Source organism: Echiichthys vipera (assembly GCF_963691815.1).
Source record: "Echiichthys vipera genome assembly, chromosome: 20".
In the NCBI taxonomy this organism is placed as follows: domain Eukaryota; kingdom Metazoa; phylum Chordata; class Actinopteri; order Perciformes; family Trachinidae; genus Echiichthys; species Echiichthys vipera.
In genome coordinates, this window is record NC_139845.1 from 27,253,209 (window position 1) to 27,325,297 (window position 72,089).

A 72,089-nucleotide genomic window follows, 5' to 3' on the forward strand; every position below is an offset into this window, starting at 1 on the left:
CACTACTCAGCGTGAGAATTTATAGTCCTTAAGTCTGCCACAAAACAGCGCCTTGCTGGCACATGTAGATTAATGATTTGCTCTCCTACACAGGAGGCTTGCGTCGCGGACACGCTAGCCTTGCTTAAACGCATTATATCGCAAGAGGGGAAAATACTTTCCCAAAAGTGCATCTCTGCCATCCAAGAAAACCCAAAACCAATCACAAAGAAACAGGTTATGAGTTTTCTTGGCATGACATCATACTGTACACAGTGGATCCCTGACTATGCATCGAGGCACCTTTGGCGGCCATTGCTCATGGTCAGGGTCTAGCAGCACGGGACAAAGTCGCTTGGACGCCCGATGCAGAAAAAACATTCCACATTTTAAAACTAGCTCTACAGACACCACCCACTCTGGGCCTCCCAGATTGCAACCAGCCATTTACACAAACCGTTGATAAAAAAGGGACACTACATGACCTCCGTCTTACTGAAGGATTACGGGGGGCAAAAAACAAAACAAAAAAAACGGTTGCATACTTCTCATTCAAACTAGACCCTATGTCTGCCGGTCTCCCAGCCTGCCCTAGAGCTGTGGCAGCTGCGGAGAAGGCAATCATAGCTTCTCGCGACATTGTCGGTTACTCTCCACTAACCTTAATAGTCCAACATGCAGTCTTAATGATTTTGTTAGAGGAAAAAACCTCAAAAAATATGTCCTCCGCAAGATGGTTAAAATACAACACCATTCTGCTCGAACTGCCCAATATCACTGTACGGCGCTGCACTGTACTCAATACTGCCACGTTGCTCCCTACTTCTGAGAAACAGGAGCCCCATGGCTGTGTGGCTATTATTAATGAAATCTGTTCCCCCAGAGCTGATCTTCGCGAAACACCACTCACCAACCGCGACATGAAGCTTTTTGTGGGCGGCTCAGCATCAAGGGACCCGGGAACAGGCCTTAACCAATCAGGTTTTGCAGTCACCATACACAAAACATTTTTGGCAGAAATTCTCCCGTCTAACTATTCAGAAAAAGCAGCTGAGCTTGTGGCCATGACTGAAGCATGCAAATTGGCTAGAGGTAAGACTGTCACTATTTTCACAGATAGCAGATATGCATGGGGGGTTTGCCACTCATTTGGACAAATTTGGGAAAATCGAGATTTTCTCACTGCATCTGGCAAACCCATCACCCATCACAACTTGGTCGCTTCCCTTCTTGATGCTTTGCTGTTGCCACATCACATCACCATATGTAATAGAAGAACATACTACCACTGATAACACAACTTGCTATCACTTCCAGCCCGCTGTAACACCATACGCAGACTTACAAGAGCTGCAGAACAGAGCCACACCAAAAGAGAAATGGGCGTGGAAGCAAACTGGCAGTGTGATGAAACAAAATGATTGGTATGGGCCTAATGACAAGCCCTGTTTGCCGGATTATTTGTTTCACCATTACGCTAAATTGACGCGTGGTCAAGACCACGCGTCAAAAGGGGGGATGACACGTGATATCCAAAGACATTGGATGACACGTGATATTTAAAGAAATTGGTTCACAAAAGGGTTTCTCAATATACAAAATTATTTGTGATCTCTGCAACAAACAATCCAGGCAGAGGCATTAGGGTCAAACAGAGCGCTCATTCCCCAGCAGCGAGACCTTTTGATCACTTACAAATGGACTTCATAGAACTAACACCAAGTGAAGAAAAGGAACTTTTCTTCGTCATGGTCGACAGGTTCTCAAAGTATGTAGAGGCTTTTCCCACTTCAAAGCAAGATGCGTCAACAGTGGCAAAAGCCTTACTAACACAGATACTTCCCAGAGGGGGAGTCCCCTTACAAATATCAAGCGACAATGGGACCCCTTTTGTAAACGCTGCACTTCAGTCATCAGTCAGTACCTCGGTTTTGACCTGAGGCGGGATTGCAGCTAGAAAATGGGACCCTAAAGAACCAACTAGCTTAAAGCTGTAAGGAAACAAAACTGCCCTGGACAAAGGCCCTCCCCATTGTGTTGATGTACATGAGGGGGAGAATCAGGTCCAACAATAATCTCAGCCCGTTTGAAATCCTGTTCGGTCGGCCTTTGCGAACTGGGATTGGGTCTGAGCGAAGGCAATTCCCTGAGACAGGGTGTTGTGAAGATGAGATACTGCGATAGTGTATACATCTAACCTCTGTTCTCTCTGATATTCACAAGCAGGTGAATAGCTGGATCCAGGTGAATGGGTAGCGGTCCAAGATCTGAGAAGGAAATCTTGGCTATCAAGAAGGTGGAACGGGCCCTACCAGGTGCTGCGCGTCACAGAAACAGCAGTAAGGGTCACAGAGAGCGCCACCTGGATCCACACCTGCCACTGCAAAAGAGTCACGGAGCCATCAGACGACACCCTCGTACAGACAGATCTGAGGGAACCAGATGGCATCGATCTTCCAAGGCCAGCCACTCCAGGGGGGGTTGAGACACCACCTGGACCTGTTGCCGGCTCAACACCTACTACTCCTGCCGCTGAACGAGTCCTACTCCAGCCTCGCAGATCGAAACGGACAGGAACTACTCATCTTGGACATCGCCCCGGTCACCCGACTGGAGCAGAATGCCTGGTAACGAGCTGTGGCTCTAACCGCCAGGCTGATGATGAATGACAGTGGTTATGTCTGTGCCCAACATCCTCACAGTGTGGGCATGGCACTGCCTGCGGCCTCACTCCCTGGTTGGGGGTTCTGAACATCAGTGCCGTCAACTACGAGGGATCGACAGTCAGATTCAGAAACGTCACAACTACACTGAGTCAGGTGCATCATTCAGTGATGACGACAAACCACACACGGTTTGTGCCGTCACATCACTTGACTAAAATCTAGGCACGTCCTTTTGCAACTAGACAGTGAGCGCCACGTGCAACAGCGCATGGAACGCTGCCTACACCAACCCTGAGTGCAAGAACGTGGGCCCTTACCTGGACAGACTGAACCTCACACACACCCACAGCCTTGCTTCTCAAGGGGGTGTGTGCCACATTATTGGGACAAAATGCTGCACCCATGTGCTTGCATTAGGTGACAATTTGACTCATGTTGACGCCCACTTGAATGAACTGTTGAGAGAAGAGCAAAACTCAGAAGCCCATGACGGCTGGGACCTTGGTCCTGGCTCACGATGGGGGGATGGGAAATCCGACGCTGTCAGATTACTACTCCCTGTGTTGATTGTGGTGGTGGTAATGTTGTTGGTAATTTGTTGCGTGCTGCCTTGCTGCAGAGCTCTCGTGGTTTCATTATGGAGCTCCGCCACGTGGTAGTACCCATGAATCAACATGACCCCAGATGAAGATCTGTGGGTACCACCGTTTTTGGATTCAGATATTGAGTCAAACTGATGTAAACACAAAATGTGAATGTTAGAGTGTGATTACACTACAACCACATGCGTGATGACAACAATAAAATTCTCACCCTTTTGTGCAAACCATGACATGTAATTGTGTGCAAACTGTCTCACTCAGGTCTGCCTGCTTGCCTGTCCGACCTTAGCTCCTTTACCCTCTACAGCTTGACCAGACCGCTACAAAGAGGGGGGGATTGTTTAGATATCCTTCGTCTCAACCCGGTGAAGAGTGACAACCGACTTTGTCAAGGGGGCTGTAGAAATTAGAAAGTTGCTGAGCGGTGACGGTGAGTGGGGGTGGTGGTTAGAAGTTTGGCCAAATACATGTATGCTGTATCCGCACCTTCTTTTTAATCATATTTTATCATTTTTCCCCTTCAGGGTGGATGTTTCAAGCCATCAGGTCAATTTCTGGCCTGTGGTAGTGAAAGAAAGAAAGGGGTTTATCTGTGTTATGCTATTCATCGTTTGTTCCTTTCCCCTCAATCATTTATTACATGATAATTACCCTTTGTGACTATTCCAATAACTGTTTTTAACCAAATTACCTTTTTCATCTATAAAATAAAAAGCTTTTTCTCCAGTTTTGATGCATGCTATTTAAAAAATTGCTAAAAATTGAAATATAGATAAATTACAAATTTCCTTTTGTAGTGAACATAAAATGTTCAAAGGGGGAATTTTGTGGGAATTTTGGATATTTGTAATTGATAATCATAGTTTTGTCAGGTCAGACACAGTTCAGTGTCTCCTCTGTCTCACCTTCTTAATGGATAATGCAAATAACTAACTCATGATGATATATTGGCATATTTGTGCATCTGTACCCTGTGTTAGAGACCTTGTGATGAGAGAGGTTCAGAATGTTCAGAATTGTAATGTCTAAGGCATGTTTTTGTTTGGTCTAAAGACGTCACCCAACCAAGGCTATTGGCGTCCTGTCCCTCTAACTAAAAGACTGTGCGAGATTTGGCAAATTGTCATTCCCTACTAGACTCTAACTTGTGAGGATGTGGGGATGAACGTATTTTTGTCTGCAGAAGAAAATGCTTTGGCAAAATAAACCACGGAGAAAAAGCTGATCCTGTTTGTTGATCTTTATTGAAGAATCTATTTCCACAACAACAGAAAATTATAAAAACCCATTTCCCTCCCCACTCTTCCACCAGAGCCATCCCTTGTTGTATTTTCTCCATGATTAAATTTACAGTATATCCCTCCCCTTCTCCATGGGCTGCCATCATCGCCCCATCTCCGGTTAAATTTATCATCGATCATGACTGAAAATAGGATCAGGCTTATCACACTTCCTTGGGGAGTTCCGTTCACATTTGTTAGAAATTTAATTTCACTAAAAGGAAACTCAATTGAAATATCTTACAGTGGCTCAGTTTGAGCTTTTCCTGCTTCGGCTTCCTGACTGTTCAGATATCACAGGAGGGGGCGCATTTATTTTGTCTCCTGGACAGACACACGGCGGGCCTGCAGTAAAGGCTTGAAAAACTGCCCAAAAAATAATCTTTAAAAATAAATTTTTTAAAAATGTAGAATTGATTGATTGATTGATTTTATTTTATTTAAAAAGGGACCATGTGGTATTAAAAACATCTATATAACCATTGGATGCATTGCACCAGAGTTAGCCTTAGGCTAAATTGCATCTGCAAATCCTAGATACCAATAAATACAGCACGATAAAAATCATCAGAAATCACTCAACAAGTAGGACATGTAACATACAGAAATGTATTGTACATGAAGTGCCCCTCACACACACACACACACACACACACACACACACACACACACACACACACACACACACACACACACACACACACACACACACACACACACACACACACACACACACACACAGTGTGATGGGCCTTTTGCATTTAACACTTACATTTTTCATTGGGCTCATTTTCCACACACTGTATTCTATTAAATCTAGAGTAACCTTAAGATCTGGACTCTGCTTCTCTTTTTTCTACACTCTCACCTGAACACAAAAATAGTGACTGCCATGAATACATTCATTCACAACGTTTACATGTTTTGCTGGAATAAATCATCAATGGACTCAATGGACCTTTTGGACTTTATTTGTAATCGACTTGAATGGACTTTACTATAAGAGGACCTGCTACCAGTCGAATAGGTAAGTCTTTCAAAACACTCTTTTAATACACTCTGATGTCACTAACTACGTTGTTGGTGCTTCAGTTAATGTGTCAGTCTGAGAGCAAGGCATCCATTTCTGAATGAAAAATCTGAGAAACTGGGGACCAGATTTAAATGTTACACGGTGGATTTGCATTTAAGGACACTTTGAACTATCTAAGAAAGCTGTATAACAACTTTTCCTCAAACATTTTTAACTCAGATTTACTTTAATTAACTCAAAGGCAAAACTACAGCAAATTAGCCTGTGGCGTTTTTAGAGTAATAGTACACCATTTTCAGGACCCAAATGTACTGCAGTAATGACTTCTAAATTGTCAATCAAAGATTTTATGATTTTTCGGTCTGTAAGGATTGCAAAAATATATAGTTTTACAAATCCCCAAACAAATTAATTGGTCTGAACATAGTGTCCTTGACTATTAACTTTAAACTTTCTTTCAGAAAGGAAGTCTCGTACCCAGTTAAACAATCTTCCACTGATACCCATTCTATTCATTTAGATTAACTGTCCTTCTCTCCCCATTGACTCATAGGCTTTTTCAATGTCAAAGAATACAATCACTTTCATCTTCTGTCATCTTGAACGTTTTCTCTATTTCATCTCTATTCAGCATCCATAGTTGATTTCCCTTTCCTGAAACCATTCTGATAAGATGCCATTTGTCCTCTCTGCTCTAGTGTATAATTAAGTCTCTGGACCAAGATTGTTCACATCCATTTACACATACGAGAGGTCAAGGCAATGGGTCTGTAGTTTCCAGGGTTATTTGGATCTATACCGGGTTTACTAAAAGGCAAAATAAGTGCAGTCTCCCAACTTTTTTGGCATGAGCCCTTTCCGTATTTTCTTGAATAATTCCAGAACAAGCCTTGGTACTACAATTTACGAAACATCACATAACGTAGTTGGTTCTGACCTGTTGCTGTATTCCCAGTGCCATGCAACACTTTTTCTGTTTCTCTCATAGTCAGCTCAGCATTGAGAGTTGAGTCTACATTGTCCTTTTTCCTAATTATATTCGGATTTTCACTTAGTATTTCCTCTTTCCTCTTCTTATGCAGTTCATCCAAATGATTTCCATTATGGACACTGGCAAAACTCTTACCAAGCTATTTAGCCCTTTCTTTATCTTTTATAGCTGTTGTTTCTCCATCCTCTAATATTGATATATTAGTGTACTTCCTTTTGCCACTCATCTTCTTTAACATATACCAAACATTACCTAATTTCACTTCTTTAGTACCACAATACTCCCTCCATATGCTCTTTTTATTAGATTTAATAATCCTATGAGTCAGAGATTTTTTCCTTTAATAGTCTATTAAGTTTTCTTAATCCAAGTTACTCCTCAGTACTCGTAAAGCTCTATTTTGTTCTTTAACAGCATTAGTACATTATTCAGTCCACCATGGCACTACTTTTCTATTCCCAGTTATACTGCGTATGGGTATGCTCTTCAATGCAGCATTCAGAATCACATTAGTCACTACAGAAGCACATTCTTCTATATTACCATCCGTTCAGATCGAACTAGCTTGCTCTATACAGTATTCTTGGAATTTACCCCAATCAGCTTTTTCAAAGCACCATTTCTTTAGCTTGTACCTTTCCCTGAAAAAAAAAATGATTTAAAGAGCAAACAATTGGAAAGCACCTCTAAATCTGAGGCCATGGCTCTTACCAGGAAACCGGTGGATTGCTTACCCCAGGTAGGGAATGAGTCCTTACCCCAAGTGAAGGAGTTCAAGTACCTCGGGATCATGTTCACGAGTGATGGGACGATGGAGCGTGAGTTTGGCCGGAGAATCGGAGCAGCGGGGGCGGTGTTGCAGTCGCTCTACCGCACCGTTGTGACGAAAAGAGAGCTGAGCCGGAAGGCAAAGCTCTCGATCTACCGGTCAATCTTCGTTCCTACCCTCACCTATGGTCATGAAAGCTGGGTCATGACCGAAAGATCGAGGTCACGGGTACAAGCGGCCGAAATGGGTTTTCTCAAGAGGGTGGCTGGAGTCTCCCTTAGAGATAGTGAGAATAGTCCGATAGTGAGAAGTTCAGCCATCAGTGAGGAACTCGGAGTTGAGCCGCTGCTCCTTACCGTTGAAAGGAGCCAGTTGAGGTGGTTCAGGCATCTAGTAAGGATGCCCCCTGGGCGCCTCCCTAGGGAGGTGTTCCAGGCATGTCCAGCCGGGAGGAGGCCTCGGGGAAGACCCAGGACTAGGTGGAGAGATTATATCTCCACATTGGCCTGGGAACGCCTCGGGACCCCCCAGTTAGAGCTGGTTTATGTGGCCTGGGAAAGGGAAGTTTGGGGTCCCCTGCTAAAGCTGCTGCCCCCGCGACCCCACCCCGGATAAGTGGATGAAGATGAGATGAGATGAGAGACAATTGGAAAATGATCACTTCCTATGCTAGAGTAATCATCAACATTCCATTCAGATGAACATACTAAATTTCTGGATACTAACGTTAAATACAGACAAGATAAGCTATTTCTATATACAGTATATCTATATTCTTGTTCCTTTACCATCGAGATCTTTCTCCCAATAATTCCTCCACCTCATTTCCATTATTATTCAAGATTTCAAGATTCAAGCTTTATTCATCCCGAGGGAAATTTTTGTGCAACAGTTTCAATAAAAAGATTGGAAAGGATCAGAGTAACAATAAAGCTAACATACAATAAATCAAACAATTAACTAAATGTGACAGAGTGCAACAGACATCGTGGTTAAATGAAGGTATATACAATATACAACAATACGAACCATGCAGTTTAGCAGCATATTGAAATAAAATAAGTACAAACTAAATAAGTGATAAGTGATAAGAAGCGATAAGTAATAACAGTGTTAAAAGTGTAGCAGCATTTCTTACTGAACTAAGTTACAGTACAACTAATAGTACAACTAAATAAAGTGATGCAGTGATGATATAAAGTGATATAAAGTTATATAAAGTGACATTTGCTCAGGACACAGTGTCTCCACTGTTCCTTACCTGTCCGGGGGAATTATAGAGTTTGATGGCCACCAGAAGAAAAACTTCCTCCGGCGTTCAGTGTTACACCGAGGGAGAATGAGTCTGTGACTGAAGGTGCTTCTGCTCGAGGTCAGCAGCTGGTGGAGAGGGTGAGTGTTTTTGTCCAGGATGCTGTGCAGTTTAGACAGCATTCTCCTTTCAGACACCACCACCGAGGAGTCCAGTTGGACCCCCAGAACGGAGCCAGCCTTCCTGAGGATCTTACTGATCCTTTTGGCGTCGCTGCCCTCAGTCTGCTGCCCTAGCACACAACAGCAAAGAAGATGGCACTGGCTACCACCGACTGGTAGAACATCCTCAGCATGGTGTTACATACATTGAATGACCGGAGCCTCCTCAGGAAATAAAGACGACTCTGGCCCTTCTTGTAAACAGCCTCAGTGTTCTTGGACCAGTCCAGTTTGTTATCCAGCTGTACTCCAAGGTATTTGTACTCCTGGACAACATCCACAGTCACACCGTGGATGGAGATGGGTCTGGGGGCAGATTTACTCCTGCGGAAATCCACCACTAGCTCCTTAGTCTTGGTGGGGTATCCGTGTGTTTACTGCCCCAGAGACTGTTATGTGCATGCAAATCCCTGCACAATATTTATTTTCTATTATCATGCTTGATTGTATTAAACATTTCAACACTCAACTACCTGCATGGGTTGTAAAAGTTGATTATTTTGATGTTGCCCTTTGCATTACACACTTCAATAATTACACGTTCCATGTCTGCAGGTGATGATACTCTTCGAACCACTATATTATCTTTAACAAATGTAACACAGCCACCTCCTTGATTGTCTACCCTGTCATGCTGAACCTGGATTTTATCCTTGTAGAACAAAATCAAGGTTAGGCCTGAACCAGGTTTCTTGCACACATATATTGTCTGGTCGAGATTCTAATCCTGATACATATCTTTTAAATTCTTGTCCATTAGAAATAATCTCGCATTCCATTGTATTAAATGGAACACCATTAGATAATATTAGTCTTTACCCTAGGATCCTCCATCAGTGTTTGTTCTCAATATTTCTTGAATATCCTCTGCCATTAAACCTTACGCTGCATTCACCACTGTCTTGATTAGATCACTTTTTTTCCCTTGCTTGGTGGCCACATTAATAATTTTCCCTATGAAGGCTACAAACCTTGTCTGATTCACCACCAGTGAGTCCTCTTTAACTTTACATTTATGGGAGCACTGCACCAGCTGTGTGACTGGAGCCTTAGGTACTCTCTCTTCTTAGGCCTGCTTGTTCTCTGTGATAGAGGCCTCAGGACGCCACTTATTCCTCCTACTTGGCCACTCATTACTTCTTCATACATTTCTGAAGGCCTACTTAGCATTTCATCATTTACTCTCTTTAACGCTTCTGCATAGGATATGTTATTGCTTACCACACATTTTTGCATCGCTTTAATCTGTACAGAACAGTCTCTGTATGTGTGCACTATGTTCTCCTCCATAGTTACAACATTTCAATTTGGCATCTCTCGCACATTTCCCATATTCATGTTCCCCTGAACATTTTGCACAAATTTGCTTACCATGGCACTGTTGGGCTACATGCCCCATTCTTTGGCATTTGAAGCATCTAATTAGCTTTGGGATACTCTCTTACTTTATTATTGATCCATCCCATTCTGACCTCTTTGGGAAGCATGCTCTCTGTAAACTGTATCAGCATTGACAAAATCTCTTTCTTCACCCCTTCTTTATTAGTTTGAAGTCTGTTGATGTCAAGTACTTTACCTCCTCTTATTTCTTTCTTGACTTACTCCTTGGGCATTTCTAAAGGCGCATTTGTAATTACACCTCTCAGTCTATCCACTATTCCAGGGATATGAGATGTGATCTTTACTCCGTCAGGTGTTTATATTGAGAATTATTTCCTGTCTCTTTTCCAAACAAAATAATTACTTTCCATTCTTTGCCATTCTCAAGTTGCGCTTTATCTTCCCAATATGATCTAATACACAAATGGAATTCTATCAAAACCTCTCCCACTAACTAGAGGTACTGCCCAAGGTTGTCTTCTTTCACCATCATTGTTTGCATTGGCAACTGAAAAAAATTTGAGAGAAAAAAGAAATAAGAGGTATTTAGATCGGTAAGAAATCATTTAAACTGAGCTTAATTGCAGATGATTTATTACTTTATTTAAGCAATGCAACCACCTCAGTTCCTCAGGGGGCAATGGCAAAAAAAAAAAAATGAAAGGAATCATGGTTTTCATGTGTTTCCAACACACTGTAGCAGATTGCCTGAATGGTTAGGTTCGTATTGAGGGGTCAATCCACGCATGGATATATGAATCAGTGTGAAGGGCATTAGAAATCACCAGACAGAAGGATCACAATTATACAAGGAATAATCAGAGCCACAATGCAAACTCAGTTTAAATCAGTGTATTGCACAATGAGCAACACTCAGCATCAGAAAATGTCTTAATAATAAATAATTGTCCTAAGGGTTTAAATAATTTTCCCCAACAGAAACTGCACTGTTTCTGCACTTTTCAGTTTCAAGCACAACAAAATAAAGAAATAATTTCAGTTTGTTTTAATCTGTTTTAGTTGTTTGTGTCGGAGTGAATCATCTTCTCAAATAAAATAATAAAGGATCTCTGATAAGTTTTAGTTTTGTTTTTCCTGTTAGGAGTGGAGCCTTTTCCCAAAGAATTTAACAAGAGAATCTCCAACGCTGTCGGAGTTTTCTGAGACTTGTAAACACTTAACCATGTAGAGACAGAATTTACATGCTGTTGTGTAGATAAGATGAATAACATAAGGCTGTTTAGTTTGTTTACTGAAAGGATAAGGTATAGAGCTGTTCTATAGGAAAGGGATCCTTAAATAACCTCTGTTAGGATCTGAGCTATTCAGAAAATACAATTCAATAAAATTAACTTGGCATTCAAGGGGGGCGGGGGGTGCAGTTGGGGGGTATCCCCCTAATATAATGATGTGAAAACACTGAGTATACAGAACAAGCACTGGGAAACATGGATAATAGGTGGAATTCAAAAGTGTGGTACCTTTCAGTGAATTAAAAAGTAATCATTACCTAAAAGATACAGATTTATTTAGGCATATGCAACTGTGAAACTGGATTACCTGCAATTTTGACTTGGGGAATAACACCAGTCCTGAAATATCCAATATCTTAAGCACAGGCGACAAAAAGAGGATACTGATTGGTTCTATTTACAATTTGCTGATAAGTACGTAAAACAGTGATACATTATTAGAGAATATATATAAGAAGTGGACTGAAGATTTAGGTTATTGATGTTAAAGAAAAATAGAAAGAATGCTTGCCACTAACATACAAATTAACCACTAATGAAAATCTGCGCCTTAGGATTATGACAAGAGTATACTATACTAGAGATAAAATAAGAAAATTTGATAACATTTCGTCAGATAAATGTTTAAAATGCAGTTACATATCTGATCACATTTACATGGAGGTGCTGTGGCTCTGACCCACATGAAACCTACTATACTATCGATCCATCCATCAATCTTCAACAGCTTGTCCCTATCGGGGGGGGGGGGCTGGAGCCAATCTCAGCTGACATCGGGCCTGAGGCGGGGTACACCCTGAACAGGACGCCAGTCTATCGCAGTGCACATATACCCCTTTTCGACCAACCCAGCCCTACTTCTAGTGCTGGGCTGGTGCTGGTGCTGGTTCACTGTTGGTTCAACTTGGGAACCTTCACAGAACCTATTTGGTTTTCCACAGGCTAGAGAGCCCAGAGAATCACATCATTACTACACTGTGTAGGTCTGAGGTATCCCCAGAAATGCTAATGCCCACTTCAAGCACAACAACCACAACAACAACAACAACGGTGGACTACAACACATTTGCACTGCTCGTCTTGAATACAATGGATGATTTCGTTTTAGAAGAAAGGTAATTATTGAACATGTTTTGATTAACACTGAATGTAGATGTTAATGGTAACCTTTGTTGGAAGCTAATGTTAGCGTCACAATGCAGTTAAAATAAATGATCCATTTATGTCCTTAAGATTCATGTCTTTACAGACGTCAGAATCAAATGACTGCAGCTGTGTTCAATGGAAACTGGCAATACAACAGCCATGTACATGTTTGCTTTCTGAGTTGTTAATCTGTGATTTTCTGAAAGGAACTGTGTTTAATTATTGTGTATAGCTGTGAATAAACATTTCAAAAGCATAACTTTAACTGTGTTTCTCTGTTGATTAAGCATACTAAAGAAGACATGTCTCTTTAGAAAAGTTGTTAATTTTGCCAAAAAAACAACAATGAAAAACACAAATTTTAAAATCAAAACATTTTTTAAAGCATGCAAGAAGTGGTGCCGGTTCTAGACCAGCAAAGAGTTGGAGCTGCTCTGGAACCGGTTTTCCTGGCCAAGAGCCGGTTCTTCAGCTGTTGAAACTGGTTCAAGATGGGGCACCAGCTCTGAACCGGCCCTTTAAAATGTCTTGGTCGAAAGGGGTAATAGAGACAAACAAAGACAAACAACCATTTACACCTACGGGCAAGTAGGTCAATTAGTCATCAATTATCCTAACATGTGCATGTCTTTGAACTCTGGGAGGAAGCCGGAGAACACCCACACAGACAAGGGGAGAACATGCAAACTCCACACAAAAGGGCCCCAGTTGGGATTCAAACCAGGAACCCTCTTGCTGTGGCAGCGGTGCTAACCACCACATTATTTTGTGACTTAGAAACATAAGTCTCGTTTCATAACGTGTTCATTATTATTTTTCTCGTAACTTACGTCAGTGACAGACGTTAAAATCAGTTATCAACACGTATGCAGTGGGAGTTTAGTTAACACAGCAAAAGTATTCTGATTTATTCTTAACCGGCGTTGTAATACACATACGTTACCTGACGTGTTTACAAGCTGATAGACAAGTTTTCCAACCATTTCAAACAGGTTAGGAAAAATGTACTACACACTTAGTTACTTGACAGCATACTTACTGAATAACTTGATTTGTCCAGTTAACATTACTGTAACAGGTTAAGTTAGTTAAACGGCATATTACATCGATGGCAGCAAAAGCTACCTCAAAATTGTAAGTTAGTAATGCAAAAAGTTGTAACGTTACATCCATGGAGAAGACAACGTTGTTGATTCTAATTGGTCAAAAGACTCGCATCAAACATGTTTTACTGAGAAGACGGTTAGGACTACTAGAGAGACTTATATGGTTAACTCCAGTCTGGGAAATTAGCCTATGTCCGATTATTGTGAAAAAGTTGATTGTATTGTGCTGGTCATTTCACACACACACACACACACACACACACACACACACACACACACACACACACACACACACACACACACACACACACACACACACACGCACACAAAATAAAAACTCTTTGGATCTACACAATTCACATATTTTGATTCAAAAGGGGCAAATTTCGCCAAAAAGCTGGCATGTATTACCAGCATTAAGAAACACTAGAAAATATGGTGATCACTTAAAGAGTTTAAGATCATTTTAAATGTGTGACATCACTATTCAAAAATAAAAATAAATAATTACTAAAAAAGGGTTTATTATTTTCCAACATCACATTGGAGTTTGTAGTTAAAGATAAAATGCGAAAGATTTTTATTTAATTAATTGTCTTTTAAGTTCCTATCTACCAAAAAGTGAGTTAAAACAATGGGGATTGATCATATGACCCACTAATGAAAGCACTTGTTGCCTCTCGGCCGAATATTCCAATCTGTGTGTCTGTGAAGACATTTCCTCTCTATAGTCAAATGTGCCGCCATGTTAGTGGCGGCACATCTGCTGACTGCTGACAGCGGTTGGTCTGTCGGTGTAGCTCGTCACTGCTGGTTATGAGCATGTGTCTGTGTGTGGGTTTAAGAGGGTAACATACAGTATAGGGGATGGAGTAGTGGAGTAGAGAAGTGAATGTGTGTCAATACAGTTTACAAAAGAGCAAAAAAACCCTTATGGCGACTGTAAACGTGACAAGATGGAGGCTCTGAAAGAACAGGCTCACCTGCAGTTACATCTTACTGCCGAAGAGGCCGCTAGAAACAAGGTATCCCAAATTTTACAGACTATGACTTTAAACTGTCAAATGTTGATATTCAAAGAGATTAAATCAGATCAGTGTGCGAGTGTGAGACAGATCTGCTTCACAGTGCAGAGTGTGTTTCTCGGTGAACATTGATTTCAGTAGTGTTTCCGTCCACAGGAGAGACTCTCAGACATGCACATGACACAGAGACACTGAAGAACCAGGTAACCTGAATCTAAACCCAGGACAAAGAGGTTCAGTGAATGTGGTTTTGAAGGTGTGGAGGTGGATCAGTGAGTCAGAGGAGACTCTGTAGAAGGACAGAGTGCCAGCAGGACAGTCCATATACACTGCTACTCTGTTAGAGATGGAGGAGGAGGAGGAAGAGGAGGAGGAGGTGATTGGGGTTCTTCTGTTATTGTGCCAGCAGGAGTAACCATCATCATCAGAGCAGATCAGACTCCAGGACTGATCATTCAGTCCAAACACACAGTCATCACTGCGTCCTCTCCTTCTGATTCCTCTGTAACTCACTGATGTAAAAACATATCCGCTCCACTCGACCTCCCAGTAAGAGCGACCAGTCAGAACAGTTTTACACAACAGCTGTTGATAGCAGGACTCAAATCTTTCTGGATGATCAGGATATAACTGATCCTCTTTCACATATGTTACCTTCCTGTTGTTGTCAGACAGTTTGAGTCTTCTGTTGACTGTGTTTGTGTCCAGTTCCAGTTCACAGACATCTGATGAAGAGAACAAGACACAATACAGCTGCAGGTTATCATCTGTAGATTTATTGACTACATATAATTACTGAAATAAAATCCTTTAAAGTAACATTTCATATTAATTTGTGAATAATGTTTAACAAACCTTAACCTGAAATTCTGAAAACATTAACAGTTACTTAAGGTGGTGTCAACAATTTTCTGTTTTATTTCCTTGTGTTGGCCTGATGATGACATCCAAATAAACATGTAGTGAATAAAGTGTCATTAATAAAATAATAATAATAATAAATAATAATAAATCCATCTGCTTTATAAACGTGTTATTACCAAAGAGCTCACATTCAGCATAGACTTCACACTTTTCAACATCAAATCTCAGAAAAACTTTCACCATAGCCTGCGGGTCCACCAACCGGCTCTAAGGTGGTTTTCATTGACCAGGGCCAACTGTTGGATGCCTAGTCTGCAGGGGGATAATACTGTTCCTGATACTCTGACTTTCTCTCCTCTCTGTCTGTATCATTCATGTCTCATCAATGCATGTTACGAATTTAACTTCTTCCCCGGAGTTATTTGTGCTGATCGTGGTGGTGCCTTCTGCCGTGGTCCTGCATGACGCTTCCTGCTGCTATTATTACTGTTACTCATATATACAATCATGAGTTATATAAATTATAAAATTTGTAGCCTTAAAAACACCATCAGTGGTATGTCTCACTGTATCACAGCTGTTATAGTCATCATTGATCATATTTACCACCATAATTATTGTCATGGTCATATTCTATCACCTTAGCTGTTATTGTTTCTACTACTCTACTATATTAACTGCCATAACAAGTCAAATTTACATTACTATAGGTATTATTATAGTTACTGTTACTTTTGTGGTTGCTTGGATCTCTAGGACTGTCTCTCTGTCTGTCTTTGTCTTTCTCTGTCCAGCTGTCTGTCTTTTCTCTCTTTCTCGCTCCTTTTCTTCCTTCCCAACCGGTCAAGACAGACGTCCATCCTCCATAGAGCTGGGTATGTTCAACGTTCCTGCCTGTTAAAGGTAAGGTTTTCAACACCACTGTGGACGGGGGAATTGTTGGGTCTCTGTAAATCATAAATAATTGTGGTCTTTACCTGCTCTATATGTAAAGTGTCTTGAGATAACTTTTGTTATGATTAGGCACTGTAAATAAAATTTAATTGAATATAACTGAATGAAATTCTGAAACGGGTTAGGGCAGTAAATATTAGGGATGAGGGAGTACATCATTAGCTGTATCTGTTAACCATATGAATTATCCGTATTCGTATTTGGAGGTGGGCGGGATTTAACCCGGAAGTGTAGAAGGACCGACTGCCAGCAGGACAGTCCACATACACTGCTACTCTGTTAGAAACAGAGGAGGAGGGGGAGGAGGAGGAGGAGGTGGTGATGGGTGTTCTTCTGTTATTGTGCCAGCAAGAGTAACCATCATCATTGTTGTCTTGAAATGAGTGTGTGTGTGTGTGTGTGTGTGTGTGTGTGTGTGTGTGTGTGTGTGTGTGTGTGTGTGTGTGTGTGTGTGTGTGTGTTTATGCGTGTGTGAGAGTCTAGGTCTATACAGTCTATGGTGTGAGTGAGTGAGCAAGAGAAAGGGAGAGCCACCATGAGCTTAGCGGCTGTTAAAGAAATGTATGAAATATTATCATAAGTGTTCTTTTCATGCATATAATCAAGAGTGTTTTTCCTCCAAAGAGTTGGGTCCAAAGTATGTGCCTGTGTGTCTGCCCCAATGATTAACTGTTTAAAGCTTGTTGAGCAAGGCCCTTGTGGAAACCTTGAGTAGAAGATATAACAGGTATATAACTGGTTAATGATTATTCATGTACTCTTTTGTAACTGGTTAAATGATTATTTTAACCCTAACCCTCTTTAATAAAAAGACATGGAGGGGAGCGGACGTCAGAAAAGAACTGCAAAGGGACAAGCCAGGCAGAGCTAGTTGACCTCCTCTCTTCTCCGTGTTGACACGTAAAAAATCTCTGGTCTCTGGCTTTGATGAAAGGGGTTACTTTTGAAGAGGAAGTACCAGGAAGTCTCCATGTGTTGTTTTGTCAAGACAACAGAAATGTTTTGACAGCAGCCAAGTACTGCAGCACTCGCTTGTTTGAGTGGCGGTCCTGTGCCCGGAAGCACATTCGCCCATTCACTCCCATACATGCGGGGGAGAGGAGATCACCTCCAAAAACTTTTTTGGATAACAAGCTAAAAAGAGCCGTAGTGAAACACCTCCAGCAGCTTAGTTCCCGTTTCCGTAGAGCCCAGTGCAAGGCTCCGGCAGAGACACAACTTTTCTGCTCAAACTTTTTGTGCATTGTGTCCGATGTTCTTTTCTATTGTTTTTCTTATTTTTTCTTGCTTGGCGCTCGGGCATGGACTCAGGTTTCATGAACGGTGATGGGAGTAACACAGAGAAACGGGACCTGAATGCAGACTTGGAAACAGAATTAGATTTAATGATCAAATGATTAACAAGAGTGTTTAGTGAGCAGGGGGAAATGGTGTAGGGTCCAGGGAAAGGGTTTGCTCTCCGGAGCAAGTCCAGGGAGGGGTACAGAACAAAAGACGATGAGAATCACAGGAAAGACACGAGCGGGTAGTCGATGAACAGATGGGGATGTAGATGAGGGAACGAGATCTCGGGAAACTCAAACAAAAAAGGTATAAAGAAACAATTACCGATAAACATCCCACATCCGGCTTCTTATACTCCAGGGGAGGTGATAAGTGGAACTGGATTCAGCTGGGCAGAACCACGAGTTCCAGCTCCAGACAGACAAACACATGCAGGGAAAAACAGACAGAGGGAGACAAACACAAGCACAAAAGGGAGAAGGGAAGGACTGCCAGGAATGGGATCCTGACAGTACCCCCGAGAGCCTCCAGGCGCTCCATCGACCCTCGGTAGAAATCTCTGCAGCGGGCCGCTAGTCACAGGCTTCAACTGGGAGACATGGGATAGATCCTGAGAGATGCAGGAAGCTTGAGACGGATGGCACTGGGATTGATGACAGTCTTGACCTCGAAGGGACCAATGAAACGAGGAGCGAGCTTCAGGGAGGTGACATTCAGGGGAATGTCATGCGAGTTCAACCAAACTTTCTGACCCAGTCTGTACTTGGGAGCCAGGATGGGACTGTTCAGCTGTACGGAGCAACACCCCTCGGACCTCTCTCCAAATCCGACGGACCCTCCAGAGATGATGTTGGACTGAGGGAGCTGCAATCTTGGACTCCTGGGCAGGAAAGAGAGGGGGTTAGTAACCAGGCAAAGCCTCGAAAGGTGACATACCTGTAGCAGAACAGGCGAGGGAGTTATGGGAGTATTCCACCCAGAACAGCTGAGATGTCCGGGACGGGGGTTGCGGGCACAGACACAGCGAAGAGCGGTCTCCAGATCCTGGTTTGCCCTCTCCGTCTGCCCAATTGACTGAGGGTGGTAACCCGAAGATAAGCTGACACTGGCTCCCAAAGCCTGGCAGAAAGCTTTCCAGACACGATAAGTGAACTGGGGACCCCGGTCCGAGACGATGTCCAGATGGATTCCAATGGAGTGGGAATGCTCCACCAAGAGGGATGCCGTCTCCATGTCAGTTTGGGCAGGAGAACAAAGTGAACCATGTTGGAGAAATGATCAACAATGGTCACAATAGTGTCATTACCTTGGGAGACTGGAAGTGCTGTGACAAAGTCCAATGCGATGTGTGACCAAGGAGGACCGGGCAAGGGAAGAGGACGGAGAAGGACAGCTGGAGGACGATGACAGTGCAGGCCTGGACAAACTCCTGGGTATCCTTAGTCATGGTTCTCCACTACAAGTGACGGTGAAGGAGAAATATTGTCCTGGGGCCTCATGTACTAAGACTTTCGTGGATTTCTAATGAAACATGGCGTACGCTAGAATCCAGAAACTGTCGTACGCACAAAAAAATTCAGATGTATCATAGTGTGCATACGCATGGATCCAAGCACTTTTCCTTTGTACATCCCAATCAACGTGGAATTGAGCGCACATGTATAAGTGCCAAACTCCTCCCTGTCCACGCCCCCATTTAAATATGCAAATCAATTTAAATAGGGACTGCACCTCGGATTCCCTCTCTGCACCATCAGATTTAAACAATGAGTAGAGGTAAGAAGAGCAACTTCAACGAGCCTGATCTTGAAGCTTTATTAAATGAAGTGGAGACCCAAAGAGCTGTGTTATTTGGTAGCCTCTCTTCGGGGATAAACACAAAGAAAAAGAAATTCGAGTGGGAGTGTGTGTGTGAGGCAGTGAACGCTGTGGGGCCGGAGCAGCGCACAACCACTGAAATTAAAAAAAAATGGTCCGACATGAAGGTGGAGGTGAAGCGGAGGATTTCGGCCCAACGCCGAAGTATCACCGCAATGGGCGGGGGGACAGGAGGGGAGGAACTGACCAACTTTGACCAGAGAGTGGCGGCTATTGTGGGGGACACAGCTCTAAGCGGAGTTGTGGGGGCCCATGAAGGCGACAGAGATCATCCTCAAGGTAAATGCGTTAAACTCAGAAATGTCATTATACTGGTCGTACAATAGGCTGCTCACATTACACATGCTCGTGCGTTAAGTTGCCAGGATATAAACACATTGACTGCATTTATTGCGTGACAAATATCCCCCAGTGCATTTATGATTTGATCTAGACGATCACTGACGCCACGGATTGCTCGCACTATTTCCTCCTGTGATTCCAGCACAGCTTGCGAAAGGACACGGCCAGTCGGGCGGACGTCAGCAGCTGGTGTGGAGTCGCCGGGTTGCGTGGTGCTGTAGGAGCCAGTGGAGATGCCAGGGTGCGGGGTGCTGGTGGAGGTGCCGGTGGAGACGCCAGGGCGCACGGTGCAGAGGGAGGAGCCCTCTCCTGGTTCATCGTCTATTAGGAAATAATAATAATTAAACATGAGTCAATGTGTGTATATCCAGGTAACTTAATGCACGAGCATGTGTAATGTGAGCAGCCTATTGTATGACCAGTATAATGACATTTCTGAGTTTAACACATTTACCTTGAGGATGATCTGTGTCGCCTTCAAGGGCCCCCACAACTCCGCTTAGAGCTGTGTCAGAGAGGGAATCCCAGGTACAGACCCTATTTAAATTGATTTGCATATTTAAATGGGAGCGTGGACAGGGAGGAGTTTAGCACTTGTACATGTGCGCTCAATTCCACCTTGATTGGGATGTACGAAGGAAAAGTGCTTGGATCCATGTGTAAGCACACTTTGATACATCTGATTTTTTGTGTGCGTACACCAGTTTCTGGATTCTAGCGTACGCCATGTTTCAGTAAGAAATCCACGCAAGTCTTAGTACATGAGGCCCCAGGTACTCGAAGTTGCCAAGTGGTGTATTGAATGCGGTTTTCCACTCGTCTCCCTCCTTAATCCTGACCAGATGATACGTGTTACGGAGGTCCAGATCGGAGAAGATGGTGGCACCATTACCACTGAGACCATTATCCACCAACAGGGTGTCTAGAGTAAGAGTCGGGAACTGATTTGTACATACTAATTTGGAATCCATAATATTAGTATCCGCCCCTGAGTCGATTAAAGCTTGGGGCAAATCTCTGCCTTCACAGCTCAAAACCACGTCTAAATTAATACGCTTACGGGGAATAGCAGGAACAACCGATCGACTCACCAGAACCCCGTCTGCGACTGGTGAGCCCTGGCGTTTAACCAAAGCGGGCAGGCAGCCTCTCCCAAAAACGCTGTTGTAGTTCAGCAGGGGTTAAACGGCTATGGCCCAACTGCATGGGTTCCTGCACTTCTTTGTGGATTTTAAATTGATTGATTGAATTCTAAAATCTTTCTGAAACTCTGGAGAAATGAATCGATGTACATCACTCAAGAACATGTAAATATCTAGTTTAACATGTGCAGCTGAGTTCTCATGAATCAAACATAAAATACACTCACACTTCCTCAGACCAGGTCTCGACCACTGCTGTCCACCAGGGTCCAACCTGCAGGAAGATACAGAATCACAATCAACTTCACTTTCATCCCCCTTTCCAATGCAGCCAACTATTGCTGAGTCATCAGAAAACTTCTAAATGTAGCAGGACTCGATAGTTTAAGTCTGAGGGTGAAGAGAAAGGGAGAGTTCACAGTCCCCTGTGGGTCCCCAGTGTTGCTGACCACCCTGTCAGACACACAGTTGCCCATCAGGTAATCCACAATCTAGGACACGATGGGGGCCTCCACCTACATAGCAGCCATCTTCTCACCCAGTAGAGCCGGACAGACGGTGTTGAATGCACTGGAGAAGTCAAAGAACATGACTCTCACAGTGCCTGCAGGCTTGTCCAGATGACTGTAGACTCTGTTCAGCAGGAAGGTGATGCAGTCCTCAACTCCCAGGTGGGGTTGGTAAGCAAAGTGTGGCAGATCAGTGAGGGCCTGACCATAGGTGTTAGCTGCTCCAGGACAAGTCTCTCCATGGTCTTCATGATGTGGGACGTCAGGGCCACCGGTCTGTAGTCCTGAAGGCCACTGGGATACGGCGTCTTCGGCGCAGGCATGTGGCAGGACATCTTCGACAGCACAGGGACCCTCTGGAGGTGCAGGCTTAGGCTGAAGACTTGACTCAGTACTAACACACAGCTGGGGGGCACAGGCTTTAAGCACCCTGGGAAATACACCATCGGGATCCTCAAAGCAATTTCAGTCAAAAGCAACTGGACTTGGTTATTTGTCTAGGAAGACGTTTCACCTCTCATCCGAGAGGCTTCATCAGTTCATGTACGCATCTGACCAGCCTGGGACTGGTCCAACTAACTGGTGTGGAGATCCCGGTATTTAACCTCTCCCAAGGCCAATGATGTCACTGAAACCCTTTGTGCTCCAAGTGCCAACGGCCGTCGTTAGAGTGGTAGTTGTTGGTGAGAAGACTTTGTTAGTGCTCTATTGAGTCTTAATTGCATCGAGAGCGGTAAGCGGAAAGGAGGGGGGCTCTCCGTTCTAGTAAACAGCAGATGGTGTAATCCTGGTCATGTCACCTATAAAGAACAGCTCTGTAGCCCGGATGTTGAACTGCCCAGAGAGATCCTGCATGTCATCACTGTTGTTCTGTCATCACTGTTGTTCTGTACATCCCTACATCTGCCTGCAGCATCATACACACCACCATCTTCAGACTCCTGACTCAAAACCCCAATGCCCTCATCATCATGTCAGAAAACTTTAACCACGTCACCTTGGATAGATTTCTGCTGACCTTCCAACAGTATGTGAGCTGTCCTACAAGAGAGGAGAGGAGAGGCAGGTCAGATCATAACCTGGTTCACCTCAAACCCTGCCATCTGGTGAAGAGGAAGCCTACAACCACAAGGACTGTGAGGAGGTGGTTTGAGGAGGCTTATGAGACACTGCAGGGCTGCTTTGAAGTGACTGGCTTCAAAGCAGAGCATGCACAGGCACCATCGGGATCTGCAGCTTTGCCAGAGGGGAGTCTAGTCAGCTGTCTTCTCACCTGGTATGCTATGAAAGACATTGTAGAGGTGTTGGGGGAGGGCTGAGGTCGTCAGGTTGTGGAGGACATGATGTAGAGCAGGGTGGAGGGGTGGAATAGGTAGGTGTGAAGTGAGGTAGACAGGGGCGGTCAAGGGGTCTGTAAGGAGGAGGAGTAGGGGGAGGTAAATTGGCATTAGTTGAGGGGCTGCCAGCAGCAGAGTTATGTGGGGGATGGGCCGCAGTATAAAACCTATTGAAAAATGGGTTCAGTTCATTGGCCTGGTCCACACGGTCCTCCAACCCCATGGTACCAGTCTTCTGGAACCCGGTGATGGTTCTCATGCCACTCCACATGTCCCTCATGTTCTTTCGCTGGAGTTTGTTCTCCAGCTTTCTCCTATAATTGTCTTTAGCCTCCCTTATTTTAAGTTTGATTACCCCCTGCACTCTCCTCACCTCATCATGGTTGCCATCTCTGAATGCTTGCTTCTTTTCATTCAGGATGGCCTTAATGTTTATTATTGGCGTAGCAGGTTACAGTCCGAGCTGGGACATTGCAGTCCACGCAAAAAAATTAATGTAGTCTGTGATGCACTCGATTTCCTCCCTCACAAAGTGCAGGCCAGTCACTTCAAAGCAGCCCTGCAGTGTCTCATAAGCCTCCTCAAACCACCTCCTCACAGTCCTTGTGGGTGTAGGCTTCCTCTTCACCAAAGGCACATAGCAGGGTTTGAGGTGAACCAGGTTATAATCTGACCTGCCCAGAGGGGGGAGAGAAGAGGAGATGTATGCATCCTTTATGTTACATCAGGTCCAGAGTCCTCTCCTCTCTTGTAGGACAGCTCACGTACTGTTGGAAGGTCAGCAGAAATCTATCCAAGGTGACGTGGTTAAAGTTTCCTGACATGATGATGAGGGCATTGGGGTTTTGAGTCTGGAGTCTGAAGATGGTGGTGTGTATGATGCTGCAGGCAGATGTCGGGATGTAAAGAACAACAGTGATGACAGAACAACAGTGATGACATGCAGGATCTCTCTGGGCAGTTCAACATCCGGGCTACAGAGCTGTTCTTTATTGGTGACATGACCAGGATTACACCATCTGCTGTTTACTAGGATGGCAAGCCCCCCTCCTCTCTGCTTACCGCTCTCAATGCAATCCCTGTCAGCCCAAATGGTGTGGAAGCCATCTACGGAGACGTTCTGTTCCATAATGTCCCTGTGCAGCCCTGTCTCCGTGAAACACATCAGACTGCACCCACTGTACTCTGGGTGGCTCTGTGTTAGCGCCGTCAGTTCATCCATTTTTTTGTAGAGAGATCGTACATTTCCCATCACAACAGAGGGGAGACACGGCTTAAATCTTCTCCTCTCCATAAGCCCGTCCTGTCCTGACGCTCCTCTATTTCCTGACGTTCCTTGCCACCTCTGCATGCCTGGTGTGTTTTTCTCCAGAGTTTGGGTGTAATATCGGCTGGTCTGGCCGCTATGCCAGCTGGCATTAGCGCAATCAGCTGTTCCCTCGAGTAAACAAAGGCAGTGTGTCCCGGTGGAAGCGGCATTGATAAAAAATAATATTTTATTTAATATATTTAAATAAAATAAAATATATAAATAATAATAATAATAATAAATATAAAAAAATAAACATGAAATCAATCAAAGGTAACCTCGTAGTGGAGGGCAGAACTTCACAGAAGTTAGGGTGAAGAAACAGAATGCGAAAAAAAAAAAGCAAACTAGTAACAGGCAGCATTCAAGTTTCATGCACCATGTATATATCACATCCTTAAACGTGAACGAGTTCATCAGTTAGAGACAGAAACAGTCTGTCTGTCCATACCTGAGAGCGTCCAGTCTGTCTGTCCATACCTGAGAGAGTCCAGTATTTCTGTCTGTCTGTCTTTCCATACCTGAGAGTCCAGTCTGTCTGTCCGTACCTGAGACAGTCCATTCTGTCTGTCCATACCTGAGAGAGGCCAGTCTCTCTGTCCATACCTGAGAGAGTCCAGTCTGTCTGTCCATACCTGAGAGTGTCCAGTCTGTCTGTCCCTACATGAGAGAGTCCAGTCTGTCTGTCTATACCTGAGTGTCCTGTCTGTCCGTCCATACCTGAGAGTGTCCAGTCTGTCTCTCCATACCTGAGAGAGTCCAGTCTGTCTGTCAGTACCTGAGCGTCCAGTCTGTCTGTCCATAACTAAGTGTCCAGTCCGTCTGTCCATACCTGAGAGAGTCCAGTCTGTCTGTCAATACCTGAGAGTCCAGTCTGTCTGTCTGTCCATACATGAGTATCCAGTCTGTCTGTCCATATCTGAGAGAGTCCAGTCTGTGTGTCCATACCTGAGAGAGTCCAGTCTCCAGTGTGGATCCTTTAGTCCAGCAGACAAAAGCTTGTCTCCTGAGTCTCCTGGATGATTGTAGCTCAGGTCCAGCTCTCTCAGATGGGACGTGTTGGAGCTCAGAGCTTTTGCCAGATGAGCAAAACCTTCCTCTGTGACCAGACAGCCTGACAGACTAAACACACACACACACACACACACACACACACACACACACACACACACACACACACACACACACACACACACACACACACACACACACACACACACACACACACACACACACACGTTCTCATCTTGAAGAACATTTTTAAAATTAGTTTCACCAGACAGAAAGTCGGCCATCTTGGATTTTGTGCGTTCATTTTTCATTTTAGGAACACATGCTTGAGGCCTTTTAGGATGCACAAAAAGGCACAAAACTGTGGACGCATGTTCCAACTAGCTATGTTTTCGATTTGATGTTATAATTAGACTTGGGTGTGGCACGTCCAATCTAAAGCGCAGCTTTATTACTTTGAGCACTTGAACGCATTTTTAACACCCCTGTTATACTCGAAAGTGCACAAAACATGGCACACACATTTATCCCTTAAACACTGTGAAAATATTCAATAATTTGCTCCATGTGTGTTTAGCTGGTTCCATAGTACCCCCTAACGCCTGGAAGGCCTTATATTCACAAAACTTGGTACCCACATTGTTTTAATCATTTCAGACATATTTGACATTAGCTTTCATTAGCTCTGGCCAACAGGAAGCCAGCCATTTTTCATTTTGTGTGGTTTTCATGTATTTAATGCAAACTTTTTCGAATTCTTCCTAGAGAGATTATTGGATTCATTTAATATTTTGTCAGTATAATCCTCCCACTAAATTGTGAAGGAACAATTGGTACCTCAAACAATGATGTCATAAGTCATGTGACAAACCGACATTTTAAGCACCTTACAGGTATGGTGTTTTTGGTAACTCCTCCTAGAGAATTCAACAGATCAATCTCAAATCAGCAGAATCACAAGACTTTCACCATGCCAAATTGAGAAGCATTTGTGTTTTACTGAAGCGGGGTTGCCGTGGCGAGGTGGGCAAATTGTATGTTTCACCATCACACATTAAACTGTTGTAACTTGACTTTACATTGTCCATTCTGCCACAGATTTCACATTCTGTATGAGCGTCCAGATCTGAAGACATCTGCAGCAAGTAAAGCTTATGTGACTGACATCGCCTGATCTACATGATGTTTTAATTGAGTGGCCTACATCTGATATACACTATAGCAACATGGTGTATAGTTAGTGTGTGTTCTCTGGCACCACATAGTGGACATCGGAAAAGATACAAAAATTTAAATCCATAATTAGCAGTGCCCAGTAGCTGATGCATTCATGATCGCAGTGTGTGATGGTTGAGGAAATGTATGGTTGGGTCTGTCAGCATCCTGTCAGCATCCCGTCAGCCCCCCTAGCGTGCGTAGCCATATGTGTATTTATGTTGTAAAGTGTATTTATGTTGAAAATAGAAGAGAGTCCAAATTCAACACTGCACATCCTTGGGTCCCCAGTAATACTCCTGCAAACTGTGAAGTCGATTGGATTAATGGTTGTTGAAATATGCAGGGACACACAAACAGACAAATGCACACATTGCTCTCTACTATGAAGAAAATAAAAGCTCAGGGGGGTCATCATTTTCAAATAGCTGAACACCAACCTGAGAGTCTCCAGTCTGCAGTGTGGACTCTTCAGTCCGTCAGACACCTGACAGACTCCTGAATTCTGCAGGTCGTTGTTGCTCAGGTCCAGATCTCTCAGACTAGAGGACTGGGAGCTGAGGACTGAGGACAGAGCATTACAGCTTCTCTCTGTCAGGCCGCAGCCACTCAGTCTGAAAAGGAATTAGCGAAACATAAGACAATCATAACAAACAATGATTGTTATTTGTGAATGAATAAATAAATAAATAAATACTACACTGAATCTGGATATTTATGTGTGCACATACAGAGCTGTCTTGGAGGCTTTGACCACGGGCAGGAGCCTCAGAAGAGCCTCCTCTGAAGCTGAGTATTTCTTCAGGTCAAACACGTCCAGATCTTTTCCTGATGACAGTAAGATGAAGATCAGAGCTGACCACTGAGCAGGAGACAGTTTATCTGTGGAGAGACATCCTGATCTCAGGGACTGTTGGATCTCCTCCACTAGAGAACAATCATTCAGTTCAATCAGACAGTGGAACAGATTGATGCTTTTCTCTGCAGAAAGATTCTCACTGATCTTCTTTTTGATGTGCTCAACTGTTTTCTCTGTGGTCTCTGAGCTACTTCCTGACTGTGTCAGCAGGCCCCGTAGGTGTTTTTGATTGGTCTTTAGTGAAAGACCTAGGAGGAAGCGGAGGCACAAGTCCAGGTGTCCGTTTGGACTCTGTAAGGCCTTGTCCACAGCACTCTGGTAGAAACATGTTGGTTGAGATTTGTCTCTGAAGTCTTTAGTAAGTTGGGAGATTGTTTGTTCTTCTGAAAGCAGGTTGACTCCAGAGTTGGTGAATGTCAGATGGACATGAAAAGCAGCCAGAAACTCCTGAACACTCAGATGGACGAAGCAGAACACCTTGTCCTGGTACAGTCCCTTCTCCTCTTTAAAGATCTGTGTGAAAACTCCTGAGTACACTGAGGCTGCTCTGATATTGATGTCACACTCTGTCAGGTCTGATTCATAAAAGATTAGGTTTCCTTTCTGCAGCTGCTCATAAGCCAGTTTTCCCAGAGACTCAGTCATCTTCCTGCTCTCTGGACTCCAGTGTGGATTTGTCTCAGCTCCTCCATCATACTTGATGTTCTTCACTTTGGTCTGAACCACCAGGAAGTGGATGTACATCTCAGTCAGAGACTTCGGCAGCTCTCCTCCCTCTCTGGATTTCATGACTTTCTCCAGAACTGTGGCAGTGATCCAGCAGAAAACTGGGATGTGGCACATGATGTGGAGGCTTCGTGAAGTCTTGATGTGGGAGATGATTCTGCCGGCCTGCTCCTCGTCTCTGAATCTCTTCCTGAAGTACTCCTCCTTCTGTGGGTCAGTGAACCCTCGGATCTCTGTCACCATGTCAACACACTGGGGAGGGATCTGATTGGCTGCTGCAGGTCGTGTCGTTAGCCAGAGGCAAGCAGAGGGAAGCAGTTTCCCCCTGATGAGGTTTGTCAGCAGCACATCCACTGAGGTGGACTTTGTAACATCAGTCAGGACCTCAGTGTTGTGAAAGTTCAGAGGAAGTCGACACTCATCCAGGCCGTCAAAGATGAACACGACCGGGAACTCTTCAAACCTGCAGATTCCTGCTTCTTTGGTTTCAGTAAAGAAGTGATGAACAAGTTCCACCAAGCTGAACTTTTTCTCTTTCAGCACATTAAGCTCTTTGAAAGTGAATGGAAATGTGAAGTGTATGTCCTGGTTGGCTTTGTCTTCAGCCCAGTCCAGAGTGAATTTTTGTGTTAGGACTGTTTTCCCGATGCCAGCCACTCCCTTTGTTATCACGGTTCTGATTGGTTCGTCCCTTTCAGGTGAGGCTTTAAAGATGTCTTCTGGTCTGATTCTTGTTTCTGGTCTGCATGGTTTCTTGGATGATGTTTCAATCTGTCTAACCTCATGTTCATCATTGACCTCTGCAGTGCCTCCCTCTGTAATGTGGAGCTCGGTGTAGATCTGATTCAGAGGAGTTGAGTTTCCTGCTTTAGCAATCCCCTCAAACACACACTGGAACTTCTTCTTCAGGTGAGACTTGAGTTTACGTTGACAAACTCCAGAATGACCTTCTGAATGAACAAACAACAAATTACACCAATGAGTGGAATCTACATAAAAATCAGACAATCAGAACATTTAACACTGGCTGTATAGTTTCTCCTCCTCCACCAGTTTTATTCAACTCTTTTGTGGAGGACAAACAGCTTCTGATGCAGATGTGTGGAGCATATTTTGGAAATATATTCTTCCATGTTGCCTCTAATTTCTTTTTACATCATGTTAAAAATATTAAAATCATCTTACTGCTCTCCAGACAGTCAGCCAGCTCCTCCTGCTGCATTTTTCTCAGGAAAAACAGTGTGATCTTCAAAAATGCCTCTGTGCTGCTCCTCTGCTCTTCATCCTCAATGTCCAACACCTCATCATCCTCCCCCCTACTCTCTAAGCATCCTGGGTAATCTGGACTCAGAACCTTCTGGATCTTCTGCAGCTCGTTCTTCACAAAAGTGAAAATGTTCTCCTCCAGCAGCTGGAACAGAACGATGAACTGAATATTTAATTTAAACTGATTCAACACAACATGTGATTCCTCAGGTAGTTTCTGAATGCCCCCCTCATCATTTAATATGGAGTTGAAGAAGTTAATAGTGAAAGGTGTGTTTGTGCATGTACACACCATAAATACTGAGTCCAGGTGTGTTTGATGCTGCTGAGCAGACTGATCACTGGGAACCTCTGAGCTCTCCTGCTCAACTCTGTAGAGAATACATCAAGTTTAAGGATATTTTACCAAGGAGTGTAGGAACTGGGGGTGGGTGGGACGTATTCCCTCCAATATTGGAGACACATTTATCCCACCCAAAAATTATACCGCTGAGGAGAAAAATATTAGATTTTTAAATCTTTTTTTCCCCAAACTTTTGTATTGCATTTTGCAGACAATCAAACAAGAGCAAGTATAACAGTTGTACAGTGTATCGACATGTCTGCCTTAAAGAACAGGAACAAAAACAGAAAACCCCAACATAAATTCCACTATCCCTCCCAATAACCCATGTCAGACGTGGTCACAAGAACCAACTAAGTAATTAAATAAATTATAACATAAGTAGAAAAGTAAGGTACCATGAAACCAAATAGAGTAAAAATAGCAACAAACATGTCTGCATGGTCGGCTGCTTACAACGGTTACAAGCATCACTGTGACTAGGGTATACTGTATCTTAGCCTATTTAGCATTGGTGAAATGGGCTCTACCTTCCACTGTAATAGGCCATGCCTGGCACAAATCGAGGATGAGTGGACCAGTTTTAAAATGTCCTTTCACTGGACCTCAGTAATGTCTACCCCCAAATCCTTTTCCCATGGATTTACAGGTGATACCGTTGGGGCTGGGCTCAGAAGAGCAATCTTACTATAAATGACAGATATCAGTCGTTTGTGTTGCACATTGAGAGACAGAAACTGGTCCATCTAAGCTTCAGGGGGGCGGTTCAGAATATGTGGGAATTGCTTTTGGATAAAATGTCTCATTTGAAGGTACCAAAAAAAGTGGCTATTAGGCAGGCTGTGTGTCCGACATAGATGCAAAGTACGCAAAAACACCTTCGTCATACAGGTCCTTAAGAGTTTTGAGGCCCTTATGTGACCATATGCAGAATGCAAGGTCTGTGCATGAAGGGAGAAACACATATTTATTCAAAACTGGAGCAAGGGTCGAAGCACTTTGCAAGCCGTACTGCTTCCTGAACTGGATCCAAATTGTAATGGTATTGGTGACAACCGGATTAGGTGAGACTTTCTTTGGGAGATGTTGAAAAAGATACGGAAACTTTGGTAAAATGCCCATCTTAATAAGATAAACCCAGCCTGCAAGGGACAGGGTGAGGCCTTCCCATCTAGAAAAGTCTGACTTGCATTTATCTAATAGTGGCTAGAAGTTCTTCTGAAAAAGGTCCCTGAAGTAGTTGGGGGTGTTTATCCCCAACTACTTCAGGGACCTTTTGAACCCCCTGTCAGCTGTTTTAAAGGGAAATATGGATTGTAGGAGTGATTTAGCCAAGTTGTTGACAAAAAATATCTCACTTTTCTGAATATTCAACTTATACCCCGAAAGGTGCCCAAACTGTTCCAGAATTTATAAAACTGGGGGGAGGGAGGATGTGGGGTTTGAAATAAATTAGAGAAGGCAATCTGCATTTAAGGAAAGTTTGTGGACCAGACCAAAATGAGTGATGCCTTTTAACTCATTCTGGTTTCTAAGCCAGATGGCTAATGGCTCGATGGCTATGTTGAACAACAAGGGTGAGAGCGGACAGCCCTGCCAGGTCCCATGTTTGAGAGGGAAATATGCTGAACGGACACTGTGTTTACAGAGGCAGAGGGGGTTACATACAGAAGCTTCACCCAAGAAATAAATTAGACCCAGCGGAAATTTCCCCAAAATGAAAAATAGAAAGCCCCACTCTACCCGGTCGAAGGCTTTCTCCACATTTTAGCGCCACTACAACCTCAGGAGGGTCTGACCCAGGTGGGAATATGATGTTGAGCAGCGTGTTGAAGAATGGATGTCTCCCTAATGCGAAGCCTGTCTGGTCTAGTGAAATTATTGATGACATTACACTTTGAAGGTTGAGGGCGAGGACCGTAGCAAGGATCTTACAATCTAAGTTTAAAAGTGAGACCGGTTTGTAGCTGCCACATGAGGTAGGATCCCTGTCTTTCTTCAGGAGCATTGAAATAGATGCCTCCTACAAGGTCGCTGGCAGTCTGCCTTGAGTAAAGGAGTTATTGAACATGCTTATACGAATGGGGGCTAATAGTATCGAGTATGCCTTAAAGAACTCGACTGTAAAACCGTCGGGACCAGGAGATTTCCTCTTGATCGCTTTATGCACCTCCAACAGAGAGATGGCTCTACCGAGTTCCCTAGCGATATTTATATCAATCTGAGGGTATATTAAACGGTCTAATCGTGCATTGACACTAAAAGCGATGGAGGCGATTAAATCGTCCGGAATGAGAGTATTGCGTCACTTGATTACATTTGTCACATTTTTGATCATGGCTTCATTCGCGTCTATCGCAGATAGCAGCCGAGGCGGCTAGCTAACTGAAGCTAACCCCCGACTCAGCCTAGTCTGCTGTTGTGCTAAATGGAAGTTATGGTAGTTCTAACCAGGGGTCGTGTGTGGCTCGACGTACACCCGATGAGGCGATGGATACGATGGCCGCTTCATCGCATCGCCCAGAAAGCATTGCCCGAAGCCACATCGCGTGTCATTGCATCATTTACATTGATTTTAAATGGCAGCTTGAGGCTTTCATTGCCTTTATCGCTTTTGGTCTGAATGCACGATAAGGGATTAGAGGTCGCCGCAGTAATTAGGTGCATTCAGAAGCATATTGTGCGGTCTAGAAATGAGAAAAGGACTTATTGATAATCACTGGATCAGAAGAGTGGCTACCGTCCGGTAGTTGAATTTTAGAGATCAGTCTAGAAGTGCTAGCCTGCTGCGCCAGGAGACTCCCTGCCTTATTTCCCTGCTCAAAAAAGCTTGGTTTGGATTGTCACAGCTGTCTCAGCACTACGTGTGTTATTAAGAAGCTTTGTTCCAAATGTAGTAGTAGCCGTTTCTTATATAGGGAGGAGGTTGGAGAGGCTGAGTAAGTTCCTCTGCAATTTCCACCAGCCTAGCATGTTCAGCCCTTCTTATTTGAGAAATATAGGATATCACTTGTCCCCAAATAGTTGCTCAAAGCACCTCCCACAGCGTGTCACTGCTGACATAAAGGGTGTCATTAAACTCTATTTAAGAGAAGATTTGAGTCGCAACAAAATCTTTAAACTTACTGCCCGACAGTAAGAGTGAGCGGAACCTCCATGGTGAATGTGGAATTGTATCCCGTGTAAACCTAATGTCAACTGTGGTAGGACTATGGTTAGAAGTGACTATTGGGTGATAGTCACATGCATTCTCGACCAATCAGGTAGCCTGTTGTTGCTAAGCAAGCCCCACTGTTTTCTTGGACTTTCAAAAAATTGTGACGGTGTATTGCCTCGAAGAGGCCGCTAGCTACAACAGAACAAAAAGAGGATGAGGAGCAAGATTACATTTTTAAAAAAAATATGTTTTAATACAAACTGGCAAGTGGAAAGGGATGGCAAGGTTAGCGACTGGCTTGTGTACGACACCACAACAGAGGAGATGCACTGGCGGGATTGCCGTATGTATGGCAAGTAGAGGAAGCAGAGGGGAGTGTCTGCTCCTCCTCCTCTTTTGAGGACTCAGAGCCCTCAGTCTATGCTCTGTGAAAGGGTTTTTCAATCATTGTTTGAACTTGACATTACAGTGTAATGTAGTTTGGTTTCTGTTAATTATTATGATTGTTATTGTTTATCTAAATGTTATTCACTCAAAATAGTCAAAATATGTCTTATCTTGAAAAGCAACATAAACTTATAAGTCATTTGTTATCAATCCAATGTTTTTTGTTAATCTAAAATTAAATAAAATGTTGAACCTGGATATCTAATGACACTACAGTGATAAAGAAACAGTGACTAATGGATTGCAGTTGGGTGTTAACTAAATAAATGAGACTATCAATGAGATGGCTGTTTTTATTTCTGTTATTTTCTATTCTAAATGCCTGCCACACTAGGTCAGATACAGCTGTAAGTCATTCTAGTAATTAATGAGATTAAGATGGTTAATAACTCAACAGCACTTACATGTGTATTCAGTACAAGCTCAAGAACATTTCTTAAGCATTTTCTGAGTCGTTTTAGGCACTAAAAAAAAATAAAAATAATAATAATTCCGGTCAGAATATCAGCAATCCGTCAGGACTGTAATTACTAATGCTGCAGTCCAAAAATAAACTTGGGCCAGTCTGGGGCTGGTTAAAGCACAGCTATACAGCTGGCATCACATCAACTCACGGTTATCCTGACAGCGGCTTGTCCGTTGCAAAATCAACAGCCCCCCGTAGTCCTCCGGTCTCTTCCGCATAGGTGGAAGCCTTTAGCCTCAGTGACCGAAGAGAGCTTCTTCCTCCCTCCGTCCTTCATCACAATGACAAGCCTGGCAGGGTATTGCAACAAGGGTCTAAAGCCCAGGTTGTAAAGCTCCAACATCACCCCTCTGTATTTTTGGCACACATTCCACCACCTCCGGTGCATAATCCTCATAGATGGCAATGGGGGAGCCTCTGTAATGTAGTTTGCCTCTTTTGGTGCAGGCTTCGCGCATGATTGACTCCTTCACCTGGTACCTGTGCAGCCGAATAGTGACAATACGGATAGCATGCGTTGAGCCCTGTCACATTCCAGCACTGATTCCAGGAAGCCTTCGCTGAAAAACCTCTAGCAGAGTTCTCTAGCAGCTCCACGAAGAAAGCTGTCGACCGCGGCCAATCCACTGCTTCAGGTACACCAATGACATAATTATTATTATTCCGCCGGCTCCTGGACTCACAGAGTGTGGAGCAGACTCATTATTCAATTCAATTATATTATATTTATAGTGCCAAATCATAACAAAAGTTATCTCAGGACACTTTATAGAGTAGGTAAAGACCACACTCTATGACTTATTTATGACTTACATATACCCAACAATTCCCTCAGTGAGTACGGCGGTAACAAAAATCTACCCTATAACAGGCAGGAACGTCGGACAGACCCAGCTCTATAGAGGACGGCCATCTATCTTGAGCGGTTGGGGAGGAAGAAAAGGAGAGAGAAAAAGAGTAAAGACAAACAGATGGACAGAGAGACAAAGACAGACAAAAAGTCAGACAGACAGAGACACACTTCCAGAGATGCAAGCAACCACAAAAGTAACAGTAACTATACTAATATTTATAGTGATGTGAATATGACTTAAATGTTATGGAATTTTATATAGCAGAATAGTAAGAAACAAGCACAGCTAAGGTGATTGAATATGACAATGATAATAATTATGGTGCCAAACATGATCACTAGTGGCAATAGCAGCTACGATACAGTGAGACATACCACTGATGGTGTTTTTATGGCTAACAATTTTATAGTTTATTAGACTAGTGATAGTATATATGACTAATAGTTATAGTAGTAGCAGGGACAAGCACAGACAATTCCAGGGAAGAAGTTGAATTAGTAACATACATTGATGAGACATGGATGATACAGGTAGAGAGGATAGATGCTCAGAGTATCAGGAAAAGTATTATCCCCCGGTAGACTAGGCCTATAGCAGCATAATTAAGCAGAACAAAATCAGCTTAGACCTGCCCCGTACATGCAGGTTCTAAGAGAAATTGAATGTCAATAACAACATAGCTAAGGGCTCGTAAGCCCCTTTTAAGTTTACTCCTAAATATGGGGACGGTGTTTGCCTCCCGAAACAACACGTGGGAGTTGGTTCCACAAGACAGGAGTTTGGTAGCTGAAGACTCTGCCTCCCATTCTATTTTTGGAGACTCTAGGAACGACAAGTAGCCCTGAATTTTCAGAGCACAGCGATCTAGTCGGGTATACAGTACTATGAGCTCTTTAAGATATGACAGAGCCTGACCAATAAGAGCTTTATAGGTAAGGAGAAGGATTTTAAATTCTATTCTAGATTTTACAGGTAGCCAGTGCAGAGAAGCTAATACAGGAGAAATATGTTCTCTTCACTTTGTTTTAGTCAATACTCGAGCTGCAGTATTTTGGACCAACTGGAGACTCTTAACAGATTTATTGGAGCAGCATGATAATAAGGAGTTGCAATAGTCCAGCCTAGAAGTAACAAATGCATGGACTAGTTTTTCTTTCTGAGACAAAATGTTCCTAATTTTGGCAATATTACGCAGGTGAAATTATGCAGTCCTTGTAGTTAATTTTATGTGAGAATTGAAGGACATATCCTGATCAAAACTAACACCTAGATCCCTTCAGATAAAGCTGAAGTTATTGTACTTAGCCCTGAAGGCCTCTGAAACTCAATAGCTAAAGATATTGTTACTCTGGATGATGTTATGTACACAACATTATCCAGTTTAAATGTTAGGCGGTAGTTAGCCACAGTGGTGAATATTATAGCAAAAACAGCTGAATTTAGCGAGAGCAGCAAACAGTGAAGCAATGAGTGACCACCACACACACACAAACACCGGAAATTACGCAATACGTCACCGTAACACGTTGATCTGTCTGATTTCTGATTTTGCAACCATTTATATCGAGGGAGCCTATATTCTGAGCGTGGTCAGACACTGTGTCATGGACGTGGTCCAGCTTTGCTTTAAGCGTTGAAATGGAGGCTTTAAGATCAACGGAGAGGGCTTTGAACTCGGCAGATAGGGCTGTACGGTGCTCTTCCCAGAAATTAGCAATAGTCGCTATGCTAATCTCCCCACCTGCTGTCCTTCGCCCCCTGGTCTTTTACAGTCTGTCTGTATCAAAAGTTGCGGGAGCGAGACCTGATCAGTGTCTACTCCATCTCATCCAAAACCGGAGTTCCTCAGGATAGCCGATTTTAAAATCTTGCTTTTATTTTAAAAGCGCAACACAGCGTCCTGTCACCGGCCCGGCCCTTCAGCGACTGTGGAAGAAAAGATGAAAGTGAATAACAGGGCGAGGTCATCGTGTACTGGGGACATAGGCCTGATAAGCACACATTCTGTTTAGAAAACAATAGAACTGTATTTGGGCATTATGACATCTGGACACAAAGTAGACATTGTAAATGTACTGAGTGTGTATTGGAAAGCCCTGATGGGGCGTGTAAACGTTGTCAGCACACGAACATCAGTATAAGAGGGGAATTTCTGTTAAGAGACACTTGGAATTTGGGAATTTAGGAATTTCTGTTAGCCTTGATTCAATAAATTCCCCTTAATTGCTGTGAGACCTCTCTGCTGACTCCTTCTTGTAGACCTTTCTATTTTTATAATACATTGTTCTACCATACGACTGTTTGGAACAAGCCCCCACCACAGCGATGTCCTGGTTGATCCAATACAGAAGTGCCAAAAACTGAAGTCCTCTGAGTGTCCACTAGGAGCTGTTTGCGCAATAGAGCAATTTCTCATTGACCCCAATGTTAAAGACTTGTAAAGTTATATAACTTATTCATCTCCACTTCTTTCATTAAGAGATCGGATGAAGTTTGTTGTTAATTTATGACATATTTCTGTTGCAATTAACAGATCTGTCAGGTTTCCTATGTGCCCCCCCCCCCCCCCCATGTTAAACTCATTCCTACACCCCTGCATTTACTGACTCAAATCAGATGATTAATTATGATATGAAGACAAAATGAAAGGGCAACTGTGGCTCGGGTAGCATGACAGAATGATATGTGTTTTAAAAGAAGCCCCGGGCTTTAGGGTACTTGCCCCCCCCCTTCCTCTCCCCCGCGGGCCAGGCCCGTTAGTACTCACACTGTCTGGGCCTCGCGCGAATGATTCTTGCGTGTATACATCATCACGCCATAACACGTCACACGCCACGCGCATTGATCGATGTCATTGATCGATGTCATTGATCGATGTCATTGCGATGCGTCGCTTTGTTTACAAATCTTTCCATAGACCTCAGAGTTTTTGTGCGGCTTGTCCGATTGTTTTTGAATATTTTCATCCGACCAAATCTGCAGTAAACACACCACCTCCGCATCACACCAACGTGAACCTTTTGCCGCCATTGTTTTAAATGTCCGCGCATAGTCCGTCTTTTTTTTTTTTTTCTATGTCCGAGCAGGCACACATAAAATGACGTCAGAGCCGTGCTTATGCTCGTAAACGTGCGCACGCTCATGCTCGTACATGTGCAGACATGCTTTACATGGTCCGTGGCCGGCAAGAGGGCCGCAGCTAGGCGCGGTGCGGTTGCACTCACACTGGTCAAACGAACTAGGCTTTACCCATGAAACCTGTTTGGGCACGGTACGGAAGGACAGTGTCAGTGCGACATTAGTGGTGCTTGGACTTTTGGTTTTTGGGGTGGGCTTAAATGGGCAAAAAGGTTCATTGTCTGTCCAATAGCTGGAAGGTCAGACTTTGTGTACTTTGGATTATTGATGGCTTAAATCAAGCAATCTGATTCTGATGAATTTTTGTATATCACGGTTATGACATTCAATTCCTTGACACAATTCTATATCACTCCAATTTCAACTAGGCATACACTGTAGGGACTTAAACTTTCACTTGGAGAATATTTTAAACATATTTATAAGGTGATTGGTTAGTCTTACTTTTTTTTTTACAATGATCTTTGTTATATCAATCAATGGTGCCAAAAATAACAATCAGCTGTGTAGCTGTCCCGGGTTGTCCAACTTCAAAGTCAATAAAGACAGACTTTATCCTGAACAATCCTTATAGAAACAAACTGACGGATGAAAATCCATTTCAAAAGGAAAACATACCAGACTCTTTCATTTATTTGCTCAGTGTATCATCATTATTGACTTTCCTTCAGGGATTAATGAAAAGTATGTCTCTTTCCTCTTCTTCTATTATATAAATTTTACTAATGCAAAGTTTTTATTTATTATTCTATTTTATTTTATTTTATTTTTAATTTTATTTGATTCTGGGACTATTTTTGCCGACTGCGTCTCCATCTGGACACAACAATGCGGCTGTTCCATTGTTTACACCCGTGAACAGCTGACACCAACGGCGCTGATACGAGAGAGGCCTGAAATCACCATTGAACTAAGTCCTGTGACCACCAGGACTGTGATGGTGAGATGGTCACAGGAGACAGATGAAGCTTTACAGGGCTGTTTTGAACTTACAGACTGGGAGTTGCTCTGTGATTCACATGGAGAGGACGTTGATGATCTCACGGACTACATAATGGGGTACATCAATTTCTGTGTGGACAGCGTTGTTCCTACAGTGACTGTACGCTGTTTCCCCAATAACTAGCCGTGGGTCACCAGAGACATCAAGGTCCTGCTGTATGAGAAGAAGAGGGCCTTCAGAGATGGGGACAGAGAGCAGATGAGGCAGGTCCAGAGGGAGCTTAAGGAGAGGATTCAACAGGGCAAAGACAGCTACAGCAGGAAGCTGGAGAACAAACTCCAGCAGAACAATGTGAAGGACTTGTGGAGCAGCATGAGGAGCATCACTGGCTAACCATCTGGTAGCCAGACAGTAGGAGGTGTTACTGAACGTGCCAACGAGCTGAATCTGTTCTTCGACAGATTTGATGAAAGGGCTCTGGACCACCACCCCCTCTCCCCCCAGCTCCTCCACAACCATCCACCTCCAAACCACAAGCCCTGCTGACACCCCCCCCCCCCACCTCAGTTCCTTCCTGACTTTGCCCTACCTGTCCCCTCCCCCCCGCCATCACCTCTCTCCACCCCCACCAACACACCAGCAGACAGAGCTTCACTGCAGAGCAGGTGAAGAATGAGCGGTGCAGACTCTGCCCAGGCAAGGCAGCAGGTCCCGACAGTGTCAGGCTCATGGTCCTCAAAGCATGTGCGACCCAGCTGAGTGGAGTCCTGCAGTACATCTTTAACCTCAGTCTAGAGAAGGTCCCTGAGCTGTGGAAGACATCCTGCCTGGTACCAGTACTGAAGAAGGTGCGCCCCAGCACCTCCAAAGACTACAGACCAGTGGCGCTGACGTCGCACCTGATAAAGTCCCTGGAGAGGCTGGTCCTGACTCCTGTCACTTCTTCGGCCCCTGGTCAGCTCATCACTGGACCCACTACAGTTTGCCTACCAGCCAAGACTAGGTCTGGAGGACGCTATCATCTTCCTGCTCCACCGTGCCTGCGCCCACCTGGACTGACCGGGAACCACTGTGAGAATCTTGTTCATGGACTTCTCCAGTGCAATCAATACCATCCGGCCTGCTCTGCTGGGGAGTATGCTGACGGCGATGCAGGTGCGCCCTGCCCTGGTTTCCTGGATTACGGATTACTTGACGGGTCGACCACAGTATGTCATGTATGCCATGTACACCTCAGACTTTCAGCTCCTCTCTGAGTCCTGCCACCTGCAGAAGTTTGCTGACGACTCTGCAATTGATGGCTGTGTCAGTGAGGGGAAGGAGGAGGAGTACAGGGGCATTGTGGACTCTTTGTCGATCTCAACCCCACCAAGACTATGGAGCTAGTGGTGGATTTCCGCAGGAGTAAATCTGCCCCTACACCCATCTCCATTTCCAGGATTAATAATACCTTTGAGTATACCTGGATAACAAACTGGACTGGTCCAAGAACACTGAGGCTGTTCAAAAGAAGGGCCAGAGTCGTCTCTATTTCCTGAAGAGGCTCCGGTCATTCAATGTATGTAACACCATGCTGAGGATGTTCTACCAGTCGGTTGTAGCCAGTGCCATCTTCTTTGCTGTGGTGTGCTATGGCAGCAGACTGAGGGCAGCAGATGCCAAGAGGATCAATAAGATTATCAGGAAGGCTGCCTCCGCCCTGGGGGTCCAACTGGGCTCTTTGGTGGTGGTGTCTGATAGAGGATGCTATCTAAACTGCACAGAATCCTGGGCAACAACACTCACCCTCTCCACCAGCTGCTGACCTCGAGCAGAAGCACCTTCAGTCACAGACTCATTCTCCCTCGGTGTAACACTGAACGCCGGAGGAAGTCTTTTCTTCCGGTGGCCATCAAACTCTATAATTCATCTACCACCGGTCAAGTGAGGAACAGTGGAGACACTGTGTCCTGAGCAAATGTCACTTTATATAACTTTATATCATCACTGCATAATTTTATTTAGTTCTACTATTTAGTTCTACTGTAACTTAGTTCAGTAAGAAATGCTGCTACACTTTTATCACTGTTATTCCTTATCGCTCCTTATCACTTATCACTTATTTAGTTTGTACTTATTTTATTTCAATATGCTGCTAAACTGCATGGTGCGTATTGTTGTATATTGTATATACATACGTTTAACCACAATGTCTGTTGAACTCACATTTAGTTAATTGTTTGATTTATTTTATGTTATTTTATGCTTTATTTTTATTTGATTTATGTTAGCTTATTGTTACTCTGATCCTTTACCATCTTTGTATTGAAACTGTTGCACAATAATTTTGCTTGGGATAGATAAAGCTTCTTGAACCTATTTTGAGATATGATCAGGACCATAAATGTCTTGGAGTAGATCATGTTGTGGACATGTTAACAGTCTTCTTAGTGTAGAAGCAGAAGCAGAGTTTTGGATTCACCTCACATAAATTTTATTCCTCATGAGACTGATGACTTTAGACTTGATGGAAATCAAAAATGACGTCACTTTGACTTTAACACCAATGACTTGGGACCTCACTTGGACCTTTAGATCAAGAATGACTTGATACCCTTCTAAAAGTCCAAATATTAGTAATGATCTGGCATTGCCCACATCGACTATGAGGCACTGAGAGAGTCAGATAACAACAACATACAGTTTTGAATTATTACCTTCCATCGGCAGGTTGTGCATCTTTAAAGTATAACGGTTTATCCATAGACCAGTCACTCTTCATTGACACACAACTAGGTCCAAGTCTTTGCTGCTGTTCTCTGATACAAAGACAGTGGATGAGTAACGTTCTCCTGTTCATAAAAATGCAAAGGTGCCATCTCATCTCAGTTGATAATCAGTCAGCTCCTTGTGAACTAATAAAGTTATGTTTTCATTTTATAAACATATAAACTGGAGATAAAAAGTATACAACACATTATAAATACTTGATTAATTTTGAAATGTGAATGAAATGTATTGTAATGTAATACTGTAGGCTACACCGCGGCTAACCCAATTACTATGCAAAGACACCTGCAGCACCACCATAGCTCTCTGCTAAAATCAACCCCCCTGTAAAGAAAATACTGAAATTTTAAAATAGTGTTAAAATCTCATCGTCTCATGAGCTATGGGTCTCATCACACCCCTTATTCTGAATGTATAGTATAATTTTGAATATTGTATTGTCATGACAGCGATATGTTGAATCTTCAAAAGTGCACAATAAAAATGTGACACTGAATTTGAAACAGCACATTGTAATTTCTGCATCAATTATTGATTTACCATGTGTGCCCCTAAAATTTTCAGTTGGGGGCCACAGTGATCTTGGTGAAAAAAGTTAGTCTGGAGCCCTGCTCATACTGCTCTGGTTTGGTCCATTCTTTTTGCAGTGTCTTCCACAGTTTGGTTACTGTGGTGGGTTTCTTAGTAGGGCTGCAGCTATCAAATCTTTTTGTAATTGAGTTGTCTAACGATTATTCCATCGATTAATCGAGTAATCGAGTTGCCACAACAACCGTATTTGATGAAAACCCAAAAGCTGCATGATCTAGCATCATGAAGGTCTTAAGTCTGTGCTGACCGGATTTGAGGTGGATGTGTTCAACCAGCTAGGAACAGGACATCAAAATATATAATATGTAATGTAATATGTAACTTCCATGCACCAGTAGAGGCGCCATGACCACGATTCAAAATTGTCTTACATATATGTTCAGGGCGGGATTCTTATAGATTCTTATTGTCTGTTTGTGTGTGTGTGTGTGTGTGTGTGTGTGTGTGTGTGTGTGTGTGTGTGTGTGTTTGTGTGTGTGTGTTGAAGGCAATACACTCAACACACACAAATTTACCATGAATAAGTTTACTATTTAAACAATTACAAGTGGTGCTTTCGGCTGCGATGTTGAATCATCTGTTGTGGTACAACAGTTCTAGTTAGCAGTGGACACATTGGGCCTCATTTATCAAACGAACGTACGGCAGAAAAACATGCGTACGACCATTTCCTGGCAAACGTCGGCATTTATCAATTTGGACGTGAGCGTGAGCTACGATCAAATCTCACGTCTGGTCTGAGATCGTGTACGCACATTTGAGCCTGTGTATTTGCGGTGCAGCAAAGCAAAATCTGTCTGAAAATAATGAACAAACCTCAGCTGTCATTAAGCATAAGCAGTCACATATTAAGAACAGATCAAAACGGATTCTTAAAACGAATAAAAAAAATATAAAAATTGTGGTTGGAGCGATTGATTGTACTCATGTGCGTCTGAAGGCACCATCCATGAATGATTACGCATTCATCAATCGCCAAAACTACCACTCGATAAATGTACAGGTGATTTGTGATGCTAAGCTATCGCTTTTAAACGTGGTGGCCGAGGGGCACACACGCAATTCTTTTAAATATCAAAACAGCTCGGCACCAGCCCCCCGCGACCCCGACATTGAATAAATGAATGAATGTGTTGGCGCACGGCTGCAGCAAGACGCACTGCAGAGCCAAAGTCATCTCCTCGGTTAGTGGCTACCCTCGATAAATTGCATTAAATCAAACAAGGTACCAGATGATTAACATCTTGGTATGGTTCTTCTAGATGACAAAGGTATCCTCTTACGGAATACCTAATGACCCACCGGTAGCGCCGGTGTTGTGCCATATTCAGCACCCCTGCCGTGAAATGCACCCCTCGCATTATAGGTGATATTCTGGATCAGAAGGCTATTGTTTCCACCTATAGGAGTAGCTTATATACAGGTAACCCACAACGGGTAACCTGTATAAAGAACATTGGTTACTTACAGTCTTTAAACTATTCTAAAGAGTTTAAAATCACAAACTTGGATAATAGCGAACACAAAACAACACCTTTTTGTATGTTCTGTGGAAATATACTGCAGCCATAATTATAAAATGAATTAAATGGATCTTTTGAATATCACCGATAATGCGAGGGGGTGCATTTCACGGCATGGGTGCTGAATACGGCACACCTTTCCAACAGTGCGCACAGGTGCACTCGGGTCACAGTGGAGCACTGCTTCGGTTTGACTCACTCCGTTATTTTTTTCCATACAGTGTTTTTATGGGCCCCTTTTATTCCACTCTTTAGACTGCCAAAAAGCACGTCCTTGTTTTGCTCCATCTTGGATGTCAGGATGCCGATCTGTGCGTCGGAAAAGTTTCTTTTTTAACCAGTGTTCTTCCTCTCCGTGTTTGACCTCAGTGGGCGAGGCCTCCGAACCAGGAATATTTAAGGGTGTAACATGTTAATGGCGATCGAATTCAACTGCTGCATTTATCAAGGCCCGCTCATTCATACGATGAGATTGGTCCGATACGAATGTTTCATAAATCACACGTGGGTCCTTTCCTACGACCAATTATGCGCTCAGATCTGCACCCGTTTCCACGCAAGTTTGATAAATGAGGCCCAACGCACCTATTTGGCTTCTTTTTAAGTGTCAATTGATCCTAAACTCATTATCTGCCTTTTCCGGGCTGTATGAATGAATTTATTCATTTATTTAAAACAGGGACAATGCACAACAAAACATTAATCTTGTAAGACAAGAAGAAATGCTTTGAGCCAGGTTATACAGTAGCAGCAATTGCTAATTTCCACCTGTAGTCCCTGGGCAGGTAAAGTGGGAACAGATACAGTATTGAATTCATTGAATTGGACATAAGTGATACAATGACCCTAATATTTTAAAAATTGACAGAATACACTAATAAAAGAAGGGAACAAGAGCGCCAAATTATCAATCATCAATCACAAAGTGCACAATAGGGATCAACAGCAAATACACTCTCTTACTCTCATCATACATTTAAACACAGTCTGGGTTCTACATTGAGGAATACTACATTCACCCCTCATAGCAGATCTTGTTATACATGCTGTGTTTTCAGAGCAGAGTGTCACAAACCTTTTTTAGCATTATAAATAATTTTGTGAAGTAGACAAACATTTAAATGTATAATCAAGTTTCAAAGCACAAAATACCATATTTGGCAAGTACATGGCAATGATGGTAATGGCGTGGTGTTTTTTTGGCATGGATCTTAAGACTACTTTTGTACAATAACTCTAGTAGTTTTGTAACTGTTTTGCATGCTTGAGACCAGGATATAATACAGCACAGAAAATGGGGCTGGTTCATGCATTTAGATATCTAATTGATACCTCGAGGGTGAGACAGTTTCTTATATGTCTAAAATTAGCTAAATTATATTTCAACGTCCTACTCAGTTTTTAGAGATGCCCTTTAAAACTAATGTTAGATCGAATGTTAGACACCGATGTCCACATCCTGGACAGAGCCACTGTACAGAACTGTACATAAACTGGTGAAGCCTCTTGGATGAGAGGTGAAACATCTTCCTAGACGAAGAACCAAGTCCAGTTACTTTTGACTGAAATTGCTTTGTGGGAGTTGGACCTTTGGAAAGGTCCAACTCAGTTCTTGTACTGAATCTAAACTGCAAAAACAGTGAAGGACATCTGAGGGGATAAAGTAATTTTCACCCCCACGCATTCCAAGGTATTCTCAGGAATAGTCATTTGTTGACTTTGAATACTGTCACATCAGAACACCTATGTCTGTACACATTATATTCTGAGACAGTGAGGGTATTGTGATGAGGGTATTGTAGGGGTTAACAAAGTCTCTGTGAGGCATAGGTAATCGATGTTAGAGTTCATCAGTAAATGTTCAAGTTGTTCGGTCTTTGAGATGATACTTTGTATATTTACATGTCCATGCTGCTAAAGGCAGGGGATGGCTTGTGTGGATTTGGTTGGGAAAGATCTGCTCGGGACTGGAGTTATCAGCGAATATTGCAATCAGTTTGTTCGCTGGAGTGTTACCTCGAGATCCTGTGCTGGTCAGAGCAACAGCCAGCTGAGGAAGTTTGGGATCAGCTGATCGGCAAGCATCCAGAGTCATCGGTCCAGGATTTAAATGGACATCCCTGCATAAAAGCAGGACTACGCAGAAGATGACGGCTGGGTCCTGCCTTGTCAATGTTTGACATGTGTTGATGCCTCTCACTCTGCACCCAACCCGCTTGGCCGTCATCCAGGACTTTGGAGAGTATGGTGTATTGGCTACACGAAACCAGCGGGAGGGCAATAAGCTCACAATCAGGGTCTCACGCTTACGAGCAGAACACCGACGTCCATTTGTGTACCCAGCAGAAAGAACAGGTACAGCACCAAGATGATTAAGCGAGAAATCCTTTTGGTTCAGATATTATTGTAGTGAGGCGAAGGCGCCCAGGTTCCAGTATGATAATAATCTGGCAACCCCCAGTGTAGTTTAAGGGAGGTGAGGCAGCAGCAGTACCTGCCACCCTGATACCTGCCACCATGATAATTTGCATCTGCAAAAACGGTCTGTGTGGAACAATGATCCCTGCGCTGAACAGACCACGAACAGACCACGTCTGCGTGGGTTCTCTCCGGGTTCTTCCTCCCACAGTCCAAAGACATGCATGTGTTTTTGATTAATCTAAATTGCCTGGAGGTGTGAATGGTTGTCTGTCTGTTTGTCTCTATGTGCCCTGCGATAGACTGGCGTCCTGTCAGTGGTGTACCCCGCCTCACACCCGATGTCAGCTGGGACCGGCTCCAGCCCCCCCGCGACCCTGATAGGGACAAGTGGTTGAAGATGGATGGATGGAGGCAGAGATTTTGCCCGATGATTTAGGTACTCAAGTAATTGTTTCAGCCCTATTTCTTGGCCATTACTTTGTTAAGTCAAGGATTTTTCCGAGATCTGATTTAGATCTGGACTCTGGGCTGGCTATTTCATTGTTTCAATATTCTTAGCTTCAAGGAACTGCTTAACTTGTTTTGCAGTGTGACAGGGGGCATTGTCTTGCATTAAAATTGAATTGCAGTGAAGGTATTGCATGTTGCCGGAGGAGGTCCACATAAACATCTGCATTCACCCTGCCATGTAGCTGTACAAGAGGCCCAAAATGTCTAAAAAAGGAAATGTCCCGATCTAAACCCTATAAAGAAACTCTGGAAAACCCTTGGCGACAAAGTAATGTCTTAGAAACCCACTACAGTTACTGAACTACGGAAGGGACTGAAGAAGAATGGACGCAGATCAAACCAGAGCACTGTTAGAAACTAGTGATGTCCTGTGGGCGCAGATGTGCTGAAGTCATTCAAAGAAAGGGCCTCTACACTTCCTATTCATTTTTCAATCCTATAGCCCTAAGAAAACATTGTTGAAATCGTTTTTTCTTAAGGGGTACTGTTCTCTAATTTTGCTCACTGCTTTTTTCAGAAAATAAAGGTTTTTGTTAAGTGCCTTGGCGAAAAACATGCTAGTACAGCAGTATAGCCACAGCAGATATTCTATCAAATTCTGAACAATAAAAAATAACAGAATCTCAGAATGAATCAAGTATTAATTGTTTTTTCTCTAGTTTTGATCTCCAGTGTATATTCAGTAGTTCAGTGAGAATCGTGATGGTGGAGTGATTTGAGTGCTGAGCTCTGACATGAAGAAGAGTCCATGTTCATCTCACCTCTGAGCTTTGGTCTGTCCGTCATGTTCCCCACACAGAGTGGTTTTAGAGGGACAGACTCCCTTCTCTACTTTACCACACGGATTCATAGCAGAGTCCACATCTCTGTAAGGAGAAAATGCATTAGATGACAGAAATTTACATTAAAGATATACAGCCACACACCATTCATTTATATTTCCTGATTTATTACACTGAAACACCCTCAATAAACTGGTTGAAATCAATAAGACATTCCAAAGATTGTAAAATAATGGTTTATTATGAACAAAGTATCTAAAAATAGTGTTAATGCATGTTAAAATAATTTAAAACTTTACATTTACAGTTTAAAGTAAATTCAAAATAATGTAAAAAATAAAACATATTACTGTGGATTAACAGTAAAAAAGTTGATTTAGAAAATGTATTATTTATTAAGGTCATGATCAATACTCTAAAATAGCTTTTCAAAACTCTTTATTTGTAGTTTGCTCCATGAAAATCCACGGTTTCACGGCGGTAAAGTAACCCCCCCCCCCCCCCCCACACACACACACACACACACACACACACACAAACGCACACACACCCCGAACCCGGTCCACTGCGGAGGGCCCTTGCCGTTTAAAAGGGCCCCGTCCCGCGCCTGTCAACATACCGCACTTCACCACGGAGAGCGAGATAAGAAGCAGTGTGATGACCGTCCCTCGCTCATATCACAGATCTGATACGTTTACAATTTACTAAGTAGATCCACTCACACCCGAGTTTTCTCCTGCTGTATGTTTTATATGAACCGTAGCTACATTGACTGATCAGATCAGTCTGTTTATGTGTTTTAAACATATGAACCTTATCTACACTGACTGTTCAGATCAGTCTGTGTGTCACCTGTTGCCTCACTCGCTGTGCTTGGCGGAGAAACAAAGTCAATGAATCAGTTAAACACAGTTGATTTCTTCCTAAAGAGCCGACATGAAAACTGTTTTGGTTTGGTACATTTTTGCTGTCACTCGGCTCGGGAGCTAACGACAGATGGCAGAACCATCTCTTCCAGCTCGTCACATGAGGCTTCGGGTCCGTCAGGTCCCGACACACTTTGCGGGAGCTCACGTGTTACGTGTTTGTGTTGTGGTGCTGACGGCTCCATCTTCTTACACTGCTTACATATAGTTCCTGTCTTATCTGTCACTCTGTTGCTGTTTAGCCACTTACATATTGATATGGCAAGCCATCTGGTTGCAGCTATACGTAAAAATTCAGCCGCACACTCTCAAATTCTGGCCGCTAAATGCAACCATTTGGTCGCAGTCTGGAGGCCTGCACCTGGACGCATCAGTAAGAATAACCTCATGACAATCTATTATAGTACAACAATGACAGGATACATTTTACTGTACTGTGTACTTTTACTGTGATAATTAGACATTAGCTGATGATACTTGAGTACTTTTAATTAAATAATGTTTACAGTAGAAGTAGAACTTCATCTTTTCATGACAACATATTTTACAGTGTGGTTTTGCACTTTTACTGCAGTACAGAATGAAATGACTGCTTCAGATAATTTAATGAGTTGTATGTTTGAAATATGAATAATAATGTTTGATGAGTCATTTATCTTCCTGACACTAACAGATAACCTTGAGTCCGCTCTCACTGTGTTAGCAGAGCCACATTTAATTTATTATTGAAACAGTTACATACTGTAAGGGTTAGCATAGTTATCATGGTTAGAATAGTTAGCATGGTTAACAGAGATAGCTCTCTGTTGTTGGAGCATCTGGTGATCTTGACCACTGTAGCTAACAGCTAACTGTCAGTACAGAATTAAAGTCTTCAACACAAACATCTTTTTACAGTTTTATGTAACAAACAGATCAGAGATCAGTTCAAAAGAGTCACTTACCAAAAGTTTAACATGGAAGAGAGAACTGCGTCACAACAGGACAAAGTGAAAGTAAAACACTGACACCGACAAAGAGAAGGAAGTTACCAAAAAGAGGGAAGGAGGGAGACACCAACACACACTGTAGCCACAAACACACACACATTTAAATTGTAAAAAAAATATTGGGATACAACAGCGAAAGAGGATAGATGCAAATAACAAAAGCAGCAGTAACAGTTACAGTATAATAAAAGCCTATTTAAACAGTTAAAAACACACACACACAAATGAACGTGAAAAGGAGCTAAAAAAAGTGACAGTAAAACACAAAAAGGATAAATAAACAAGCTGGTCAACAGTGTGTGTGTGTGTGTGTGTGGACCCTTACATTTGTAAGGGTCTGAATACTTTCCATACACACTGTATATCATTTCCGTTTAGGATATAGAGATAACCAAGGGTTGTAGTGCTACAGGAACTGACTTTTTTCTCTAAATGAGACAATCAGAATAGTTGCAGTTTGAATAATCTGGATGACATTCATACAGTTTCTAAGCACTTCAAGATCACATCATTATTAAAGTGTATGTCATTCAAAAAAGATGATGAAAGCAAATAGTTTGTTATCATCTTGACTTTTAAGGTGGCTCGATATATTCACAACGTCAACTCACGAACTAAAATAAAGGAAAACACTGATATACTGCATTTAGTACATATTCTACACTTGTCATAAATTTTCTGAATATGTATGTATAATTTCACATCGTTCACTTCTTCAGTCAGCAGAGAGACGGGGATGGGAGCTCAACTAAGAATAGCCAATTAAGAGAGACGGTAACTGAGACAGCTACATGAACCAATGGAAGAGTTAACGGTTGAAGCCCCTGAACACCCACACAGGTGTTTTCAATTACTCTGGTAGATTTCATCAAAGCAACAGATGAATTGTGTGAGGGTTTTCCACCAATATTTACTACAAATATAAGAATATTGGACTCACACCGTTGCTGCTTTTAAATCCAGACTCTAATGAGCAGCTTGCTGACAGGAATCAAAGATAGCGACTTGAGATTTCAGAATTGAGACAGAATACGTTCTCTGTGAGACACATAATGACTTTAAAACATTGTGGTGATGATGGAGATATATACACTAAACCATGTTTGGAGCATAAAAGTTATACTGAGATGATTTAATGCTCTATCTTTGCTGAATAATAAATCTCCCAAACAATGTGCAGATTGCAGAGTTTTTATTTTTAATCAAAATATATAAAAACAATTGACACAGATGCAGCGTATTCTTTATTTGGATCCCCATTAGCTTCCACAAAGTGGTAGCTACTCTTCCTTAGGTCCACACAGGCAGCAACAGAAATTAAAACAAATAATATGATCACACTATATTATTAAAACAAAACAACTATATCAATAAAACAAAAATGATGTAGCTATATTCACAAAACAAAAACAAAAAGCAAAAACAAAACAAGCAACAAAAAAACTATTCAACAAGCTCAGCCTCATAAATAAACAGTGGATAAGTGAACACAGCTGTTCAGCTGTTCCTTGAGAATTCAACTCCTATCAGTGCATATAATTCGCAAATAATTCACCATGGTTGGAAAGACGCTTTCAAAAGAGCTCCGGTATAAATAGCACAAGTTGTGGATAGCACAAGATAGGAGAAGGATATGAAAAGATTTCAAAGGCTTTAACTCTCCCTCTAAGTACCGTTCAGAGTATTGTCCAAAAATGTAAGGCATATGGCACCACCCAGACCTTACCTTGATTGGGCCACCCCTGGAGGAGTGGATGGGGTGCACTGTCCCAAAGAGCGGGGACAGCAGAAGTCCTCGGCTGCCACACTCGGGGTTCAGAAGGAAAATCACTAACCGAGAACCTGTCAGTCCTGCGGACAAAGGTGGACCTTGATGGTGGGCAGGGGCAGGAAAGTGAGGGGGTACAGGAAGACACAGGAGGGGAATGAAAGACTCAATAAGAAAAGGAGGCAGCAAGGTGCTGAGAAGGTTCTTGGAGGAAGAAAGATAACCCATATGCAGGCACTGAGACGTAGATGTGTCAATACCACATGAAAAATTTGAAGTAGATAAATATTTTGTGTCTGTTTGGGGTTTTTTTTAATGTGACATGGTAACATAGATAAAATGTAATTTTTTAATAGCTTATAAATAACAATCTACCTCAGATTTATTTCCTTGTCAGTTTGCACAATTGTGGAGTCAGACGGAGGTGCTGTTCAGTCAGTACTGTCAGTATGCCCGCCTTTGTGACTGCTGCCATAGCTGACAAAAAGGGGCATGGGCATCGATGCTGAGCGTGACCGGACTTTGGCAAATACCACACCATCACCTACAGGGAGTTCTATGAGACGGTTGAATCAGAGACCAGCAGATGAGGCAGTGTTTGATGTTGGTGTTTGAAAGGTGTTCAGACACAGTGGGTGTCCAGTGTTTCCCAGAGACCAGGGGTCTGTTTCACAAAGCAGGTTTAGTGAAAACTCTGAGTCTGTTAACCCTGAAATGAGGTAAACTGAGTTTTCCGTTTCACAAAGAAAAGTAAATGAAACCAGAAAAAGAGGGGTAACTCTGGCCTGTTTCACAGAGAGAGGTAACTTAAGCTCTCGGTCAGTTGGTCATGGTAACATACTCTATGAACCTAACCTGGTCGGGACCAATACTGTATAATTTACTTGTCTCCCTCCTTTTAATATACACTAATGTATACACTATACATTACAGGAGAGTTTGATGGCCATCTGCTGGGTGACAGGGGTTACCCATGCCAACCTAGGCTGCTGACCCCTTCCCTGACCCTGAACCAGGCCCCCAAAAGAACTTCAACCGGGTTCAGATGACCATAGGTCTGCTGAAAGCCCATTTCCAGTACCTACGTCACCTCAGGGTGACCCCTGAGAGGGCTTGTGATATTGTGGCATGTGTTCTTCATAATATTGCCACTATTAGAGGAGAGCAACTCCCTGCCCTACAAACTGAAGACCTTTATGATGACCCCATCCACCTATCAGCTATGCTGTACAGCATCATATGCCATCATCACTTTAGTGATGGAGTCACCACCGTCATCACCACCACCACCACCACAGCAGTCAAATAAAGACCTAATACAGATTTCGAGAACGTATTTTTGTCTGCAGAGGAAAAGGCTTTGGCAAAATAAACCACGGAGAAAAAGCTGATCCTGTTGGTTGATCTTTATTGAAGAATCTATTTCCACAACAATTTAGGGTCCCTGGGGGCACCCGGAGTGAGAGGCACAGGCTGGACAGGACTGACGGTGAAACCTGTGCAAGATGGAGTGAAGCTCCTTCCTCAACCTCGCCACAAATTCAGCTGAGAAGTGGGGGCCTAACGTCCAACAGCAGGCGTGTCCTCTCACTGCTGGTGCCTACTGAACTCAGCGGAGGATCTCTTCAATAATCTCCGATGAGTTTCTTTTTGTTTGTTGACGTCTAGAGGACGAGGGTTGCCAGCCCCTCTTCCGCAAATGGTTCGAGTCCATTTGTTTGTTTGTTGACGTCCACTAGGGCCCTAGAAGACGAGGGTGCGTGACCCTCCTCTGCAGGAAGTTCGAGTCTTTCTGTTTTTTGACGTACAGTGAGAGTCTGTGCGAGGGCCGGCCAGCAGTCTGATCAGCAGCTCTCTTTTCAGTTCGAGTCTGATTAGTAGTACTGGTTTGTGAAAACGTTGTCTCACAGTTCGAGTCTGTTTGAGGTGATTTACAGCAACGTTTCTGGTTAGCTCATGAGCAAAGTAAGAGGTGATTCCGGACAGTATGGTAGATAGTTTGTTGTAAGTCTATATGTGCGTTGTTCCCATGTGCGTCTCTTTTTTCTCTTTCCCTCTCTACCCCATCTTTGTGTGTGTGCGTTCATGTTCGACAGCTGTTGAAAGAGGAGAGTGTGTAAAGGCTTTGTTTTAGCTCAAGGTCACATCAACAGTACTATCCTCCCTTTCCTACGCGCTGATGGAAGAGGGAGCATAAGATAATATAGGGAGAGATTGTTTTTAACAGCAATAAATAACTAGAACTAAATAAAGTAATTCAGTCGGTAGGGTGGAAACTTCCACAGGAATATATATATATATATATATATATATATATATATATATATATATATACTCATATAACCACTGCATGTATGATATGTAAAGCACCAATTAATAAGGTAAAATTACTGTCGGAAATAAAGTTATAGATCGATAAATATATAGATCTGTAAAAAAAAAAATCTGTAACCCATAAATATATATGTAGATCCATAAACTGGATTCTAGAAAATCTTTGAACGGGTAAAATCGGGTGAATCACTGACTGACCCACTTTTATCAAGGATGTTTGCATTGGAATGAATGTTGCAGGCCTGTGTGTGTGTGTGTGTGTGTGTGTGTGTGTGTGCAAATGTGTGTGCGTTCGTTTAAGACATGTTTTGACTGACCAGATGACCAATGAGATACTGTATGTGCCTTGGCAAACTGCTATCAGCATGTTGAGCAGCTGGCTTTCATGGATCCGAGTAGAAAAGGGTAATATGACTCAGCTGTGATCCAAATAGAGAAAAAAAAGCAAAATAGAATTGTTACATACATGCTGTGAATCAAACAAATGAAGTTTTGCGGACGTAATCATTTTGACAATTGAAATTCAAAAGTTGGGTGTGGCTATGAAGGCCAATCGCCATTTTGGAACAGTGGAACAGAAGAAAATCGGAAATAGGTGTGGTTGTGCTATCAATCGCCATTTTGGAGTTGGGGCGCAGTTGAAATTTAGGTATTGGGCGTGGCCTTTGTGGCCAGCCATTTTAGAACCTGGTCGCCATTTTGAATCAAACGTTGTGCAGTTTAAATTCTTGGTACACGTCACTTTTGCCAGGAGTGGTTTGGCAGACCGCCAGACAGGAGGGGGGTGCAACAGATAGCACCAGCTGAGAGAGACTAGCATTTAGCTATAGGCCCTAGTAGCATAGCTACCAGAAAGGCTAAGCTAAGTGTTAGCATTTACGATTGATTGCACCTATTACCAAAGACTAGTTTAGCATAACTAGAATGGCTTATGCTAATCTAAATAGCATTGAGCTAAAAACTAGCATATCAAATTAGACTTTGGCTATTGCCATAGACTAGCTTAGCATAACTAGCATAGCTAATGCTAAGCTAATTAGCATTGAGCAAAAAAACCTAGCATATCAATTTAGACTGTGGGTTTTACCATAGACTAGCTTGGCATAACTAACATAGCTAATGCTAAGCTAATTAGCATTGAGAAAAATAGCATATCAAAATTAGACTGTGGGTATTGCCATAACCAAAGTTAGCATTACCAATATAGCTAAAGCTAATCTAGCTAGCATTAAAGCTAAAGAGTTAACGGTTCAATGGATTTCAATATCACTAAAGACGAGCTTAGCATAACTAAGGTAAGCTAGGCCCAAACTTACTACCAGTGAAACATAGAAATAGCATCCTCAGAGGAACAATAAAGCCCATAATTGACACGCCAGTGCGACTCTAGACAGACCTAAACTAAGCGAGATGGGCCAACTCAGAGCATACGCGACGAAGGCGTAGCCCTAGGCCCAAATCTCCAGTACATGAACAAAACTACGGTGAATCATGCGTTGGCCAATTAAAATTTTGGTCCACTGAGTGCGGTTTTCCCAATACAGGCAGTTTTAGTCACAGACAATTGGATTCTGAAAAGTAACCTCAGGCAGAATGAGAAAGATGACAGGGAAAAGCAAAAGAGCAGGAGGGGCAGAAGAAAGGAGTCTTTCAAAGCTGATTGGGCCGACGAGATATAGCTGGCTACAGGAAGCCAGGCTGAGAGACAGAAGGCAGCACACAGGCAGGGAAAGGGTAACCTCTCCTCCCCCTCCTTCTTCTCTGTGTCTTAAACTAGATGCGATCCTCGACCCCGACTCGGCTCCTCCGACCAGGCTGGCTCCCCAACCAGCCAGCCAACCAGCAGCAGGCTCAGCAGGCTCAGCCCCAGATCCAAGAGGCTGCCCAGCCTGCACCACAACCGCACCAACCACTCTACCCCCTCGACGACCTGGCTGCACTGGTGAGGGGGAGAGGTGGCCAGCCGGCCACCACGACAGGCAGATCCAGGGGAAGAGGCAGAGGACTCGGCCCCCGGCGATCGCGATCATCTACACAACTCCCCCACCTACTTGCACGAGCTGGCTCCCACTACACCAGGAGCAAAAACCTGAACAGCGTGATGAACATGAAAAAACTGCCGCCCTGTTCCCCAAGGTCAAGGATGGAGGACAGAAATATGCAGCGGAGCTCCTGACTTTTTGCCAGCATTTCTGACCTACCACAAAGAGACAATCACCACAGAGGTTGTGAAAAAGGCAGAGGGCGTGGCCGAGGGCCAAGGGGGCGAGAAGCTATTTCATCTGCGGAAAGCATGGACAGCAGGGATTCCGACACAGGGGCAATTGACTGGCCGGAGGGCTGGGGAGAGTGAGGGGCGCATCTGGACCGGACACAGGCCATCCGAACGGAACACGTAAATACACCAACACATCCACATTCTCTCCATGACACAGTTTAAATTCCGCACTGCAGGCTATTGAATGCTTAGAAAACACACACACATTTGTATTATTCATTTATTTCAGACTTGTAATCCAAAGATGAGAAAAAAACAAAAAAAAAAACAAAAAAAAACAAACAAACAAACAAAAAAAAAAACAACACATTGAGAAGAGAAAAAAGAAGAATTAACAATTTACACATACAGTCTGAAAAGGGGATGGAAGGAAGCAACGCTTATAAATTTCCAACCCCTCACCCAGCACCACCCAACCCAAAATAACATATTATAACAATACAATATATTGTAGTGACACAAACAGATATACATGACAAACAAAACAGACATATAGACAGACAAACAGACAGACAGGCCCAAACTTTTCCTGCTTCTACACCCCCTCTTCCCTCCAGAACATATAGGCAACAGAGCAAATGCCAGACAGGCAATTAGACAGATAGACAGGCATTCAGACAGACAGGTGTTTAGACAAACAGACAGATCCTCAGACTGAGAGACAGGCAGGCATCTATACAGACAGGTAGGCAGAGCGATAGACAGACGCCTAGACGGACAATGGGTGTGTCCGTGTGTGCGCCCGCCGCGTGTGTGTGCGTGAATGCGCACCCGTGTGTGTGTGTGTGTGTGTGTGTGTGTGTGTGTGCGTGCCTGCGTGGCTGTGGAGCCCCAGCTTGAGGAGTGCGCAAAAAACCCCCCCAAAAAAACGGCGTCAGTCCGGCAAATCCTTCTGGTACTCACACATCATATTTCTTTTGAATATTATTTTAAACTGAATGAGATTTCCACAACTTTTCGCTTCCTCTGCCAGTTTGTTCCACACAATGACTCCCCTCACCGAGACACACATAGATTTAAGGGCTGTCCTTACATTTGGTTGGTACAACTGATTACATCCTCTCAAATTATATGTGTGATGAGCATCTCTATCTCTAAATAGGTTTTGAATGTTACCCGGCAGCATATTTTTAGATGCCCTGTACATAATTTGCGCAGTTTTATAATTCACCAAGTCAGCTAATTTTAAGTTAAATGACTTAAGGAAAAGTGGATGGGTGTGGTCATTGTATTTGACTTTGTGAATAATTCGAATGGCTCGTTTTTGAAGAGTGACGAGCGGTAGCAAGTTTGTCTTGTAGCAATTTCCCCACACTTCCAAACAATAATTTAAATATGACATTATGAAGGAGTGATAAAGAATAAATAAAGCATTTTGATTGAGTAACAGGCTACATCGCTTCATCACACCAACACATTTTGCCACTTTTGAACGCAGGTGACTTATGTGAGGTTTCCAAGAGAGCTTTTCATCAATTACAACACCCAAGAAAACATTCTGTTGCACTCTATCAATAATAGTGCCGTTAATAGTTACTTGTACTGGCATATCTTTTTTCCGATATCCAAAAAGCATAAGTTTTGTCTTTTTTAAATTCAATGATAATTTATTTATATTAAACCAATTGTTTAACTTATGAAGTTCTTGAGTGATGTTAGTCAAAAGTGTCTTGAAATTCTCACCGGAGCAAACAATATTTGTATCGTCAGCAAAAAGTATAAATTTCATAATTGTGGATATGCTACAAATATCATTGATGTACATTAAAAACAGAGTTGGTCCTAAAATGGAACCTTGAGGCACCCCGCACAATACAGTTCTATAAGTAGATTTTTGTTGATCAACCTGTACAAACTGCTGTCTGTCTTGCAAATAGCTCTGTAGCCAGTTTTGTGGTGTCCCTCTAATGCCATATTTTCCCAGTTTATTCAGCAAAATACTGTGGTCAATTGTATCGAAAGCTTTTTGCAAATCGATGAAGATTCCAATTATAAATTTCTTTTTTTCAATGCAATTTGTTATTTCTTCCACTAGTTCAATCAGGGCAAGCGATGTTGAGCGACCCTGTCTAAAGCCATATTGACTTAGTCTAAAATTAAATAATTTTTCCAATATTTTTGAAAACTGAGGCAAAAGGGAGACTGGACGGTAGTTTGTGAAACAGTGCTTATCTCCTGATTTGAATAAAGGGATGACTTTTGCTGTTTTCATTTTGGAGGGAAATTGTCCACACTGAAATGACAAGTTGCAAATGTGTGTAAATGGTCTGACAATGACTTCTGCTACGTTCCTAATTGTTTTCATGTCTATGCCATTGATGTCCTGTGATGTTTTGTTATTGCATTTCCTTATTGTCTCCAAGACCTCCTTCTCATCTGTCGGGGTGAGAAACAGTGACTTGGAATTTGTTTCTATTAGGTTACCCATTGGTTCATTATCAGTTGGAATTTTTCCTGCAAGTTCAGGTCCAATATTCACAAAAAAACTATTAAATCGCTCCACAAATTCCTCCTTATCACTGATAACTTTGCCATCTTCCACAAAGTACTCTGGATAACAAGGACTATTAGAGCTGCCTCCAATTATACCATTCAGTGTCTTCCACATATCTCGGATATTGTTTCTTTTACTATTAAGTAATTTAGTGTAATAATCTTTTTTACTTTCTCTTAAGATGCTTGTTAATTTATTTTTATATTTTTTGTATTTAATTTCAGCTTCAATAGTCCTGTACTTAAGAAATTGTTTATGTAAGTAATTTTTCTTTTTGCATGCGTTTAACAGTCCTTTTGTTATCCATGGAGTATTTAGGTGCTTTTTCTTTCTGGATTTTCTGATTGGACAATGTTTATCGTAAAGAGTAATAAATATTTCCAAGAAGGAGTTGTAAGCTCTATTTACATCTGGCTCATCATAAATAGATTCCCAATTGTAAGACGCTAAGTCAACCTTTAGATCTCGTAAAGATTGCTCGGTTTTGATCCGACAGTAACTAACACCATTTTCTTTTATCAGTTTACAGTTCACGTCATACACCATAAAGACAGGAAGGTGATCACTGATATCGTTTAACAACAAACCACTCACAATTTTACTATCCAAAATATTGGTAAATATATTATCAATTAATGTAGCACTATGTGCCGTTATTCTGGATGGTTTTGTGATTAATGGATACAGATTCATGCTAAACACTGTATCAGTGAACTCCTCCGTACCCTTATGTTTTTGTGCATTTATTAGGTCAATATTATAGTCTCCGCATAATATAATGTCATGTTTGGTGTTAATCGAAAATAACCTTTCCATCCAGTCTTTAAATATCTTTATATTGGAACCCGGCGCTCTGTAAATACAGCTTACCAGCATATTCCTCCTTTTTTGTAATACAATTTCTACGGTTATACACTCAAAAACCTCTTCCACTGCAAGTGACATGTTATCAATCATTTTGCAGTCCATATTTCTATCAATATATAAAGCCACACCCCCTCCTTTCTTATTCTGTCTGTTCACACTAAACATTTCATATCCATTCATTTTAAAGTCTGTACCTTTATCCTCGTGTATCCATGTCTCTGAGATTGCTATCATATTAAAAGGTGATTTAAATTGAGACAAATAATCCTTCATGCTTTCAAAATTACAATATAGACTTCTGCTGTTAAAGTGAACTAGAGACAGATTGTCCTGCATTGTAACCTTCTCATTAAATGTTGTATCGGTATAGTATGCACAATTATTATTGACAATATTACTGTCTGGATCCAGGTCCATCCTATATTGGGGATTATAATCAGCAAACTGAGGCACATCTAGATCCAAGTCAAGAGCCTCTTCTGATGAGGATGAGTTATCGCTGTCATAATTGTGCATAGTACTCTATTTCAGAAACATGGAGAGCAGGTGTATGGTCAGAGAGTTGGGGCCAATATAGACAGGCAAACAACGACACGACACAAGACAGACAACCACACTCAAAGCAACACAAAAAACATATACACTCATACCACACACCCCCACACACACACAAGGACATTACAAAACGAATACCATAAATCATCAAAATAAAAACCATAAATGAAAGCGAATGCCTGCAGACATTGACTACTCAGATTATTTGTTTCAGAATTCCTGTTACTGTTTATTTAGATATATTCCTTAAATATTAAATTTAAATTTTTAAAATTTTTTAAATTTTCCTCTGAACAAAAATAAAAATAAAATGAAATGAATTATCCCGTAACTTTTAGGCCTATAATTTTACTGAGTCATTGAACTATAAGCGTTGCCTCTTTACGACACTTCCTAACAGCACATGTGGTTTACGGGAGGCACTTTACGGCAAACACAGAGGACCCACCTCGTCTGGCCATAATCTTTCTCAAAAGTTCTCAAACAAAATGAATCAGCGTTTAACATAATTATCGCAAGGCCAGTGTTCTGGCACAGATAAGGAAAGAAGAGCGAGCATTCGCTGAGGGAAGTCTTACTTATATCGCTTATCCTGGAGGAAGATCCTGAAAGAATGCATCAGCTTCTTTGCAGCAGTGAAAAAGTTGTGGCTTCTCATCCACGATAACCCTCAGCGTGCTTGGATAAAGCAGGGAATACTTTATGTCCGCGGCCCGGAGCTTTTTTTTAACCTCGTCAAACTCACGGCGCTTCTTGACGGTCTGCGGACTGAAGTCCGGGTAGATGAAGACTTTCACTCCTCCAAATGACAGATGTCCCCTTTCCCTGGCCAAGCGCATAACCTTCACCTTGTCCTGGAAGTTTGTAAACTTCACAATGATCGGTCTTGGGAAGCCGGGTTTGGACCTGTTGTCGGACCCACCGGACCCGCTGGACACCGCTGGAGTACGGTGCGCCCTCTCCACCACCGGCGCAGTGGGGAAGTTCTCCTCCCCGAAGAGTGCAGGGATCAGCCGCCGACTCACGAAGGCCACCATGTCGTTCATCTCACTTTTTTCTGGGACATTTAGAAAGCGAAGATTGGACCGTCTGCTCCGGTTTTCAAGATCCTCCACCTTCTCCTTCAGGTAAGCACTATCTTTCTCCAGTGCGCCCATCCTCACCGAGAGTTTGGAGACATCGTCTTCATTAGAGCTTACCCGTTGTTGTAACTCCACGACTTGGCCCGTAACAGCGTGTAGTGTTTGCTGGATATCCATGAGGCCTGCCTGCACACCCCCAATTTTGAGGTCCAAGTGGGCATTGACTTCAGTGGAGATTTGTCCTTTCATTTGGTGAATCGCTTCCCAAATGGATTTCAGTGTGATATCCGTCGATGTCATGATGCAAATTTTTAAAGGGTCTCGATTGCTACAGAGAAGTCCCGATTGCCCAAGTCTTAGCGGTTAAGATGTTTGTTTGTCACTTCGTAATGTAATGTAAAGCTCGGCCTTAACAATGTTTTAACAGCTTAAATCAGTAGAGTAGTCAGAGTCTGCATCAAACGCTCACGCTCACGCTGCTGCGGCCATCGCAAAACTTGCAGGAAGTGTATGCTTCACTAAACTTTGCTGCCTACCTACTATCTACCCACACTAACACTCACTGTTGTGTAGCGAGACCTTTTGAACACTTACAAATGGACTTCATAGAACTAACACCAAGTGAGGGAGAGAAATTTTGCCTAGTCATGGTCGACATGTTCTCAAAGTATGTAGAGACTTTTCCCACTTCAAAGCAAGACGCGTCAGCAGTGGCAAAAGCCTTACTAACACAGATACTTCCCAGATGGGGAGTGCCCTCACGAATATCAAGCGACAATGGGACCCCTTTTGTAAACACCCCGCTTAAAAACATCAGTCAGTACCTCGGTTTTGACCTGAGGCGGCATTGCAGCTATGAAATGGGACCCTAAAGAACCAACTAGCTAAAAGCTGTAAGGAAACAAAACTGCCCTGGACAAAGGCCCTCCCCTTCGTGTTGATGTACATGAGGGGGAGAATCAGGTCCAGAAATAATCTCAGCCCGTTTGAAATCCTGTTCGGTCGGCCTTTGCGAACTGGGATTGGGTCTGAGCGAAGGCAATTCCCTGAGACAGGGTGTAGTGAAGATGAGATGCTGCGATATTGTACTCATCTAACCTCTGTTCTCTCTGATATTCACAAGCAGATGGATCCAGGTGACTGGGTAGCGGTCCAAGATCTGAGAAGGAAATCTTGGCGATCAAGAAGGTGGAACGGGCCTTACCAGGTGCTGCTCATCACAGAAACCGCAGTAAAGGACGCAGAGAGGGCCACCTGGATCCACTGCAAAAGAGTCACGGAGCCATCAGACGACGCCCTCCTACAGACAAATCCGAGGGAACCAGATGGCATCGATCTTCCGAGGAAAGAAATCCGCCATGACAAAGCCACTTCTAGTTTTAGTGTGACCCATCCGAGCAGTAGAGCCCATAATTGGCTGCAATATGATAGAGGAAGTAACATAAGAGGGTAGTCAGACAAAAAGGACAGAGACCATCCATACTATGTATCAAGCCTTCCAGATAACAGTCAAGACAGCACAAGCAGTGCTTCAGCTTATCCATGACCCTATTAGTGAGGAAGATGTAGGAACTGTACACACAGAAAAAGAACACTCACTCTAGGCGCTGAACAGGTCACCACAGTGTATGTTAATGTCAACATTGGGGCGCAGTATCATGGCCAAAACCTACTTCTAGTCCGAAGTGAAGAACCGACATTCCCAGAGGGGGTAGTAATAGAGGAGGGTCTAGTCAGTGTCTCCAGTAAAGGTCAGGTTATGTACCAGTCCCCATCGCCAGCACAAACAAGCACAGTGTAACCCTGACCCAGCGCACTGTTTTTGGTCACCTGCAAACACTCAAAACTGCCTATGCGGCCAGCGTTGAGCAGATAAGAAGAGGAGAGGGAATAAAGCCACCAACTAACACAGCATCAGCACCAAGTGACAACTTAAAAAAGACCTAAACCCGCCTGGTCCTGTCGACCTTAGTCACTTTAACGAGGAGCAAAGGAGATCACAAAACAACTACTGAGAGAGGAATGTCACGCATTTGCATACGACAATGACGACATCGGCTCAATCCCCTCACTGGAATCAATCACATCATGCTGCACAACACCACCCCAGTAAGAAATATATCAGGGAGTATCAGAGTATATCAGGACTCGTTGAATAGGGCTGGACTACTCCTTCACGCTCCCCATATGCCTCAACGGTCGTATGCGTGCGAAAGAAGGATATGGCTTTAATACTGAAGAGCTACAGAGAGCTGAACACAGGCTGTTATTAATTTCCCTTCTTCCTGGAGTTGTTTGGGCTTTGTTCTCTCTCAGGTCTCTGCTGATCGTGGTCGTGCCTGCTGCCGTGATCCTGTGTGACGCTACTATTATCACTACAAGTCATATATACTATCATTAGTCTTATAAACTATAAAATTTGTAGCCATAAAAACACCACCACTGGTGAGTCGCGCTGTATCGCAGCTGTTATTACCGCTACTCATCATTGATCATGTTTGCCACGATAATTATCATTTTCATATTCAATCACCTTAGCTGTGCTTGTTTCTTACTATTCTGCTATATTAACTGCCATAACATTTAAGTCATATTCACATTACTATAGATAGATATAGATGTTACTTTTTGTGATAGCTTGCATCTCTGGAAGTGTGTCTCTGTCTCTGTCTTTGTCTCACTGTCCATCTGTTGTCTTTTCTCTCTTTCTCTCTCCTTTTCTTCCTCCCCAACCGGTCAAGACAGATAGCCATCCTCCATAGAGCTGGGTCTGTCCGACGTTCCTGCCTGTTATAGGAAGGTTTTCTCTACATCTGTATTCAATGGGGAAACTGTTGGTTCTATGTAAATCATAAATAGGTCATGGAGTGTGGTCTATACTACTCTGTAAAGTGTCTTGAGATAACTTTTATTATGATTTGGCACTATATATATAATTGAATTGAACAAAAAGTCAGTCCCTGATCGTCACCCCATACCCCGAATCCAAGCCATGGTTGACTCTCTCACTGGCAGCTCCTGTTCTCCGTACTGGAAGGCCTATCATCGGAATTCCTGGACAAGGAAAGCCAGCACCTGACAGCTTTCATAACCCTTTGGGGCGTGTAGTGGAGAGCAACTTCACTCTGTACCAGGTTACAGATGAGCTGTTTACAGAAACAAACCAGCTTCAGGAAATATGAAACATTTACTAAAACTTAACTGCTAATTGCTTCTCCGCTCCGACCATCACCAGCTACAGCTTTCTGCTCTGAGTTCATCCTCCATCTCTCTTCAACTGCACACACAGACTAGCCTCCGTAGCGTGCTGAGGCATTCCTGAAATTATTTACTTAATAACTTGCTCCGCATCGCTGTCAGCCTGTGTCAATGACAGCGCGTAGGACAGGAAATCAGTGGATGAAGATGCTCAATTTCTTTCACATCCAAAAGACAAAAACTGACCTCGAACCGCGTCCTAGTATGGCCACCGATATCTTTGCACTGCTGTCTGACGGACTCACTGCCTGAGAAGGTCAACAAATAAAGTCAAAAGTAGATAGAGGCTATTCATCTGATTTATTTTTCATCTCAACCAATTTGAATTTTCACACATTTTAATCAATTTTATCCGTCGTAAGATGCATCGTTACATCACTAGCTCAGATTTCAGAACCAACCCGAAGTTAGAGCAAAACTGTGTGCACCAGTGTTGCGAGTTACGGTGTTTAAGTATAACAACGTTACTAACGCCACTATTGTTTATAGTTAATGTGCGGTGCGTTACTATGAATTGGTTGAATCAAGTGCGTAATCCGATTGCAGCGAGGAGACTGGCTGGGTTAAGAACCAGATTAGTGATTGGGTAAGGTAGAGTCATGTTTTATGGTAGCCAATCAGAGCCAGTGTTTCTACACACAATGCCCCCCCCCCCCCCCCCCCCCCACACACACACACACAAGCACCAAACTGATTTGAAGAATCAGCAGAAATGGCGAGTGCGCAGCAATCCAATGAAAAGTTGGCATTTTCTAAGTGGCGATTTAAGCACTACAAAAAGCAAGTCAAAAGCAGGAACGTGCATGTAAAGTGTACATTATGTCCAGGAGCGAAGACCTTGTCGACATTTGTTGTAAGCACTTCTAATGTAGTGAAGCATCTCATAACGACACATAGTAACATCTACAAAGCTAGTGGCCAAAAACACCTATACCTCCACCCCCTAAAGAGAAGCAGGCTGACTGACAAGAGGTTTGAAATGCTGCTGCTTCTTAGATACAGTCATTTGTTGAAGAGGTACAATGGTTAGGCTACTTGGGTTAGCTGGATACATGATGGATACATGAATAGATGAGTTTTATGGAAGCAGTGTATGGATGGCTAGGTGAATATCTAAGAGATATGGTTCAATCTTTAAAGCAAGTTGTGAGAGTTTGATTTATTTAATTTGCTACAGTTACTGTAAACACACTTTATATCGTTTAACTGTTTACTTTTAAAGAAAAAACTTAAGAAAGTCTACCAGACCAGTCGTCTGAAATTGGGAGTTTGATTTATTTAATTAGACTACATAGTTAAATGCACTTTTTTGGTTATGTTGACTTTTGTTGTGAACAAAATACTTGGAAGTACAGGTTGTTTACTTGACCAGTTGTCTCAGGTTGTGAGAGTTTGATTTAAGTTGATGTAGAGTTAAACACACTTTATATTATTTACTTATACTGTTTGTATATACCTTTGTTACAAAGATAATACTTGAAGTGCAGGATAAACCTTCCACGGTATGTTGATGTGCAATAAATATTGAAGGTTATTGTAGGAATTTTACACACAATACTTTAGTCAAATCAGAAGGACCTCACAGAGTATATATTGCGTAATTCAAATTCTACAGGAGGCTTCCTGAGTCAGTAGAGTGGTTGGCAGTTTAGTGCGAGAGCAGGCATTTATTAGCAGATGGACATCGGATGATACAGACGTCTGGAGAAATGTTCTATTCTCTATCTAGAGTAACTGTGTGCAACACAGTACCCATGATCAGAGGCAAGAAGTTCTGATATCTATTATAACTACTCCATTATTTATACTTGTTACAAAGGCGTGGTTTATGTGTCCGCTTGTGCGTGCATATGTGTATTGCAAAAGCAGCCGTTGGTTCCTCCTTCTTCCACCCCCGCGCCTCGGGGTATCATCTGTTTCGCAGGACTTTCTTCTTTATCTGTGAAAAAGCACACACACTCATCCTCCCTCGTACCCTGACTCCTTATATGGTGTTGTTTTGCGAAAGGCACTACTCTAATCTTAACTAGCTGCTAGGTGCGTTTGTGCAAGCTGGCTATTTCATATCTGGTGACCTTGACTGACTGCCATGTTCGTGTGCTGGTGTTTTGCAGAAGCCTTGGGCCTGGTTAAATAATAGCAGAGGCACATACTATCACACTCTTAAATGATTATACTTATTGCGTCTTATTATCACACTCTCATTAATCATTACTAATACACACGCTAACACATGATCTTTGATACTTCACTCATTGATTATTATTAATTCTTCAGTTATGTACCTGCCTGTTCTACTGATTTCAAATTTCTTGTGAAAACCGCTCAGAAAAATCCAAATTCCATGACATACAGCAACTTTTTTTGAACAGTAACTAGTTACTTTTATTGTAGAGTAATTCAGTTGTAGTAACTTGCCTTTTGGAACAAGTAGTGAGTAACTATAACTAATTACTTTATCAAAGTAACGTTACCAACACTGGTGTGCACATCACCGCAGGACTGTCGCACACAAGCAGGTGATGTGCGTGTGTGTGTGTGTGTGTGTGAACAAGAATGACAGGGAGAAAGAGTGCTATGCAGAGATGAATTAATAGAACAATATCTGCGGCACACATTGGTCTATGGGAATGGGAAACACTGGTGTGATAAAGTCTCTCTCACTCTCAGCTACAGGAACTGGCTCCGGCAGTAGCCTACCATCAAGCCTTGCGCCCATCTTGCTCAGCTGAAGCAGTATGTGGTAGGGGTTTAACAATACACATATTCGTACCGAACCGTCACAGTGCAGGCACTTCTGGGCAGATACAGAGGTGGGCGGTCCGTAAATGTAGCATACATAGCGCTAATATGGCGAATGTACAGTCTTGTTTTGTGTGTTCAGATTAAGCCTCTGGCTCGGCTCGCACAATGCGTAGCATAGCCACCAGCGAGTGAGAGTCATGGTGAGAGTAGCAGAGCAGGCTGCAGCAGGCAGCCATAGCCGTAGCACAGGATGCCCCGCGAGTACGGCTGTGTGGATCGATTGCCAGCAAACAGAGAGCAAACTGCATACTGAAACTTGAGCCTACACGCTTCACCGTCATTCAAATCCAAAATATGGGATAACTTCGGATTCCAGGTTAGTTATGAACATTAATTTAAAAGGCACCATCCAGGTGTTGCTTTGACAAAAACAAGCTGTGCAAACCCAGCTCCCGACACGATTTCAACAACCCCTACCTGCGAATTTTGAATGGGCAAATGCTATAGACCAAAGTTAATGCTGCAGTTGCACTTACTTAAGTATTTTATTCATTGAAGAATTGCAGCAGTATTTTCTTTAACATTTGTTATACATTTTATTTATATGTTTCATACTGACAGCTAAAGCTATTTAACTGTAGTGTTTGTTTAACTAATTAAAGTATGTTCTTTCTGACAATGTGACACCCTTTAGTTACACATGCAGTGTAATCCTCAATATTTTTAGTTTAATCATGTTGAGCCATACAGTCTGACTGAGTTTTGTAGATGTAGTTCTTTTATTTCCCCAACAGGGTGTATAAATGGTAAATGGACTTGTACTTATATAGCCCCTTTCTAATCTTCTGACTACTCAAGGCGCTTTCACATTGTTTGTCACATTCACCCATTCACACAGACATTCACACTGATGGCAGTGGACATCTACATACCATCTAATCTAACCATTCACACCACATTTACACACCCATGCGCCGCACGGGGAGCAATTCGGGGTTCAGTGTCTTGCCAAGGACACTTCGACATGTGGACCGGGGGAGGTGGGGATCGAACCGCCAATCTCTTGAGTGGAGGACGATCACTCTGTCACTTAGCCACAGACGTCCGTGTTAGATTCCTTTTTGTCATGACTAAACTGTAAAACACAGAGAAGTGGGACTCAAATGAAGACACGGAAAACAGAGTCAGGTTTAAGTGTTTTAATTGGTGACAATACTATATACAAAAGTTCCCAGTGCACAAGGGGAAAGGAATGAGGGCGAAGTGAGTGCAGTGCTCTCCTGAGCGTGTCCAGTGTTGGTGAATTCTCAACTCCAAATAGAGCGTCTCTCCATGAGGCTATGGCGTCCTTCTGTTCAAAACAAATGCGAGGAGGTCACAGGGAGAACAAAAGCGGGAGTAGGCAGGCAGGAAGGCAGACAGGCAGACAGGATCACGGGTGACTTAGGTAAAGAAGCACAGGAGCAATTACACATAGGTACACAGAGTAGAATAACTAGTTACATTGGAAGCCAAAGATCACAAAACGATACCACTCAGCTGATGCAACGATCCAGCAATGAACGAGTCTCACGTTCGACTTAATATACTGCAGGGAGGTGATTAGTGAAGATTGTTTCCACCTGGAACAGCTTGTCCGGAAACCATGCATCCAGCTTCCAAAAACAAACACAGAGAGGGGAGACACATACAGGGAAACACAGACAGAGGGAGAGAAAACACAGGAACAAAAGGAAAGAGAAGGGCTGCCAGGATGCATCCTGAAAGTAACCGCTGAATGGAAGGACTACATCTCCAGCATGCTTGGAGGTCTTTCCGGCTCCCTTGACATGCTTAGCCCGCTTTTCAAAGGCTCTGATTGGGTCAAAGGGCCTGTCCGTCACGTAGTGTCGCTCGTCCTTATCGCTTTGGATTCGCTAGTCGTGTGGTTAACTGAAAACAACGTTCAGAACTTGATTCTATTGGTTCTTACGAATCTAACGAGGTGTCATGCTTCAATACTGACCAATGGGACGGAAGATATTGCCACGCGTAAGGACATAGGGGCTCTGTCGCGCTAGCGCTAAAAGGTTGTGACTCGCAGTGACACACTGGAGGCTGGCTTGAATACACCTACTGACACTAGCTGTTCGGCTGCTTTTGTGTATTTTAATCTTCCTGTGGCTGTGCAAGCCAAGGATTTGTGTCTTGTAAATAGTTGTTTGCAGAATATTTTGTTGTGCACTTTGTTGTTGCTATTGCACTTTGTTGTTGTTGCTGTTGCTGATTTCCATCATTATTGTTACTATTTTTTATTACTATGTCCCTACTATTATTATATTATTACAGTTATTGTTGTATTATAGTGAATACAGTCATCTGACCCTGTAGGAGACATATGTAGTCCTTTTGTAGGGTTTATGTGTTTGTGTGTTTGTGTGTGTGTGTGTGTGTGTGGGGGGGGGGGGGGGGGGGGTTGGGGGGTCCTATTTATTTTTTTCTTCATATAAACTGTTTTCTCTTAGACCCAAAATGACATTAAATTAAATTAAATTAATTTTACAACGTAGTACCTAAGAAATCTCAAATGGCACTAATGGTGCCAAATTGTGCCAGATTGTGCCGATATGCCAGACTTGAGGACGCCTATATATTTCTTACTAAACCTCTATAATTGTTTCTCTGTCGGTCCAGACCACAAGTGGAGTTTCCGCCCCTCCAACCAATGTCTCCACTCCTCCAAGGCCAACTTCACAGCCAATAGTTCCTGGTTACCTACGTCATAGGTTGTTACCAGCAGGTGAAAAAGGCGCAAGGGGTGAACCTTTTTGTCTGTCATGGAACGCTGTGACAATACAGCTTCCACTCCGAGGTCCAGAGCGTCCAACTCAACAATGAACTGGCAAGAAGGATCGGGCTGGACCAACACAGGGGCGGACAAGCACTTTCAGCTGGAAGAAAACCGCACAAAGGGAGTAGTGGGAGAGGTAGCTTGGTCATAGGAGACACTACCTGACTGTAGTTACACATGAACCGACGGTAGAAATTAGCGAACCCCAGAAAACGTTGCAGTTGTTTTCTGGAAGAGGGTGTCGGCCATTCCGTTACAGCTTGAACCTAAGCTGGTCTGCATTTCCTGCGCGCTCTCCACGATGTATCCCAAAAAAGTCACTGATGGGACGTGGATCGCACTTCTCCATTTTGACATAGAGCCGGTTCTCCTGTAGCTCTGCAGGACATGCATGACAAACATGGTTGACGTGTTCAGATACATCCTTGGAGAAATAAGGATACCATCCAAATAAACAAAGACAGAACGGTTCAACAGGTCATGAAGAACATCTTTTACCAATGCCTGAACACAGCAGGGGCATTTGTGAGACCTAAAGGACAAAACAGGTATTCAAAGTGACCTAGGGTGGAGATTGAGGCAGTCCTTCCACTAATCTCTCTCCTTAATCCTCACCAGATGATAGGCATTGCGGATGTCCAGTTTGAGAAGATGTGGCGCCATACAGAGGTTCAAAAGCGGATTGATCAGAGACAAAGGGTACTTGTCTTTACGGTAATGTTGTTGTTGTCCCCAGGGGAGACGAGGAAGGACCGAATGATCCCAGACTTGATGGAATCACTATGTACGTCTCCATGGCCTCCCGTTCAGAAGTTGGAGAAGGTTGACCCGAGTAAGCAAATCTATCGGACAGTCATAGGGTGGTGAGGTGGCAAGGATAGGGCCTTGGTCTTGCTAAACACCTCGGTGAGGTCATGGTAGACAGGTGGCACGGAGTGACAATCGCTGCTCCAACTCACAACCCTTCCTGCTAACCCAATCAATGACAGGATTGTGTGTGATGAGCCATTGGAGACCAAGAACTACAGGGGCATTGGCAGATGGCATGATGTGGAATGATATAGTCTCAATGTAGTAACAGGAACATGGGTGCCGTCTTGGCCGAAATCTGGGCTAGCTCCTCTCCACTGAGACCGTTGACCACCAAAGGTGTATCCAGAGAAATGGTAGTGTTGTGGAAATGGATTTCTTCTTCAATAAAGATTAACAAACAGAATAAACTTTTTCTCCATGGTTATTTTGACAAAGTATTTTCTTCTGCAGACAAAAATACGTTCACCCCTGCTTCCTCACAAGCTCAGAGTGTAGGTGAAATGACTCTGAGCCCCCTGGTGCTCAGCCTTTTAGAGGAGGAGTCACCCCATCCTGACAGACAGGGTCACAAGGTAATAGATAGAACGAGCTAAGCCTTGTTGGGTGACGTCTTTAGACCAAACAAAACATGTCTCAGAACATTACAATCCCTCTCTGAACTTCTCTCATCACAAGGTCTCTAAAACAGGGTCTACATAGGCCATAAAAACAGTCATGAGTCTTCTGCAAGAAACAGGATGTACAGAAGCACAGATAGGCCATCATACCATGTCATGAGGCAGTTATTTACCTTATCCATTTAGCACAAACAAGCTATGTACTAGTCATATGATAAGGTTAAACAGAGGAGACAATGAACAGGGTCTGACCTGACAAAACTATGATTATGAATTACAAATATCCAAAATTCCCACAACAGTAGGGAACTTATTAGTATGGACCAACTCCGAGTCAATGATATTTGTGCCCGCACCTTAGTCAATTAGAGCTTGAAGGGTCAATTCTCTACCATCACAGCTTAACACAATGTCAAAGTGTACTCTCTTACGGGGAATAGTTGTAACTATGGAACGACTCACCAGAACCCAATCTGAGACTGGTGAGGCTGGGTGTTTAACTGGAGAGGACAGGCGGCAAGTTGATGATTTGGGTCCCCACAGTAAATGCATCATCTCTCCTTGAAACGCCATTGACATTCTGCTGGAGTTCGGCCAAGCTGCATGGGTTCCTCATTGCAAGGAGCGGGCAACTGGTTGGCACTAGAATCAACAAAAACCCTTGGGCCTCTAGTAGTCGGGCCGAGAGAGATAGTGTGTGAGGACGTTGGTATTGAGGGTGATGACCTTCGCTCGGGGCGTCTCTCTTGGAGACGGTTGTCAATCTTGGCTAAGCTTATTAGCTCCTGCAAACAACGAGTCTCTGATCTACCCACTAAACTGTCCTTAACTTCTTCATTTAGCCCCATAAAAAATGCTCTGTAAAGCTCTGTCATCCCACCTCAATTCTGTCGCTAGTGTGCGAAAACTCACTGAAAAATTTGCTGCACTGGCGGTCCCCTGATGCAGGTTGAGAAGCTGGTTACTCGTGTCACAGTTAGAAACCGAGTGGTCGAACACGGATAGAATCTCACTAGAAAACTGCTGTAAAGAGGAAGACTGGGTTAGCGGGATATTCCAAAAAGCTGCCCCCCCCCAGCCCATTTTTGGCCCTACCTGTAAGCAACCCTAACACATAAGCTATCTTAGAGCTATCGTTAGCGTAGGTAAACGGCTGTTGTCCAAACACTAGGGAGCATTGAAAAATCTTA

General features: G+C 43.0%; 1 protein-coding gene across 4 annotated transcripts; it reads right to left on the reverse strand.

Annotated features, from left to right (window-relative positions):
- Window positions 1-10,646: 10,646 nt before the first annotated feature.
- On the reverse strand, window positions 10,647-49,243 carry LOC310962757 (protein NLRC3-like). Of its 4 annotated transcripts, none has more exons than XM_083935317.1 (10): window positions 49,214-49,243; window positions 47,323-47,427; window positions 41,444-41,545; window positions 29,692-29,770; window positions 29,319-29,544; window positions 27,280-29,083; window positions 26,989-27,162; window positions 25,271-25,444; window positions 21,395-21,441; window positions 10,647-15,428 (listed from the first exon to the last, which is right to left on the reverse strand). In XM_083935317.1, exons 2-10 carry the CDS (start codon window positions 47,409-47,411, stop codon window positions 14,869-14,871), a joined length of 3,255 nt encoding a protein of 1,084 aa, XP_083791443.1. In that variant the 5' UTR covers window positions 47,412-47,427; window positions 49,214-49,243; the 3' UTR covers window positions 10,647-14,868. The 4 variants fall into 4 exon arrangements, with proteins under 4 accessions (XP_083791443.1, XP_083791444.1, XP_083791445.1 ...); XM_083935320.1 differs by lacking the exon at window positions 10,647-15,428 and adding an exon at window positions 19,037-19,261; XM_083935318.1 differs by lacking the exons at window positions 41,444-41,545; window positions 49,214-49,243 and having other exon boundaries at window positions 47,323-47,336.
- Between the last annotated feature and the right edge of the window lie 22,846 nt (window positions 49,244-72,089).

Excerpts from the sequence above, each read along its gene's own strand:
- LOC310962757 (XM_083935317.1), bottom strand. The coding sequence starts at position 47,411 with ATGAATCCGTGTGGTAAAGTAGAGAAGGGAGTCTGTCCCTCTAAAACC. Across the intron at positions 29,771-41,443 it reads GCACAACCTGCCGATGGAAG|AGTTGAGCAGGAGAGCTCAG; the intron begins GTAATAATTCAA and ends TATTCTCTACAG. Across the intron at positions 21,442-25,270 it reads TGGAGACTGGACTCTCTCAG|GTTGGACCCTGGTGGACAGC; the intron begins GTATGGACACAC and ends ATCTTCCTGCAG.